General features: G+C 42.8%; 1 protein-coding gene across 1 annotated transcript; it reads left to right on the top strand.

The window, feature by feature from the left end:
* The first annotated feature begins 31,412 nt into the window (after nucleotides 1–31,412).
* On the top strand, nucleotides 31,413–69,838 carry CTSC (cathepsin C). Its single transcript, XM_083362145.1, has 7 exons — nucleotides 31,413–31,695; nucleotides 42,669–42,814; nucleotides 54,065–54,231; nucleotides 57,124–57,279; nucleotides 60,354–60,469; nucleotides 65,656–65,787; nucleotides 67,478–69,838. Exons 1-7 carry the CDS (start codon nucleotides 31,521–31,523, stop codon nucleotides 67,978–67,980), a joined length of 1,395 nt encoding a protein of 464 aa, XP_083218271.1. The 5' UTR covers nucleotides 31,413–31,520; the 3' UTR covers nucleotides 67,981–69,838.
* The last annotated feature ends 2,251 nt before the right edge of the window (nucleotides 69,839–72,089 follow it).

The following is a 72,089-nucleotide window of genomic DNA, read 5'->3' as shown; positions in this document are numbered from 1 at the left end:
TCAATAAAAATGCTCACAACAATGAAAACCTCGGACAGGAGGAAGAGCGCCGCCAGTCAGGCAGGCAGGTGTCTTGCTCGGCTGTGGCTTGGGGGGGCACTTTTTTCAGTGCCATTGTAACTTCGAACAGTCACTAAGCAAACTGTTGTAAATCGAGGACTACCTGTACTTCATCACTTTTTTCCTTTTTTTTTTTTTTTGGTCATCAAGTTTTTGACACCTTGCTAGGCGACTGCTGGTACTCGGATGTCGCCATATCCTAAAAGTGGTACAATGGGTGAAAAGGTTGAAAAGCCCTGATTACGAGAAGACTTCCAAGGTCCCTTCCAAATCTGTTGTTCTGTTATTCTGATACTTTGTGGGAAAGAAAAACGACTTTGAGGAAGCAGGATAGGAAGAGTATTTGCACCTTTGAACTCTGGTGTTGAGAAGATTCATGACAATATCATGGATAACCAAGAAAACAAACAAATGAATCATAGAACAAATCCATCCCCAGGCATAAATGACTTGACTCAAGTTATCATATTTTGGACACCTTATACAAAGACCTAGCTCTCTGGAAAAGGCTTTGATGAAGGGAAAGGTCGAAGGACAGAAACAGCAGCAAGGTTGATGGACTGAATTATAGCAGCAACAGGGGCACTATTAGAAGACCTGGAGGACCAGGTTGAGGACAGACTTGCCTAAGGAAAACGAGATGCCTGGCTCAACAGTAACAATTGTGAGAGGGATCTAGGCATCCTGGTAGATCACCGCTGAAGTATGAACAGTGTGTGGCAGCAGCCAAAAAAGCTGAAACTAAACCTGGGCTGTATAAACAGAGACATAGAATCAAAATCACATGAAGTATTAGTACCGTTTTCTTAGTACAGGGGTAGGCAACCTTGGCTCTTTTATGACTCGTGGACTTCAACTCCCAGAATTCCTGAGCCAGCCATGCTGAGGGGAAAGGGAGAGTTTCCAAGCTGAGCCATGTTGGCTCAGGAATTCTGGGAGTTGAAGTCCACCAGTCATAAAACAGCCAAGGTTGCCTACCCCTGTCTTAGTAAAACCACACCTGGAATATTGCATCCAGTTTTGGTCACCACATTATAAAAAAGATGTTGAGATTTTGGGGGGAAAAACAGTGCAAAGAAGAGCAACTAAGACAATTAAGAGCCTGGAGACAAAAACAACATATGAAGAACAGTTGCAGGAATTGGGTACGGTCAGTCTTGAGAAAAAGGAGGTCTCGGGGTGACATGATAGCAGTCTTCCAGTATTTGAGGGGCTGCCACAAAGAAGAGGAGGTCAACTTATTCTCCAAAGCACCAGAGGGCAGGACAAGAAATAATGGATGGAAACTAATCAAGGAGAGAAGCAACCTGGAATTAAGGAGAAACTTTCTGACAGTGAGGACAATTAACCAGTGGAACAGCTGGCCTTTGGAAGTTGTGGGTGCTTCATCACTGGTGAACAGCCCCTATCTGAAATGGTATAGGGTCTCCTGCTTGAGTAGGGGGTTGGACTAGAACAGGGCTTTTCAAACTTTACACCCATTGTACCACTTTTAGGATAGGGCAACATCCGAGTACCACCAGTCGCCTAGCAAGGTGTCAAAAACTTGATGACCCAAAAAAAAAGGAAAAAACTGATGTAGTACAGGTAATCCTTGACTTACAACAGTTGGCTTGGTGACTGTTCAAAGTTACAATGGCACTGAAAAAAGTTCCCCCCAAGCCACAGCCGAGCAAGATGGCTGCCTGCCTGCCCAGCGACGCTCTTCCTCCTGTCTGAGGTGTTCATTGTTGTGAGCATTTCTGTTGAGGATTGGCAGCGGAGGTGGGGTGGGGGTGTGTTTGGTTTTTATCCCCCCTCCAATCTGCTGGGTGGTTGCAGCAGGTTTTGGTCACTTCATATGACCCTGGGACACTGTGACCATCATAAATATAAATCAGTTGCCAAGCATCTGAATGTAAATCACAAGACCCTGGAGATGCTGCAACATTCCAGCTGATTGGCGCTTCTTCTGGGCTCAGCAGAAGTGCCAGGATCAGCGCCGAGCTTCAGCTGCAGCCTGGCACTGATCCTGTTGCTTCCACTGAGCCCTGACAGCCCCGAAGAAGTGCTGATCCTGGCGCTTCCGCTGAGCCTGAACAGCCCTGCAGCTCCAGCCATCTCTCACTCAGGCTTGTGCAGTGCTGCCACTGGTTTAGCTCATTCCCCTCCCCCGCTACCACTTTTCTAGGATGGTCGTGTACCACCTGCCAGGTGCCAATGTACCACAGGTGGTACCCATACCACTGGTTGAAAATCCCTGTTAAATTGGTGTGTGAATACAGCCCAGTGGAACAGCTGGCTTTCAGAAGTTGTAGATGTTTCATCACTGGTGGATAGCCCCTATCTGAAATGGTATAGGGTCTCCTGCTTGAGTAGGGGGTTGGACTAGGACAGGGCTTTTCAACCTTTTCACCCATTGTACCACTTTTAGGATATGGCAATATCCAAGTACCACCAGTCACCTAACAAGGTGTCAAAAACTTGATGATTCCCCCCCCCCCAAAAAAGGAAAAAAAAGTGATGTAGTACAGGTAATCCTTGACTTACAACAGTTGGCTTGGTGACTGTTCAAAGTTACAATGGCACTGAAAAAAGTGTCCCCCAAGCCACAGCCGAGCAAGACACCTGCCTGCCTGCCCGGAGGCGCTCTTCCTCCTGTCCGAGGTTTTCATTGTTGTGAGCATTTCTGTTGAGGATTGGCAGTGGGGGTGGGGTGGGGTGGGGTGTTTGGTTTTTATTCCCCCCGTCTGCTGGGTGGTTGCAGCAGGTTTTGGTCACTTCACATGACCCTGGGACACTGTGACCATCATAAATATGAATCAGTTGTCAAGCATCTGAATGTAAATCACAAGACCCTGGAGATGCTGCAACATTCCAGCTGATAGGCGCTTCTTCTGGGCTCAGAAGCGCCAGGATCAGTGCCAAGCTCCAGCTGGATCCTGGTGCTGATCCTGGTGCTTCCGCTGAGCCCTGACAGCCTTGCTGCTCCAGCCGTCTCTCGCTCAGGCTTGTGCGGTGCTGCCACCGGTTCAGCTCATTCCCCTCCCCTGCTGCCACTTTTCTAGGATGGTCACGTACCACCTGCCAGGTGCCAATGTACCACAGGTGGTACCCGTACCACTGGTTGAAAATCCTTTGGACTAGAAGACCTCCAAGGTCCCTGCCAGCTCTATTCTGATTGATTGATTGATTGCTGCAGCTGCCAGAAAAGCCAACGTAGTTCTAGGCTGCACAAACAGAAATTGTGGGAAATGACAGTATCACTCTATACTGCTCTAGCGAGGCCACACCTGGAATGCTGCATCACCACAAGTCAAAAAAAGAGGTTGAGGTCCTAGAAAGAGTGCAGAGAAGAGCAACAAAGATGATGAAGGGACTGGAGGCTAAATCATACGATGAACGGCTAAGGGAACTAAGTATGTCTAACCTAATGACAAGAAGATCCAAGAGTGACATGTTAGCCGTCTTCCCATGCCTGAAGGCTGTCACAGGGATGAGGGCACCAATTAATTCTCCACAGCGCCTGAGGGCAAGAATAAAAAGCCAACAGATGAAAACCTGTCAGAGGGAGAGTCAACCTGGAAAGAAGGAAGGATTTTCTCTCCGTGAGAAAGATTAATCAGTGGAACAGCTTGCCTCTGAGTTGGAGGTGCTGGAGGTGTTCAAGAAAAGAATGGACAACCATTTGTCCAGGATGGCATAAGGTCACCTGCCTTCCAGCCCTAGGATTCTATGAGCTGACATTCACTTGCAACGGCACCTATCAACCAACCAACCTCTATTGTAGTATTGCTACATTTGGCTAAAAATGCAGTGAGGAAATTGGATGCTTAAGGGTTCAAAGAAAAAGAGACCATGTAAATCCTACATTAAAAGGGACGCGGTGGCTCAGTGGGTTAGGACGCTGAGCTTGTTGATCAGAAGGTTGGCAGTTTGGCGGGTCAAATCCCGAGTGCCGCATAAGAGAGTGAGCGCCTGTTACTCGTCCCAGCTTCTACCAACCTAGCAGTTCGAAAGCACGTAAAAAATGCAAGTAGAAAAATAGGGACCACTCCGGTGGGAAGGGAACAGCGCTCCGTGCGCCTTTGGCATATAGTCATGCCAGCCACATGACCATGGAGACGTCCTCGGACAAGCGCTGGCTCTTTGGCTTTGAAACGGAGATGAGCACCGGCCCCTAGAGTTGGAAATGACTAGCATGCATGTGCGGGGGAACCTTTACCTTTACCTTAAATCCTACATTTGTGCCAGATGACAACCATCAACATGGCTCACTGCCCAGGTCTGCTGAGGTTTGTTGACTGTGGGAACCCAAAGCCCTCTGAAGAAGAAGGAATCTTACCCCTGTCCCAAAGGTGCTTTTTTTCAGGAGTCAACTGGACTTTCTTGTTTTTCCTTGAAGACATTTCGCTTCTCATCCAAGAAGCTTCTTCAGTTCTGAGAACAGTTCTGAGAACTGTAGAAGCTTCTTGGATGAGAAGCGAAACGTCTTCGAGGAAAAACCAAGATAGTCCAGTTGCCTCTGGAAAAAGCACCTTTGGGATCACCATGACCTGGATGACTGAGAATCTCTACAGGTATCTTACCCACGCTTTCTACTCACGACCTTACTATGAAAAGAGTGTTATGATATACACTTCTCAAATGTTAATTATTCAACAGGCTAACGTATCACATCTGTATTATACTGTAGGTTTAATTATCGTCAGATAATAGATTCCTGATACCCATTTTAGTGCAGAGATGCTGAACTATTTCAATATTGGGTTGATTCAGCAATCTCGTGCATTTATGCAGCATGTGAAGTATTTTATGCAATCATAACTCTTAAGCACCTTTTTTGTCTGTTCCCTTGGCATAATAATTAAGTAGTAAATGTTCGACAAAATATGCTGGAGGTTCTTTTACATTGCTTAACGCTAATGAAATTTTCCTGGATAGGCGAGAATGTTTCCTGCGCAGATGAATTGATTTTCAGCTATAAAATGATCAAACTCAATGCAATTTATTAATGGGGTGGCATAGCAATCCTGATTAATTATGTTAGCAAGAGGTACTTGTATTTGTATTACCAAATACAACACATAATGTTGGAGGAGTGAAGATAAAGTTTTTTAAATTCTGTCCCTAAAAACTTTATCTTCACTCCTCCAACATTATGTGTTGTATTTGGTAATACAAATACAAGTACCTCTTGCTAACATAATTAATCAGGATGGCTTATGAAGTTCTTTCTTCTTTCTTATGAAGTTCTTTCTTATGAAGTTCATGGCTTATGAAGTTCTTTCCCATTTTCATCAGAGGGAAAGTTGAAAAGAATCGGACCAAATATAAAAGCCCAAGAAGGTATAAACACCCACCACTCCCAGCAACATGTGGTCAGCTGCTCCAGAGCCTCATGTCTTGTGGTTCTTGTTTGGTTCGAATTGACGAGGACTCAGAGTGGTTAACACTGAACGAGTTTATTGAATACACAAAGTCAACTGTCAACTGTCAAATGTTGCAACCCTTTTATAGAGAAAGCGTTTGAACTGTAACCAATACAAGCAGTCTGTTTTCCCGCTCCTTGGTTGTGGCGTCCAATGATTGCACCTTATTTTCCCGCTTTAAACCTTGCAAAGCTGCACTGTGTTTGCAATCTCTTCCATGGCTTATTGCTAACTATTTACATACACAACAGTTCTGCTCTTCAATAAACAGTCTCCATTTTGTTTATTCCCGGCTTGGACTGGACCCTGATGAAGTTTTTTTTTTCTTTCCACAGGTGACAGCAGTCTTCCAATATTTGAGGGGCTGTCACAGAGAAGGAAGGGGTCAAGCTATTCTCCCAAACACCTGAGGTCAGGACAAGAAACAATGGATGGGAACTAATCAAGGTGAGAAGCAACCTAGAACTAAGTGAGAACAATTGACCAGCGGAACAGCTTGCCTCTAAAATTTGTGGGTGCTTCATCGTGGCAGTTTTTAAAGAAGAGATTGGACAGCCATTTGTCTGGAATTGTACAATGTCTCCTGCTTGAGCAGAGAACCTCTAAGACCCCTTCCAAACTCTGTCATATTTTCCTCTCCGGAGCAAAATATATGAACATTTCCATACAGTATACAACAGGAGGCCAGGATACCAGAAAGAATATCTTCCACAAAAAAAGTAAAAGAATTTAGAAATGACATTGATCTTAAGAAAATACCATTAAGGAGCAATATGGAGGAGTAACCACCTAGTCAGAAGTTGAAGCGTGAGAAATAAACTCAGTGGCTTGTGAAAAAGCAAAGGAATTTTGGGTGCAACGCAAAGATACTGAGGAGAATTAATACTCCGAGAGTTATTTATTTTGAGCCTTATGGATGCTGAACAAGAAAAGAAATACTGTGTGGGAAACTAATATTGTATACGGTAACCGTGGCAAGATTATTGTACTCACAAAGATGGAAGAATAATGAAATACCCACAGTAGAAGATTGGATTATAAAATTGACAGAACTTGCAGAAATGGCAAAGGTGTCCAGTTCAGTCAGGGGGGAAAAAAAACTATAAAAGCCTTTTAAAAAAAAGATTGGAAGCCTTATATGGGCTTTTTGCTAAAAGAAGAAAAGTTTCAGATGATAGATTTATGGATTTGGGAATTTAAAAGGATTAAATCTTTTGTTTTTTATTGTTTCATTCCATTACTAGTGCTATTTTTACATGCTCTATCTTTTTTTTTTGTAAGTCACCCATAGTAGCCCCAGGGTATGGGCAGCAAATGAATGAATGAGGGGAAGGGAAAGGAAGGAGAAGAGGAAGAGAGAGGGAGGGGAAAGGAAAGGAGAAAGAAGGGGAGGGGGAAGGAAGGAAGGAAGGAAGGAAGGAAGGAAGGAAGGAAGGAAGGAAGGAAGGAAGGAAGGAAGGAAGGAAGGAAGGAAGGAAAAGGGAAGGGAAGGGAAGGGAAGGGAAGGGAAGGGAAGGGAAGGGAAGGGAAGGGAAGGGAAGGGAAGGGAAGGGAAGGGAAGGGAAGGGAAGCCAGTTTGATATAATGGTTGAGATGCTGGTCTAGAAACCAGGAGACTGTGAGTTCTAGTCCTGGCTTAGGCATGAAATCCACCTGGGAGACATTAGGGCAATCACCAGGTGACATTTCGTTCTACTCTCATCTTAGGCATGAAAGCCAGCTGGGTGACTACGGACCAGGTGACAGTGAGTTAGGGTATGAAAGTTATCTGAGTGATCTTGGGCCCATCACTCTCTCAGCCCAACCCACCTCATAGGGTTGTTGTGGGGAAAATAGGGAGAGGAAGGAGCATTATTTATGTTCACCACTTTGAGTTATCTGTAAAAATAATAAAGGCAGGCTAAACATTGAATAAATAAATAAATAAATAAATAAATAAATAAATAAATAAATAAATAAATAAATAAATAAATAAATAAATAAATAAATAAATAAATGTATGTTTGTTTCTTTGTTTCCTTCTTCCAGGATTTTCAACTTTATTTCTAGCCTCCTCAGTGCTTTTTTTTTGTAAAAGAAAAAGGTGCCGGAACTCACACATGTTATACAACCTGCCTTGCCTACCCTATAAGGTTCCATCCAAAAAAGGTGCCGGAACTCCGTTCTGAGCGTTCTATGAGGAAAAAAAGCCTTGAGCCTCCTATTTACGTATTAACTGGACCTGATCCTGTTTAGCTTCTGAACCCACATAAGCTCACTCCCCTGCTATCTTAGAAGAACGATAGTCAAGAAACATAAATTGCATGGAAACAATTCACGTCCGTTCTGCTCAAAAGCTCTTGAATCCCGCCCTCCCCCTCCCCATCGCACAGACACGGAGTGCAGAAAGTGGAACAGACGGATTATTTTAAATGATATTAAAATGATGCTGTCTTTGTTAAATAGGTAGAGCTTGCTTAGAAATAATGAGGAGGGGGCAGAGAGAATGCATCGGTCAGTTATGTAACAATGTCCAAGAAAATAGATCTTCAATGCCTTGTGTGCCTCTGTGTGTGTGTGTGTGTGTGTGTGTGTGTGTGTGTGTGTGTGTGTGTTTCTCAAATTTATTTGTGCAGTTGTACTGTATAAACAGCTCTTTCTCAAGGTCACGGAGAAAACGAAGCATGTCGGAAGAAGTTGGAAAACAATTCAGAAGCAGTGAAGGGAAAGGGCTGCCCTCCTCAAAACCATCTCCAAGGGAAACAGGCTTTTAAAAACATGAAGCTTTTTCACCATAATTCTATAAAAATAATTTCTTTGGGGGAAAAACTCCCACCTTCCTAGAAGTTCAGCTTGCTTTATTCAGTAGTTATAGATGCACTGCAGCCATTAATGATTCTGGATTGAGAAGTACAGATAGTCCTCGACTTGCAATGATTGAGCAACAAATTTCTGTTGCTAAGCGAAACACTTTAAAGTCAATTTTGCCCCATTTTATGACCTTTCTTGCCACAGTTGTTAAGTGAATTTTGCTCTATGTCACGATCTTTCATGCCACCGTTGTTAAGTGAATTTCGCTCCATTTTACGCTCTTTCTTGTCACAACTGTTAGGTGAACCACTGCAGTGGTTAATTTAGTAACCCAGTTGTTAAGTGAATCTGGCTTCCCCATTGACTTTGTCAGAAGGTAACAAAAGGGATCACGCGGGCCTGGGACGGTGGAACCGTCACAAATACATGCCAGTTGCCAAGCCTCTAAATTTTGATCATGTGACCATTGACCTTCCTTATCAGAAGGCAATCACGTGACCCTGGGACACTGCAACCGTCGTAAATATGAGTCAGTTGCCAAACGCCTGAATTTTGATCATATGACTATGGGGATGTGGCAACGATCATAATCATGAAAAACGGTCACATGTCAGTTTTTCCAGTGCCTTTGCGACTTTGAATGGTCACTAAATGAACTGCTGTTAAGTTGAGGACTACGTGTAATGCTTATGTATCTCCTTGCTGTCAGCTAAAGCTACTGGGGATTTAGGGGCACAGATCTTGTTATCCTAATTAAGGTGTTGGGACAGAAGTTGGGAGAGCCACATTCAAGGCTCTACGACTATGTGGACTTCAACTCCCAGAATTCCATGCTGGCTGTGGAAACACGACACTAGAGGACTGCAGCTCATTCTCTTTTCCAACCTACAGATATCTGGAGGAGTCAAGATGGAGGAGGTAGTACTCTAATGGCCCACCTTGACTTCCCAGAGAAAAAAATAAAGCAAAATAAAAACCCAATGGATCCATATAAAGAGCTTTGTCCAATCAACTTCCCTCTGGTGTATAGGTAGTTCTTGACCTACCACAATTATTATTATTATTATTATTATTATTATTATTATTATTATTATTATTATTGTTGTTGTTGTTGTTGTTGTTGTTGTTGTTGTTGTTGTTATTATTATTATTATTATTATTATTATTATTATTATTATTATTATGTTGGAAGGGACCTTGGAGGTCATCTAGTCCAACCCCCCTGCTCAGGCAGGAAACCCTATACCATTTTGGACAAATGACTGTCCAGTCTCTTCTTAAAAACTTTCAGTGTTGGAGCATTCACAGCTTCTGGAGGCAGGTTGTTCCACTGGTTAATTGTTCTAACTGTCAGGAAGTTTCTCCTCAGTTCTAGGTTGCTTCTCTCCTTGATTAGTTTCCATCCGTTGCTTCTCATCCTGCCTTCGGGCGCTTTGGAGAATAGCTTGACTCCCTCTTCTTTGTGGCAACCCCTGAGATACTGGAACGTTGCTATCATGTCCCCACTAGTCCTTCTCTTCATTAAAATAGACATTCCCAATTCCAGCAACCATTCTTTATACGTTTTAGCCTCCAGTCCCCTGATCATCTTTGTTGCTCTTCTCTGTACTCTTTCTAGAGTCTCAATTCATTTAGTAAATGCTCAAAGTTATGACGGCACTGCAAAAGTGACTGTTTTTCATACTTACAGCCATCACAGCATCCTCATGATCATGTGATCAAATTTCTGACGTTTGGTAACTGACTCATATTTATGACAGTTGCAGCGTCCTGGGGTCATGTGATCCCCTTTTTTGTGACCTTCTGAACAAGCAAAATCAATGGAGAAGCCAGATTCACTTCGCCACTGTGTTACTAACTGAACAATTGCAGTGATTCACTTAACAACTGTGTCAAGGTCATAAAATGAGGCAAAATTCACTTAACATCTGCCTCACTTAGCCATAGAAACGTTAGGCTTAGTTGCGGTCGTAAGTTAAGGACTAGCTGTATTTAGACTTCAGTTCTCAGGAGGAGCCTCATCTCTCTAAATTGACATTTAGGAACCTTCCAGAAATGTTATATTCCAACTTCCAACGTTCTTCAGCCAACGTAGGCGGAGAAAAGGAGAGAATTGTATGGTTCCAACAGTCTTGTCTCTTCAGCTCTAGCCAGACAATACTACTCAAGCAACGGAATTGTTTTAGCTATGCTCATCTCATTAAATTACATTACTCCTTAGTTAATCAGGACTAAAAGCTTCAGGGCTGCCTCCTTGTATTATCTTATTAGATGGGTATGGAAAAAGAGAGGGAGGAGACTCCACTTGACTGTTACCATAGCAACAGGCTGAAGTTTCTGGAATGTAGAATCAGTTGCTAAGATGCATCATATATATATATATATATATATATATACATATCTATATCTATATCTATATCTATATCTATATCTATATCTATATCTATTTCTATATCTATCTATCTATCTATCTATCTATCTATATACATACACACACACACACACACACACACACACACACACACACACACACACACACACATATATATATATATATATATATATATATATATATATATATATATATATATATATATATATATATATATATATATATATATATGCAGGAAATTTCTCCTTGAGTCTCTCCTTGATAAGTTTCCTTCGTTTCTTGTCTGCCTTCAGGTACTTTGGAGAATAGGTTGACTCCCTCTTCTTCATGGTTTCCCCTTAGTTATTGGAACATTGTTATCATGTCAGCCCCAGTCCTTCTGTTCATTGAACTAGACACACCCAAGAATATGTTCCCTCAAGAGTCAAAAGATATCAGGGGGAACTTAGCTCTAAGGCCGGGTGTAAATACAGACGATCTCATTTACATTTTAAAGAAGAATCAAGTGGGAGGGTTGTAGGAGACCATGAAGAATTGTTGCCAGTTGGGATAGAGCAGGGGTAGGCAACCTTGGCTCTTTCTTGACTCGTGGACTTCAACTCCCAGAATTCCTGAGCCAGCCATGCTGAGGCGAGAGAGGTTTCCGAGCTGAGCCATGCTGGCTCAGGAATTCTCTGTGGGCGAGAGCATTCTCTGTGGGTGCGCCAGCCCTTTGGAATCAATTACCGGTTGAGCTCCGGATGGCTCCTGACCTTCGCTCTTTCCGCTGTGATCTGAAAACTTACCTATTTGAACAAGCCGGCCTGGTCTAAAGGGTTTGGGGTATTCTATTTAGTATTTTTTAATTATTTATTTATTGTAATGGGCTAGTTCTATTTAATCTTATTTTTAACTTTTGTATATTGTATTTTTATTGCCCTGTACACTGCCCTGAGTCCTTCGGGAGAAGGGTGGTATAGAAATTAAATTAATAAGTAAATAAATAATAAATTATGGGAGTTGAAGTCCACGAGTCATAAAAGAGCCAAGGTTGCTTACCCCTGTGATAGAGCAATCTTCTACAATCTTTTGACCCTTCAGATGGAAAGGAGCTGAATTCTCAGAAGTATCGGACAACTCTTGGTTCTTAGAACTGAAACCGACCACTTCTGGAGAGATACCGAGGGACACCACTGTAGGAATAAGAAAAAAAACATAAGTGGTGGGGGGTCAGCCAATTAACAAAGCTAGTTGGCCCTTGAGATGACTTCTCCTCACAAAAGACCCCACTGCAGAATGAGCCAGTATGAGCCAGTCCTTGACTTAACGATCATGAATGAGCCCAAAATTTCTGTTGCTAAGTGAGCCAGTTGTGAAGTGAATGTTACGACTGTGGGAAGAATTCAGAGAAAGAAATATTTTGGGAAATATTAAAAAGGCACGATATATTTCCCCAAAGGGAAAAAAGACAGAAACCAGCCATCAGAAATCAGCCCCAGCCCTTAGGCAGAGGCCAGCTTTTAGAAATGCAAATTCAATCATTCTTTCTGAAAAGGTTTGAGCCTTCCAGCTAGAAACTGAAGAAATTAAGAAGACAAAGACCCCTAAAATCTACAATAACCCCCACGCAAATTCTAAGGACAGGAAACATAATAGGATTAACCCACCAATACCAAAAGGACAAAAGGGATGCGGTGGCTCAGTGGGTTAGGACACTGAGCTTGTCCATCAGAAAGTCGGCAGTTTGGCGGGTCGAATCCCGAGTGCCGCGTAACAGAGTGAGTGGCTGTTACTCGTCCCAGCTTCTGCCAACCTAGCAGTTCGAAAGCACGTAAAAATGCAAGTAGAAAAATAGGGACCACTATGGTGGGAAGGTAACAGTGTTCCGTGCGCCTTTGGAGTCTAGTCATGCCGGCCACATGACCACGGAGACGTCCTCGGAAAAGCGCTGGCTCTTCAGCTTTGAAACGGAGATGAGCACCGGCCCCTAGAGTCGGAAACAACTAGTACGCATGTGCGGGGGAACCTTTACCTTTACCTTTTTACCAAAAGGACTCATTCAGACTCAGGTCAAAGTACATGACACAGGAAATACAAAGCCTCAAACAGGAACAGGGAACAACCTCAAGAGCCCCAAAAGGTATAAAAACCCACCACTCCCTGCTACATGTGGCCACATTTTTCCAGAGCCATCTGGCTGGCTGGCTCTCCTCTTCAATAAACTACAACCTTCTTTCTAAAGCAGTCTCCATTTTGATTATTCCTGGCTTGGACTGAACCCTGATGAAGATTTTTCCTTCACCATGACCTTTCTTGCCACAGTGCTTAAGTGAATCACTGCAGTTGTTGATGTAGTAACATGGTTGTTAAGTGCATCTGGCTTCCCCATTGGCTTTGCTTGGCAGAAGGACACAAAAGGGGATCACATGACACTGTGATACTGTGACAGTCACTTGCCAAGCGTCCGAATGTTGATCACATGACCATGGAGATGCTACAACAGTGGTGTGAAAAACAGTTATAAGTTACTTTTTTCGGTGCCATTGTAACTTGGGTTACATGAACAGTTGCAAGTTGAGGACTACCTATACAAATAAAAAATGGAAGGCCATATGTATTTTGCTAATATATTACCATGTAAAAATAAAATAGAAGTGTATTTTCCTTTGACAAGAGATCCTGTCAGGTTATATAAAGAAATTCATCAAGTTCTGTTGCACTTGTTGAGCTTTGCTTTGTGTCGCTGCCAGCTTCTCCCCAAATTGATTTTTATTTGGTTTACACCTACAATCTCCTTTCCTCAATGGTGGGTTGCATGCTGGTTTGTAAGAGATGCTTGGTTAATCAAGATCGCTGTGAGAAGACTGAATGACTTATTGCCCAGAGAACTACAACTGGGTGGAAGGTAGGAGGAAGCTTTGGTTTTTGATTTTTTTGATTTGATTTTTGATTTGAGGAACAGCTTGCCTCCAGACGTTATGGGAACTCCAACACTAGAGGTTTTTAAGAAGAGATTGGCAACCATTTGTCCAGAATAGTACAGGATCTCCTGCTTGAGCAGGGGGTTGGACTAGATGACCCCCAAGGTCCCTTCCAACTGTTATTCTGTAATTCTGACTTGCCCTGATGGGAGTCTTCTTGTGGGAAGGCTATGTGTTTCATAGCATGAAGAAGACATGCAGGATTCACCCCAAGTCCTTAGGCCGCTTCCCAGCCCCTTCAGCACTTGCTATGGCTGGAAAAAGTTTCTGCATTTTTAATTTTAGTTATATATTTATTAAGCTTATATGCTACCTATCTCACCGATAAAATAACTCTGGGTGGCTTGCAAATGGTAAAAAGATAGCTATAAAAACAATGAAAGTGTTACTGGGTTTTCATTAAGCATGTGTTTTGGGAGATACATTTAAATTTCTTCAAACAACTCAGTAACCTTCATAAACCCAGGATGTCTTTACTTGTCACGCTGTACCATAAAATGTTTCATTTCTTTATGTGTTAACTATCTTTTCCCAGGCCCTCATGGTAATTTTCCCAAGTGCTAGTTTGCAAAATATTCCTTGACTGCTTTTGTTCCTTTACTGTTGGCAGTTGATCCTAAATGGGAAATGTTATCCATCATTTCAATATCTTCATTCTCAGTTCAAAGGCTGCTGCTATAACTTCAAAGGCTGCTGCAACTGTTCTCATTAGTTTGGTCTTCTTTTTGTCTAACCTTAGTTCCTTTTTTTATTTTCTTTCACTGTACTCCTCTGCACTTCACAACTTTTATTACTGAAGCTTCCAGATAATTGGCATTTTCAGATTTCAGAGCAGGGTCATCAGCTAATGCGAGTTAATGATGTCTCTTCCTCCCATTTTAAAACCACAATTATCTTCAAATCCAACCTCACTCAGCGTATAGGAGGCTGGAAGCTAAAACATATGGGGAATGGTGGCAGGAAGTGGGTAAATCTAGTCTAACGAAGAGAAGGACTTGGCAGTTCCAATTCCTAAGGCACAGGTCTGCAACCCGCGGCTCCGGAGCTGCATGCGGCTCTTTCAGCCGTTTCCTGCGGCTCCCAGTCCTCTGCCATGTGCAGTTCAAAAAAAAAAGTGGGACTAAAAAAGTTCAACCAATCAATTCAAATATGCAGGGTAAGTGCATATCTCACCTTGGCTCCACTCTTCAGTCAAACCTTGTTCTGCGCATGCGCGCATGTACGCCCATGTGCACACATTTTTTTGCGGCTCCCAGTTTTTCCTTTTGTGAGGGAACCGGTTCCGAGTGGCTCTTTCACTGTTTCAGGTCGCTGACCCCTGACCTAAGGCAACCAGTCCACACAAACAAGCCAAGCCCCATCTGTGGGATGCAGGCAGCACACAAAATCACGCCCACTCTGGTCCGCCGAAAACCTCTCTCCACGTAACCGGTCCCTGGTGCCCCAAAGGTTGGGGGCCTCTGTTCTAAGGGACTGTCATAAAGAAGAGGGAGACAAATCAAAGTGCCTAACGGCAGGACAAGACATAACAGATGGAAACATATCAAGGAGAGAAGCAACCTAGAACTAAGGAGAAACTTCCTGACAGTGAGAACAATTAACCAGTGGAACAGCTTTCCCTTCAGAAGTTGTGGGTGCTCCATCGCTGGAGGTTTTTAAGAAGAGACTGGAGGTTTTTAAGAAGATTGGACAGCCCCGTCTGAAATATATAAGCTCTCCTGCTTTAGCAAGGGGTTGGACTAGAAGTCCTCCAAGGTCCTTATTCAGTATTCTGGAGTGTGAAATGATACCTTTGTTTGTCAATCATATAATCATCCCCTTCCAAAGTCTTCCTTGTCCAGTATATACTTGCGTTTGCTGGATAGCTGGGATGTACAGCTTAAACTCCCAGTACTGTTCATTCATTCCTCCCAGAAACAGCTTCCCTATCACTGCTACCACCAGTGGGTAAAAACGTATGCAGTCTTTGACTTACAACCATTCGTTTAGTGACTGTTTGAAGTTACACCACCACTGGGAAAAAGTGACTTATAAACGCTTTTCACACTAACAGCCGTTGCAGCATCCCCCTGGTCACGTCATCAAAATTCAGATGCTTGGCAACTGGCTCATATTTATGACGCTTGTGCCTGTGATCCCCTTTTGCGACCTTCTGACGAGCAAAGCCAGTGGGGAAGCCAGATTCCGTTAGCAACCGTGTTACTCACTTAACAACTGCAGTGATTCGCTTAACAACTATGGCAAGAAAGGTCGTAACGTGGGGCAAAACTCACTGCACCACCGTCTGGTTCAGCAAGGGAAATTTTGGACTCGTTTGCGGCCATCAGCCGAGGACTATCTGTAGTACCCATCCACTGAAGTTTTTAACTGTAGATCTTAGAGGATTTCATGCCAAAGATGGTCTGTCACAAAGCTGGAATCTTTTTGTAAGTGTAACAAATGTTTGTAGATTTTACCTCAGGAGGGCTTAGGCGAGAGGGAAACAAGTCACTCACTCATCGGTTCCAACCGCTTGGGAACCATCATAAAGAAAATATATCTAAGCCCCGTTCTTTGTTTTGCTTGTCTTGTGGATTCATTTGTGTAAATTATTTAAGGACTTCCAAAAATTAAGAAAAGAAAAAGAGGAAAAGGTTCCCTCCGGAGGCTTTCTTTGTGGAATGAGTGAGTTGTAATATTAGCAAATCATCAAAAAGTGCTGGAGAACAAAGATAATTAAAAACAATCAAGGACAACAGAAAGAGGGGGGGGAAGAGATAGAAATCTCAGTGGGAATGGTTGTAGATATATATATATATATATATATATATATATATATATATATATATATATATATATATATATATAAAGTGTTTGTTAAGTATTTAGAATACCTTGCTAGGCCCCAAACACGGGACAAATCTTATTTCCTGTTTCAGCCTAACCCAAGGCCATCCACAGGCAGTAGTCACAGCAGTGACAGCTCATATTTGTGTAAATTTTTTTGGATTGCTCCCTTTAATTCTTTGTTAGCAATCCAAAAAATTTACACACACACACACACACACACACACACACACACACACACAGCCACAGCCACACTTGGAATACTGCATCCAGTTTTGGTTACCACAATGTAAAAAAGATGTAGAAAGAGTACAGAGAAGAACAACAAAGATGATCAGGGGACTGGAGGCTAAAACATATAAGGAACGGTTGCTAGAATTGGGTATGTCTAATTTAATGAAGAGAAGGACGAGGGGGGACATGATAGCAGTGTTCAATATGGGGAAAAGTTCTCCCAATGTTATTCAAGCAAGGAACCAACACTGGCTAGGCAAGCTACTGTTTATAAACAGGAAGCAAATCCCACACTTACTACCATTGATAATGTTACCTCGTCAGGTAATGAAATGTCTGCAAACAGGCAGAAGACTAGGAGAGCACATCCATGACCACCAACCAGAAGTCAGGAGACATGACAAAAACTCCTTAATTTCACAGCACATAGACAAGAGTTAACCATGGTTTCAGCTGGGAAACTGTGAGGATCTTAGAGCAAAGAATTCCTGGAGGCCTGGCACTCAGACAAATTGTCCATCAACAGGCACATAGAGATAAATAAAATATGTATACACTCAAGAGACAATCAAAATAGGAAATTTGCCAGCTATTGTCAAGTTTGTCATGAATCTTAAAATTTCGCAGCTGAGAACACACATACTTCATCCTACCTGTATATCAAATATTTTCTCTCAGTTTGCCAGTTTTGGCCCAGTTTGGTATAGTGGTTCTTTCATGGCTAAGGTGGACTAGAACTTAGCATCTTCTGGTGGTTGGCCCAAAGCCACCCAACCAGCTTTCATGCTAAAGCAGGACTAGAACTCCTAGTTTCATGCTAAAGCAGTTCCGTTGGGATGTTATTGATCAACCCCACTATAGCCCAGATGTAATGTTGTAGTTTTGTAATGTGTATAATAAAAAAACTGTATCTGTGCGAGTCTGTCATTGATAACCAAATGGGGGTTTATTTCCAAATTGCCCTCGTATAAATCTTTACTGCCAATGTGCTCCCTTGATGGAGATAGTGAATTAAAATGGAACCAGAGTCACTCTGTAAGGGACATGGGTGATTACTAATTTTTATAGGAAGGGAGGGAGGGAGGGAGGGAGGGAGGGAGGGAGGAAGGAAGGAAGGAAGGAAGGAAGGAAGGAAGGAAGGAAGGAAGGAAGGAAGGAGTAATAGCAATAACACTTAGACTTATATACCACTTCACAGTGTTTTACAGCCCTCTCTAAGCGGTTTACAGAATGAGCATCTTGCCCCCAACAATCTGGGTCCTCCTTTTATTGACTTGGGAAGGATGAAGGCTGAGTCAGCCTTGAGATGGTCAAGATCAAACTCCTGACATTGAGCAGAGTCAACCTGCAATACTGCATTCTAACCACTTTGCCACCATGGCTCTAAGTAAGTACAGGCCGTCCTCAACTTACAACAGTTCATTTAGCGACTGTTCAAATTTACAAGAGCACTGCCTTATGACAGTTTTTCACACTCATGATCATGTGATCAGCACCGCCATGGTCATGTGATCAAAATTTGGACACTTGCCAACTGACTCATATTTATGTTGGTTGCAGTGTCCCGGGGGGGGGGGGTCACGTGATCCCCTTTTGCGACCTTCTGACAAGCAAAGCCAATAGGGAAACCTCATTCACTTAACAACCTTGTTATTAACAACTGCAGTAATTCACCTAACAACTGTGGCAGGAAAAGTCGGAAAATGGGGCAAACCTCACTTAACAAATGTCTTATTTAGCAACAGAAATCTGAGGCTCAGCTGTGGTCGTAAGTCGAGGACTACCTGTAAGGGAGTGGGGAAACTGTAATCGTTTACTATATGTTCATTCTCTTGATCACCGGCTACCCTTGATCTGTCCTCTATTACAGATTCTGATTAAAATCTGCCTATGATGAATCCCCATGATTGGATCTTAGACTGGTGGCAATTTATTTATTGATTCATCATGTTATATAACCACCCATCTCACATCATATTTATATTTATAATCTCCTATACCTGATTCTGGGGAGCCTACAATATTGTGAATTTGACAATATTGGAGAGACATCATCACAGGGGCTAAGTATAATTGCTACTAATTTACTCCTTTTTAACCTGCGGGATGAAAACTGGGAAAGTCAGACATAGTATATTACGCCTTCCTAATGACTGTGGCAAAGAGAGAGAAAAAATTTCTTCCGAGATATTAAAAGAATATGTCCTGAGGTGACTATATGAATCTGTCCATCAACTTGGCCATTAATTTTTGTTGTTGTTGTTGCTGTACTGAAATACTTTTGCTCGTATTGATCTCAGCTCCAGTTTGGGCATTCAAGATATTTTGAACTGAAAGCTAAATCCACCAAAAGAAGGAAAGTCAGCATTTGTTGACCCAATTAAATGTCAATGTGCCTAACTATGCTAATTAGGCTGTCAGTACCTGGATTTGGGTCAGGTTTTCATATCTGTGGGATGTTTTGTAAACATCCTAGCAAAGACTTCTCTCTTGCACCATGAGGGATAATCCATTATAGTGTAATAACACTAGTAGTATCACTAGGGGAAAGAAAGAAACAAAGAAAGAAAGAAAGAAAGAAAGAAAGAAAGAAAGAAAGAAAGAAAGAAAGAAAGAAAGAAAGAAAGAAAGAAAAAAGAAAGGAAGGAAGGAAGGAAGGAAGGAAGGAAGGAAGGAAGGAAGGAAGGGGAAGGGAGGGATGGAGGGAAGGGGGAAGAGGGAAGGGAGGGAAGAAAGGAAGGAAGGAAGGAAGGGGGAAGGGAGGGAAGGGGGAAGAGGGAAAGGAGGGAAGGAAGGAAGGGAGAAGGGAGGGAGGGAAGGAAGGAAGGAAGGAAGGAAGGAAGGAAGGAAGGAAGGAAGGAAGGAAGGAAGGGGAAGGGATGGAGGGATGGAGGGAAGGGGAAGAGGGAAGGGAGGGAAGGAAGGAAGGAAGGAAGGAAGGAAGGAAGGAAGGAAGGAAGGAAGGAAGGAAGGAAGGAAGGAAGGAAGGGGGAAGGGAGGGAGTGAAGGGGGAAGAGGCACTTTTTGCAATGCTGCTGTAAATTTGAACGGTCACTGAATGAATCAGTAAGTTGAGGACTACCCGTATTGCGACTTGACCTTTTTTGCAATTGGGAGATTTGCCCCAAAGAAATGAAGCATTTTGGACAAGTCATACTCCTTTGGATCTGTTCCCAACGCCTTCCTTTTGCAACTGTGCGATGAAGGCTGGAAAACAACAAAAATAACGAAGCTCCTCGAAATTACTCCGGCCCTTAGCAAGCTTGTCAGTACAATGTAATAATGAATAATCCATAGCCCTACAGGTGCCCACCCACAAATGTAGAAAAATTTCACTTAAGAGGAACTCTCTCTTGGCCAACTGCTGGCAATGGCTTGCAGACCAATGGCTTGTGAGAAGGCCCCTGAGGAGCAGTGGGTGTAAAAGGGAAGCCAATTGTGGCTTAGTTCAACTCAACAATTCCCTCCCACACTGTGGGGGCTGTGCTTTGAAACTCACCCTGGATTGCTTTGCCCAATTTCCATGAACTGCTCTTGGCAGCTGAAATTTGTGCCCAGGCGGCACGCCAACACGTCTCCTGAAAGTTTGGACAGCTAAAGAGAGTTTTTTAAAAACACAGGGATGTATTTATAGCATTTAGGCCTCCACATCGTATGGTTCTTCACACTCAAGATGGCCCATCAGCCATACCTGGCAGCTGACGTGAAGATGATCTACCATATGGCTGGTCTAGAACTTGTGATAACACACCTTCCTGTTACAGCGGCAGAAAAGAGAGAGGGTAACATAAAACCCGACAGTTGAAAGGGGCCCTTGATGTGATACAGTCTCGCCCAAATCTGCAGAAATCCAGAGTGAAGCATCTGCAAAAGATGTAGTACATGGGATTCAACATAACAGATTGAAAATCAATTAGACTTCATAACAGAGCTGCATAAATCCAAACAACCACTAGATGGCAGGAAACATCGAGAGCTTTCTGGATTTCTTACTGCCATCTAAGGACCACAAGTATGTTTGCAGCCTAGAGACTTTACAATAGCTTTAATTGACAAAGTGGACACTACACCTTAACTGTTGCATGGAAATATATTTTGCAGGGAATTTCAAGGAGGGGAGGGATATTTGGGAAAGCAATCTGAGGAGGAAATGTATCAGAGCCCATATACTTGCAGTGGAGAAGCTTAATCCACATTGAGCTAAGGCATGATCCACTTTTCTCAGAGTTAGTTTGGCTATACTTAGTGGTCATTTCTATTCTAATTCACTTCTGTTGGAGTCAGTTTGGCCTCAAGTGGTCTCAGCAGAAGGAAAGAAAGGGAGGACTGAAGAGGTAATGTGTCATACAAGTAGTTCTGGACTTACAACTGGTCACTAAGCAACCCTTCGAATTTACAACATACCTGAAAAAGGTCTTAGGACCCGGATCCGAAGTTCTGATAGCCGTCACCCTGAACAATCACATGACCACTGTAGGAGATGACCAGGCTGAGCCTGACGGAGGGGTAAAATGTGTCATCAGTCTTGAGTTTCTTCACACTCACAAAAGATCTAAGTCCAGCCCACTTGAATTCCACTGACTCCTATCTACCACCAATTTGCTTTGACTGTTAGTAGTTCCAATTCTTCTAAAGAGCTTAAGCATCTGAAATGCCTGGGTCTCCTGAGTTCTCTGGTGCTTGACAACCACATTTTGAGAGCTTGGCAACACAGCCGTATTTTCGGCCTTTTGCTGCGACCCACTGTCACATGATCACGTTTTACAATGGTTTTGCTAAAAAAACAGCATTTACTTCCAGTTTTGGGCAAAACCGAGCCCTAGCGAACAATGGGTTCGCTTAATGAACACCACATATGCTCAAATAACCCAGCACTTAACAATTCAGCTGTTCTTTTTACAACCACATTTGCTTAACGACTGTCATAAAAAAAGTCATAAAAACATGTAAGTCACACGATTGACCTGTTTTCTGGCAATTGTAACTTACAGCTCTAATGGCCAGGCTCCATTATGGTTGTAACGCAAGGACTATTTGTACCAAGCCTCACAACTTAAATTTTTGAGAAAGAAATAACTTTTTACTAAATTCTGTGGTCACGATTGGACAGACTAGAGACATCTGGCACCTTTGATGGCAGCTCTTGATGGCACAAATATATACTACAGGTCTGAGAGATCCTTTTAAGTTCTACTTGGATTTCAATCTGTAACTTTCTGCATATATACCAGATATTCAGTGACTATATATCCCTTTTATAGCCATGCTTAATACAGGAAGTCCTCAGCTTACGACCACAATTGAGCCCAAATTTTCTGTTGCTAAGCGAGACCGTTAAGTTGCAGGATCCAATCTGGGTTGCTCACCGGGACCAGAGGCTTTGCCTTCCGAGTTTTCAGGCTTATGCTGGAGCCCATCTTCCACTGAACTTCTCTCTCAGTTAAGTGAATTTACTTAAGTGAATTTTCCCCCATTTTACAATACCAACAGCAATAGCACTTCAACTTATATACCGCTTCGCAGTGCTTTACAGCCCTCTCTTAAGCACTTTACAGAGTCAGCCTATTTGCCCCCAACAGTCTGGGTCCTCATTTTACGGACCTCGGAAGGATGAAAGGCTGAGTCAACCCTGAGCCACTCAGGATCGAACTCCTGGAGTGAGCAGTGAGTTAGCCTGCAGTACCGCCTTCTAGCCACTGTGCCACCATGGCTCCAACCTTTCTTGCCACAGTTGTTATGTGAATCACTGCAATTAGTGACATGGTTGTTAAGTGGATCTGGCTTCCCCATTGACTTTGCTCGTCAGAAGGTCACAAAAGGGGATCACATGACCCTGGGACACTGCAACCGTCATAAATATGAGCCAGTTGCCAAGTGTCTGAATTTTGATCAGCATGGGGATGCTGCAGCAGTCATAAGTGTGAAAAATGGTCCTAAGTCACGTCTTGCAGTGACTTCAAACAATCAATAAATGGACTCCTGAAACCCGAGGACTATTATACTGCAATATCTGAAAATCATTATTTTTCCATCCGCTGCTTTTTCCAAGGATATGAGACTGAAGAGAGGCTTGGAGAACGTCTCTGTTCCACACTTACAGAACGTACCTGCATAAAACACTGCAATTTTTTCCTTGTAAAATCCTTCCTGATTCAGTGCCGTCTTCCTGAAAATTCAAACATGTACATGCACAATTGCCGTGTTTATCCTAATTACTCTAATTGCTACACGGTGGGGTTTGCAAACAATAGCAAACTCTTAAAACCACCTAATTGCGCCTGTTATATTAATTGCAAATGGCCCTGGACTTTACATTTCTTCCTATTGCAACACGTCTATCTGAACCTGTTTTTTTTTCCCCCTGCTCTTCTCGAAAGGTTAAGAGTTGGTACTAAAATTAGTAGCAACCCTTCAGAATTCTGGAATGGGCCATTCAGCTCTTGAGGCAATAAATTAATCTACCAGGGATTAATGGATGGGGCTGTGTTGGAATTTTCTCTGACTTAATCAAGGTCATAACCTCAGTGACAGGAGTCAAAAGTAAGGTTAGGAAGTATGATTTCACAGAAAAAGAAGTGGAACCAACTTCCAACAGAGGTAGTGGGTCAGTTATTCAATAACTGAGTTTAAACATGCTTGGGATAAGCACATGTCCATCCTCTGACAAATATTTAAAAACATACATAATAATTAAATATAATAAATGCTATGCATAAATTTAAAACAAAATAACAAAAAAAAACTCAGAAGACCACTAGGTCTTTTTCTGTTGTCAGTTTGCTATGTTTCTAATCCTACCAAGGCCAGGTGGATGTGAGTGTTTGGTCTATCCCAGGGGTAGGCAAACTTGGCTCTTTAGTCACTCGTGGACTTCAACTCCCAGAATTCCTGAGCCAGCACAGGAATTCTGGGAGTTGAAGTCCACAAGTCACAAAAGAGCCAAGGTTGCCTACCCCTGGTCTATCCAGATCTGGGGCTATTCCATCTCTGACCTTGGGTGGAGTAGCACTTCTCCTTTCAAAATTGGTATGAAATCTGGAGGTCTTTCTGGACTTGTAGCTTCTGATTGAAGAGCAGGGGTCACCTGTGGCCAGGCCTTTGCATAACTTCATGTGGTGTGCCAGTGGTGCCCTTTCTAAATCAGGAACAATTACTCTTGGCCTAGTCATCTCATGGGTTGATTACTGCAACACACTCTACATGTGTGCCCTTGAAGACCACCCAGAACTTCAAATGATCCAGAATGCAGCAGGATGGGCAATGATGGACCTGCCTTGGAATGTATGTATGTACTGTATGCATGTATTAAAATTATCTGTCTATCTATCTATCTATCTATCTATCTATCTATCTATCTATCTATCTATCATCTATCTTTCTATCTATCATCACCTATCTTTTTATCATCTACCTTTCTTTCTCTTTCTATCTACCTATCATCTATCTTTCTATCTGTCTATATCTACCTATCATCCATCCATCCATCTATCTATCTATCTATCTATCTATCTATCTATCTATCTACCTACCTACCTACCTACCATCTCTCTCTCTCTCTCTCTGTCCGTCCATCCATCCATCCATCCATCCATCCATCTATCTATCTATCTATCTATCTATCTATCTATCTATCTATCTATCTATCTATCACATTTATATGCCACCTATTTCATTTTCAAGCAACTCTGGATGGCTTACAACATCATAAAATAAGAACAGAAAACAATTAAAGCATTAAGCAAGCACATAAAAAATACTGAGCATTAAAATTAAACATTAAAGTTGACAACAAACTGAAGAGAGAGAGCCAGTTTGGTCTAGTGATTAAGGCTTTAGGCTAAAAAGCAGGAGACCATGACTTCAAGTCCAGCCTTAGCCATGAAAGCCAGCCAGATGACTTTGGGCCAGTCACTCTCCCTTTCAGACCAAGCCACCTCACAAGGTTCTTGTTGTTGTGGGGAAAAACAGGAGAAGGAAGGCACGTTGGGTATGTTTGCTACCTTGAGTTATTTGCAAAAATAATGCAGACTATAAATAAATGTAAGATCTTCTCCTAATCTACTGACCATCTCCAGAATGGTATGCCCTCATGGGGGCCCTAAGCCAGTTGGCAGAGCCAAATTTTTAGGCTGGGGGCAGAGATGGCATGAACCACAGCAGAAAAGGCTCTTCTCCAGATCTCTGGCTGAGTCACTTTGGGTCAATCACTAGGAGACGGCGAATTCTAATCCTGCCTCAGGCATGAAAGCTGGCTGGTGGCTTTGGGCCAATCGCCAGGAGTCTGTGAGTCCCATCATAGGCATGAAAGTAAACTAGGTGACTTTGGGCCAATCACTGTCTCTCCCACAAACCCAACTCAAGGGTTATTGTTGTGGGGAGAAAAGGGCCAGGAAAGAGTATTAAATACATTCACTAACTTGAATTACTTATAAAGTATAAAGACTAAATCAAATAAACATTGCTATCCAAACTGTCCAGTAACAAATCCTGCTCAGTAGAGCTATCACACCCAAACTGCAAAGTTTCCAACGGCCTTTTAATCCCCCTCTTTGCTAAATGGAGCATAACCCCAGTTGATGTTATTCCCGCCTAAAGGTTTCGGAAAATACTAGTCAAGACACTAGAGCAGGGGTAGGCAACCTTGGCTCTTTTATGACTCGTGAACTTCAACTCCCAGAATTCCTGAGCCAGCCATGCTGCTTCAGGAATTCGGGGAGTTGAAGTCCACGAGTCATAAAAGAGCCAAGGTTGCCTACCCCTGCACTAGAGTGTTAAAGTCGACACTTGGCAAAGCTTGTACCTTTCCAAAGCAAAACCTGGCTTTCAAAAAAGCTACAGATTTTCTTGATTTAAAAAATAAATAAATTAAGAAATATCTTCCGTACGTAGACTAAAAGGTAAAGGTTCCCCTGCACATGCGTGCTTGTCATTTCCAACTCTAGGGACCGGTGCTCATCTCCGTTTCAAAGCCGAAGAGCCAGCGCTTGTCCGAGGACGTCTCCGTGGTCATGTGGCTGGCATGACTAGACGCCAAAGGCGCACGGAACGCTGTTACCTTCCCACCGTAGTGGCCCCTATTTTTCTACTTGCATTTTTATGTGCTTTCGAACTGCTAGATTGGCAGAAGCTGGGACGAGTAACAGGCGCTCACTCTGTTACGCGGCACTCGGGATTCGACCCGCCAAACTGCCGACCTTCTGATCGACAAGCTCAGCGTCCTAACTCACTGAACCACCGCGTCCCCGTACGTAGACTAGGCAAGCTTAATAGGCCCTTCATTTTTCCATTTGCCTTTTGAAAAATTTCCCTCATTGTTTAGAATACCTCTACAGAAATGCCAGTGGAAATCACATTTTCCTGCTGCCCACTTTCTCCAGATAGAATTATTACTCGGCATTAAGCATTTTCTGGGCTAATGAAATTTGTACATCGGTTTTAATGATCATCAGTTTGTGGTGGTGATTTGCCAATCTGGCTGTTTTCAAGCTTGATGGAAATTTTTACGATTTCCAGTCAGTGTTCAACTCATATCATCATTTTGCAGCCCTCGGCAACCAACAATTTATGAGAGAAAGTGCTGCTTTTTTGTATGTTATATAAAACGTGTGAGGCGGGAGGGGGGATTTATTATCATGGCACCAAAAGATGGAAGATTGTGATCTCCCACAAGGATACAATATACAAGACAGTTGTTAAGTGAATTTGGCCTCGTTTTATGACCTTTCTTACCACAGTTTTTAATTGAATCACTGCAGTTAAGTTAGTAACACGGTTGTGAAGTGAATCTGGCTTCCCCATTGATTTTGCTTCTCCGGTTCTTTCGTCATGACCTAAAGACGTATCTTTTCCAACTGGCCGACCTGGACTGAGGATGGGGTTTTTTAATATTGGTTTAATTTTATTGGTTTTAGTAATTAATTATGGGGCTTTGTAATTTAATTCTTTTTTAATATTTGTATTACTGTTTTTTATAGCTGTTTTATTGTTGTGAGCCGCCCTGAGTCCTTTGGGAGATAGGGCGGCATATAAGTCCCATAAATAAATAAAAAAATAAAGGGTGATCATGTGACCCCGGGACATTGAAACTGTCATAAATACATATTAGTTGCCAAGTGTCCAAATTTTGATCACATGACTACGGGAATGCTGCAATGGTCATTTTTTCAGTGTCATTATAACTACCTCTATGTTCCTCAGTTTTCAAAGGATGACTAACCTAGAATCAACATGGCCAATTGCATTATGATTTCATGTGTTCAATGCCAACCCAGGGAACTGGGTTAATTTATAAAACCATGGTTTAAATGAGTTGATTAAAAATGCAGTTTAGGCCTTTCTACCCTAATCTTGTGTTCTCAAAATGAGCTGAAGTCCCAGCATCTGGAGAACATCAGGAAAAATAAGCAAAAAGTATCTATCTTGGATCCTCCATTTTGGATTCAGAAGTGAATAGCAAGCTGCTAATAATTCTAAAACTGAGCTTTGTACTTTTTTTTAATATGATGGGGGTGTCACAGAATCCCCATATCTTGTCATGCCATATTAAATGTACTCAAACATTGAACTTTAATAGCTCCTATAAAACTTATTCTAAGTTTCCTGAAAGGCATAATGAATATTCATCTGTGCGTCAGAAGTGGAAATCTACATGATTATTTTTCAGGTTTTCTAAGACTCTCTTTGGATGATGCAAGTTTTGGATTATAATTTTTTTTTGGGGGGGGAGCGAGGGAACTAAGTCTACTCAAAGAATGGATGACGTTAGAGTCCAAAATTTAAGGAACAAAAGGCTATGTTCTTTGACCTTGTCAATATTTTCTTCCAACAAGAAAATATTCTGTGCAAGACAAAAATGAATCATGTAAAGTGCGGAGTTTATTTTTCCAGACAGAAAATATGCATAGGACCAGCTACTTATTGGTTTATGCGTGGCACGGATGTTGCACTGTGTGACAATGTCATTTCTTTGATTCTGTCTTAATGTTATAAAGCCAGCCAATAAGAGCTTATTAATAAACCACAACTAAACATACGGTGCTTGAATTTGAATTGAGGTCAGTGGTCAGGTCCTTCCATTCACGTCTTCTCCACAACCTCCATGTGCTCCTTGTTCTCATTAGGGGCGTCCGTAGCAGAGTGGACAAAAAAAGGTATAATGACATTTTTTAATGTCACTTTTTAAACTTTTCCTGGTGTTCCCCTCCCACACCTTTCTTTTCTTTTAATTTTGAATTTTGTTATTTTTTGAAACTTAATCATTCTTTTTTTTTAAAAAAAAAGTCATGCCAGCCACAGACATGCAGCTGAGGCCTTACTCCATTTTAAAGTGTTTAGCTTCCACTGTAAATGCAGGTCTTGAATTGCATTTACGTAAGCCCAGCTTCCTGGGCACTAATTTAGTCCTTGACTTACAACATTTACTGACCATTCAGAGTTACAGCGGGACTGAAAAAAGGTTTTTCACAACCTGTAAGGACCTACTACATCAGCTAAGCCACCCAAGAAAGCAGAACTCTTAAAACAGGCATTGTCTCAAAAGGAACTTTTATTAGGGGCTGGTCACAGCAGGGATTCAAGGCGAGGTCTGGGGAAAAACCCGGGAAAGCAATATAATAAAAGCAGCATTCAATACGTTCATTCAAGGTCTTTCTCGCCTCTTAGATAATTTTTTATTTTTTATTTTATTTTAATTCCATTTATATCCCGCCCTTCTCCGAAGACTCAGGGCGGCTTACAAGCTTAGCAGTAGCCTTCATTCTATGTATATGCCTGCTTATTAGGGCTTTCACACGCACCCCAAGCGGCATTATTACAAAGTCAGCTTATTGCCCCCAACAATCTGGGTCCTCATTTTACCTACCTCGGAAGGATGGAAGGCTGAGTCAACCTTGAGCCTGGTGGGACTCGAACCTGCACTAATTGCAGGCAGCTGGTGTTACTTAAGGAGGCATTAGCCCACTGCTCCACCAAGGGTGAGACATTCCATCCCCTGGGGCAGGGGTAGGCAACTTTGACTCTTTTATGACTCGTGGACTTCAACTCAGGAATTCTGGGAGTTGAAGTCCACCAGTCATAAAAGAGCCAAGGTTGCCGACCCCTGCTGGGGGAAGGGCAACATTGCAGGACAGTGCAAAGCAATCCCAAAAACTCCCCCCTCCCAATAGCAGAATAGCAGGTCACAAAAGAAGGTTTACAAATTCAACAATATGCAAATGGAAAGAATACATTTTTTTAGGCACCTGACACAACCATTGTAGCATCCCCATGGTCATGTGATCAAAATTCAGATGTTTGTGATAGCTGCAGTGTCCTGGGGTCGTGTGACCCCCCCTTTTGTGACCTTCTGACTAGCAACGTCAATGGGGAAGGCAGATTCACTTAACCACCGTGTTACTAACAACTGCAGTGATTCACTCAACAACTGCGGCAAGAAAGGTCATAAAATGGGGCAAAATTCCCTTAACAAGTGTCTTGCTTAGCAACAGAAATTTTGCACTCGATTTGGCCATGAGGACTACCTGTATTTATTTTATTTATATCCTGCCTTTATTATTTTATACAGAACTCAAGGTGGCAAACATATCTAAGAGTTCTTCCTTCTCCTATTTCTCCCAACAACAACCCTGTGAGGTGGGGTTCGGCTGAGACAGAGGGGGACTGGCCCAAAGTCACCAAGCCAGCTTCCATGCCTAGAGCAGTACTAGAACTCATGACCTCCTGGTTTATTAAACGGTTTCACCATGGAACATCTTGATCCCATTATGTGTAAGAGATAAAGTGCCTAAGAAAGAGACACAGGGCCTTATCTATGATGATAAAGCACAGTTGGTAAACTTCCCCCATCTTTATCATCCTCTAAAGCAGTATTTCTCAACCTTGGCAACTTTAACTTGTGTGAACTTCAATTCCCAGAATTCCCCAACCAGCAAAGGATTCTAGGGATTCTGGGAGTTGAAGTTCACATCTCTTAAAGCTGGCAAGGTTGACAAGAACTGCTCTACAGAGTGATTTTCACCTAACTTCAGTCCAAACATTGCTTGCCAACTTTTTCCCTCAGTGGATGCCAATTATATCTTCAACACGTCCTTAACTGTACAACCCCTCACAAATTATTTTGCCCCTTAATCCAAGGACACCATTTAAGGGCACCATGATTACCTGCCCCCAAGGAAACCAGGATTTTGACAGTGATTTGGAGTAAAAGCATAACAACGTGAGCAATTCAGACAGCTAATTTTATATACAGTTTTCTGCCAGAGCAATTCAACCCAGCCATGGCTAAAATCCCTTAAAACCTTTTTTGTTCTTTTTATTTCTCCCAAATTTTCAGATGCACTTTTAAAACTATTTCCTGCTTTACAGCTGTTGCCCCTTTTTATTTTCCTACTAACAGTACAGGTAGTCCTCAACTTACAACCACAACTGAGCCCTGTTGAAAGAAAAATCTTCATCAGGGTCCAGTCCAAGCTGGGAATAATCAAAATGGAGACTGCTTTAGAAAGAAGGTTGTAGTTTATTGAAGGGCAGAGCCAGACAGAAAGATGGCTCTCGAAAAATTGACCACATGGAGCTGGGTGGTGGACTTTTATACCTTCTGGCGCTCTTGAGGTTGTTTCCTGTTCCTGTTTGAGGCTTTGTATTCCATTTTTTTATTTTTGTATTTCATTTTTGATGTGTGCCATTGTGTCCACAGTAAAAAATGACAATAAAGATTATTTTATCTGTATGATGTACTTTGACCTGAGTCTGAGTGTGCCCTTTTAGTATTGTACATAATTCTAAGGCCATGTCTTTTAGAGTTTGGGTGGGGTACGTAGATTTTAGAGGTCTTTGTCTTCCTAATCTCATCAGTTTTTATCTGGCCCCAACCTTCCTGAACGGATTATGACATCTGCATTTCCAAAAGCTGGTTTCTGCTGAGTTTTCTGGCTAGGTGGAGGGAGAAGTTTCTGCCTTTTAAAGATCTTCTCCAGTATTCCTTTGGAGAAATATATTCTGCCTTTTGAATACTTCCCAAAATATTTCTTCCTCTGGATTCTTTCCAAGGCCCAAAATTTAAGTTGTTAAGTGAGTTTTGCCCCTTTGTCTTGCCACGGTTGTTAAGTGAACCACTGCAGCTGCTAAGTTATTAACACAGCCGTTAAGCGAATCTGGCTTCCCCATTGACTTTGCTTGCCCAGAAAGTCACAAAAGATGATCGTATAACCCCCGGGGGACGCTGCAATCGTCATAAATACGAGTCAGTTGCCAAGCATCTGAATTTTGATCGCATAACCATAGGGGAGTCCACAACGGTCGTTAAGCGTGGAAAAACGGTCGTTAAGTGTGAAAAACGGTCGTTAAGTGTGAAAAACCGTCGTAAGTCCCTTCCTCCGTGCCCTTGTAACTTTGAACGGTCACTAAACGAACTGTCGTTAAGTCGAGGACTACCTCTGCCGACTCTGATTTGCGTCGCTGTTGCAAACTACCGTGGGAAACCGATTTGAACGCAAGAGAGCCAAACTCTCCAGCAAAAAGGAAACAAAAGGGGAAAAAAACAACAACAGCCGGCTGAAATTCACCGGATCGATTCCGGGCAAACTGGATCTCTGTTCCAGGAATCCGCCCCGCAGTGGGGTGAGGTGAGGGGTGGGGGAAGACCGCGCTGCAGCCCAGGCGCCGCGCCAAACGTCTCGGAGCCCTGGGAAAGGGAAGAAACTAGCCCTTCACACGTGACACGCGAGGGCGGGGCCCAGCCGAGCCCCGCTGTTCCGGTTACTGGTTAACCGCCTGGGACAGGCAGGGCTCTGCGTGGTCTTGTGAATCCGGCGCGCCGGTCTCTCCGCTGCGATCGCCCTGCGCGGTGCCATGGCGTGCTGGGCAGCTCGGCTCGCCTTGTGTCTGGCCGTCCTCTTGCAGGTGGGGCCGTGCACGGCCGACACCCCGGCCAACTGCACCTTTGAAGACCTGGAGGGCACCTGGGTGCTCCAGGTGAGACGCGGGCAGGGGCCCCCGACCCGGGAGATCAATTGCTCCGACGTGGGTAAGTCGCGCGTCTTTCTGCTCCGCTGCCTTTGGGACATTTCCCTTCCTTCCTTCCTTCCTTCCTTCCTTCCTTCCTTCCTTCCTTCCTTCCTTCCTTCCTTCCTTCCTTCCTTCCTTCCTTCCTTCCTTCCTTCCTTCCTTCCTTCCGGAAAGAAACCGAAAAGAATCAAAACTTTGCAGCGGGAAAGAAAACACGCAAGTTCAACCGTTCCCTGTCGATAGAACGCATCAGTGCTTTTTTTTTTTTTTCCAAAAGGCAACGGGACTTTCTTGGCGGGTTTTTTTTTTCTTTGAAAAGTTTCCCTTATGGTCCGCAAAAAAACTTCTTCACGTCACTTCTTGAGAAGCGAAGCGTTTTCAAAGAGAAAAAAAAAAATCACCGGAAAGCACAGTCGCCTTTTGGAAGAAAAACAACAACAACGCAGAAATAGAAATAGAAATAATAGAATAGACCAGGGGTCTTCAGACTTGGCCCTTTTACGACTTGTGGACTTCAACTCCCAGAATTCCTCAGCCAGCGTGTCTGGCTGAGGAATTCTGGGAGTTGAAGTCCACAAGTCGTAAAAGGGCCCAGTTTGAAGGCCCCAGGAATAGACAGAGTTGGAAAGGATCTTAAGAGGTCTTCTAGTCCAACCCCACCCCTCAAACAGGAGAACCTTATACCATTTCAGACAAGTGACTGTCCAGCCTCTTCTTAAAAACCTTAAAAAATCTTAAGTCTGCATGGCAAGAGAAAGAAGACGAAGGGATTAGCCTCATTTGAAACTCTATTTTGCAGTGATGGAGCACCCATGATTTCTGGAGGCAAGCTGTTCCACTGGTTAGTTCTCCTCGCTGTTAGGAAGTTTCTTCTTAATTCCAGGTTGCTTCTCTCTTTGGTCAGTTTCCAACCATTGTTTCTCGTCCTGCCTTCAGCTGCTTTGGAGAATCATTTGCCCCCCTCTTCTTTGTGGCAGCCCCTCAAATACTGGAACACTGCTATCATGTCACCCCTATTTCCTCTTTTCTTTAGACTAGCCAAATCCAAATCCTGCAGCCATTTTTCATATGTTTTAGTCTCCAGGCCTTTGATCACATTTTAAGACAACCATGACCAGGATGATTGAGAATCTCCATAGACAGTCGATTTAACCTAGCCTAGTTTTTTTCCCCCTGCAATAATCAGCTTATTGAAGACAACTCTACAAGGGTAGTCATCTAGGTCGCCTCTCACCTTTGAATTACAAATCCCATCGTCCCCTCTTTGTGTGAATATTGCTCGTTGGAAGCTGTAAACTAAACACAGTTTGGTGGTGCCATGCTGGGGTTTATCCATCATGTTAAACCAAGTTATTTTGGAGGTTGGATAATTTTGCAGTTCAGCATTCTAGAAACACAATGGCTATCTTTTAAGATGAAACCAGTCATCCCCGTGACTCACGATATGGTTGATTGGTTTGGACGTTGTAGATTGTGCAAACAGAAGCATTGTTTTGACAATCTGGTTATGCAAACACTTTTCCTTCGTTCCAATTCAGGCCCTCCTAATTCTCATTTTCCACTTGAACTGAAGAGGTGCACAAACTTGGCAAACATATTCGGGTGTCCAAAACCAATCCTGTTGCATTCAAGAAATATTTCTGGATCGGCCTTCTTTTCAGCAGAGATGCTTACTTGGGCCATTGTTGTCGTTCCACGTTTGGGATAAAGGAATGCTTAAAGTCACTTGATAGTGAGCTGGGCGGCATATAAATTTAATATCTATATATATTTTTTTAAAAAATAAGTAGTCTTCCAGAGTTAATAATTATGCCAGAGTTAATAATTATGCCCCCGCTATCATTCACACTCTTGTCAGTTTCCTGTGGCCCATGTGCCACCACCCACGCACCCCACATTTTTCTATCAGTTTGTTTATCTGCCTCTCTTTCCCTCTCTCCCTTCGGTTAATGGGCTTGGCTTCCCACCCCCCACCCCCACCCCAAATATTTGGCTTATCAGTCTTTAACTAGAGCACAGGTCTGCAACCCACGGCTCCGGAGCCGCATGCGGCTCTTTCAGCCGTCTCCTGCGGCTCCCAGTCCTCTGCCATGTGCAGTCCCTCCCCCCCAAAAAAAGTGGGACTAAAAAAGTTCAACCAATCAATTCAAATATGCAGGGTAGGTGCATATCTCACCTTGGCTCCACTCTTCAGTCAAACCCTGTTCTGCACATGCGTGCATGTATGCGCATGCGCACACATTTTTTGCGGCTCCCAGTTTTTCCTTTTCTGAGGGAACTGGTTCCGAGTGGCTCTTTCATTGTTTCAGGTTGCTGACCCCTGAACTAGAGCAAGACCTTCCCTTCTCAATCCAAACCAAACTTGTGTTCCAATCCTAGCCACTTTTAAGACTTGTGCTGGCTGGGGATTCTGGGAGTTGAAGTCCACAGGTTTTAAAGTGGCCCAGGTAGGTTATCTCTGCTCATATTTCAATGCTGGCTCAGGCCACCCACCCCAAATGAGCTGTCCATACAGTATGCGTGCGTAAGGCAGTATAGTTAATAACGGCCAACAGTACCTAACAACACTGAAGCCTCATTTAATTCAGCATAGAATTAACTCCTCCTTAATCTATTGCTATCAGGGACGCGGTGGGTTAGGACGCTGAGCTTTGTCGGTCAGAAGGTCGGCAGTTTGGCGGGTCGAATCCTGAGTGCCGCGTAGCAGAGTGAGCGCCTGTTACTCGTCCCAGCTTCTGCCAACCTAGCAGTTCGAAAGCACGTAAAAATGCAAGTAGAAAAATAGGGAACACTCCGGTGGGAAGGTAACAGCGTTCCGTGCGCCTTTGGCGTCTAGTCATGCCGGCCACATGACCACGGAGACGTCCTCGGACAAGCGCTGGCTCTTCGGCTTTGAAACGGAGATGAGCACCGGCCCCTAGAGTTGGAAACGACTAGCATGCATGTATGGGGGGAACCTTTACCTTTAATCTATTGCTTAAAAACTTTGCCACTGATGTTTTCTTTCCTATCCCCAACTAAAACCGTAGGAACCGTGTTGTTGGTTATTTTTTTAATCAGCAAAGTCCGTCTGAAGTCCAAATTTGGGGAATGTTTACAAGGAGGGGTTAATTGCTTTGCAGTATTTAGTATCAAGAGATATGTTGCTATTTCCAGCCTCAAGGTTAATAGCTGTGGTTTCTCTTCATGTGCTGCTAGTAGGATGTCATAAGCAGAAATTGCAGTGGTTTCTACTTGGGTGTCAGGCCTCTTAAACTTCCTCTTCTTTCTCCCTGCTATCGCTATTTTTATTTTTTTTGTTCTGGGGTTTTTAATCTTCTTCCTGGACATCTGTGCTCTTGCTCGATGCTTATTACCAAAAATCAGGTTTTCAAGTCCCTAAAAATGACATTTATCGCTTGTATCTAGAGAAGTGCATAACTATTATGATCAGGGGACTGGAGGCTAAAACGTATAAAGAACGGTTGCTGGAATTGGGTAACTCCAGTTTAATGAAAAGAAGGACTAGGAGTGATACAATAGTTGTGTTCCAATATTTGAGGGGCTGGCACAAAGAAAAAGGGATCAACCTATTTTCCAAAGCACTAGAAGGCAAGACAAGAAACGGTGGATGGAAACGAATCAAAGAGAGAAGCAACCTAGAACTAAGGAGGAATTTCCTGACAGTGAGAACAATTAACCAGTGGAACAACCTGCCTCCAGAAGCAGTGAATGCTCCAATACTGGAAATTTTTGAGAAGCGACTGGACAGCCATTTGTCTGAAATGGTATAGGGTTTCCTGCCTGAGCAAGGGGTTGGACTAGATGACCTCCAAGGTCCCTTCCAACTCTGTCATTCTGTATTCTTTTTTCATTAATGAACGCCAAGTTAGTTTTGTATTTTTGCAGCTTAGTTTGCTCCAGAGGTGGATGGGAGAAGGCAGTCCATTGAGGAAGATAAAAATAAATACTATTTTCTTTTATTGCCACTATACTGACCTAAAAATATAATTGAGATCAGCAGGGAGGAAATTATTCCAACTCTATAAGAACCGACAGTCCTTTTTCTATGCATTTCATCTCTTTTGGGTCTTTACCAATGTGCCTAACTGTAAGTGTACATCTAATCCTCGATATAAGACCACAATTGGGATCAGCAAGGAGGTTTTTCTAACTGAGCCGTGCCCAATTTTACGACCTGTTTTGCCACAGTTGTTAAGTGAATCACTGCAGTTGTTAAGTGGATCACACAGTTGTTAAGCCAGAACCTGGCTTTCTCCATTGACTTTGCCTGTCAGAAGCCGGCTGGGAAGGTCACAAATAACCACAGGACTCTGGAACGCTGCAACGGTTGTAAATACAGGTGGTCCTCGACTTACAACAGTTCATTTAGTGACCACTGGAAAAAGTGGCTTATACCAATTTTCACACGACCATTGCGGCATCCCCCTGGTCACATGATCAGAATTCAGAAACCTGACAACTGACTCATGTTTATGACGCTTGCAGGGTCCTGGGGTCTGATGATCGCCTTTTGTGTCCCTCTGGCAAGCAAAGTCAATGGGGGAAGGCAGATTCATTTAACAACCGTGTTTACTAACTTGACAACTGCAGTGCTTCACTTAACAACTGTGGCAAGAAAGGTCGTAAAATGAGGCAAACTTCACTACACAAATGTTTTGCTTAGCAACAGAAATTTGGGGCTTGAGAACTATCTGTAGATGTTGGGTTGCCAGCATCCAAATTTTGATCTTGTGACTCTGGAGGTGCTGCGACAATTGTAAATGTGGGAAAAAAACGTCATAGGTCACTTTTTTTTCAGTGGCATCGTATCTTTAAAAAGTCCCTAAACAAATGATTGTAAGTCGAGGACTACCTATATCAGGAGCGTCAAATTGCTGGCCCAGGGGCCGGTTGCATCCTACGGAGGCCGCGCTCAGCCCAGCTCCGGCAATGCAAAAAAAGTTGCGATACGTCGCGTCATGTGATGCGGCGAGTTTGACACCCGTGACCTATGTAGAAAAGATGGCCATTTGTGGAAATGGAGAATTTTGCTGTTGGTGAATGGTGGATGCAAACCGCCTTCATTTTCTCTGCGCCCGACCTGCGCTCCTTCCAGCGCGATCTAAAGACGTATCTCTTTGAACAAGCTGGCCTGGCCTGATGGGATGGGGTTGGGTTTTTATTACTTTTAATGTGTTTTAACCTATTGTTGTGGGCATTTTTGTTTAATCCCTTTTAATTTTTGTATTTTGTCTTTTAACATGTATTGCCCTGTTCACCGCCCTGAGTCCTTCGGGAGAAGGGCGGTATACAAATAAAATTAATAAATAAAATAAATAAATAATTCTTGTTTCGAATAAAGAGTAAAAATGCAGCTGTGCCGAGCTCAGGCTCAAAGTAAACAAAAGTGCATTTTGGTGCACATGCCAAACTTCTTCCTGTCCCTCCTCAACCAAAGTGATTTTTCTTGAGATTATACAAAATTTGCAGGAGGCGACCATATCGTTCCTCAGGAAAAAAGCGCTGCTGCTTTAAGTAGATCTGAGTGGAAATTTCAAAAGTCATAATTTGCCCTGCTGGTGTGGATTGCTCAATGGGGACTTGCGAAGGAGAACCAAGAAGGAAACGATGGTTTCGTTTAGGAACTGAACTGATTTTACATTTTTCTTTTCTCAACATTTTTCTTAATTCGTGATCACGTGCCCTTTAACCAGAGATCTGGGCGGTGGAATTTCCCCAGAGGCCTTTAAGAGGTAGTCAGCCAGCTGTTTGTGTATGTATATATATTATCAGGTCAGCCAGAATTTCAGTCATGTGAATGTTTTTTTTTTTCTTTCAAGGAAATGTAAGCAGATTTTTGTGCTTACCTTTTGGTTGTTATATTTATGTAAGGTAAAGGTTCCCCCGCATATGCATGCTCGTCGTTTCCAACTCTAGGGCCTGGTGCTCATCTCCGTTTCAAAGCCGAAGAGCCAGCGCTTGTCTGAGGACGTCTCCGTGGTCATGTGGCTGGCATGACTAGATGCCAAAGGCGCACGGAACGCTGTTGCCTTCCCACCGGAGTGGTCCCTATTTTTCTACTTGCATTTTTTACGTGCTTTCGAACTGCTAGATTGGCAGAAGCTGGGACGAGTAACAGGCGCTCACTCTGTTACGTGGCACTCAGGATTCGATCTGCCAAACTGCCGACCCTCTGATCGACAAGCTCAGCGTCCTAACCTACTGAGCCACCGCGTCCCTTTTATATACATAGATATAATTTGTCCGAAGAATACTTAGCAAATGTTGGGAATTTATGATGAATTCAGACTTTATTCCGAAGCTTTAGTATTGTTCAGTTACATTCTCTCTCTCTCTCTCTCTCTCTCTATTTCCCTCTCCCTCCCTCTCCCTCGTGTGTGTGTGTGTGTGTGTGTGTAGGTTGTCCTTGACTTATAATCATTCATTTAGTGACGGTTCAGAGTTAACAACAGCACTGAAAAAAGTGAGCGTTTTTCATACTTACCACCGTTGTAGCATCACCATGGTCATGTGATCAGAATTCAGATGCTTGGCAACTGGCGTGTATTTATGACTGTTGCAGTGACCTTGGATCATGCGATCCTCTTTTGTGAACTTTTGATGAGCAAAGTCAATGGGAAAGCCAGATTCACTTAACAACCATGTTACTTACTGCAGTGATTCACTTAACACTGTGACACGAAAGGTCGTAAAATGGAGCAAAACTCACTTAACTGTCTTGCTTAGCAATGGAAATTTTAGCCTCAGTTGTGGCTGTAAGTCAGACATGTCAAACTCGCGACGTCACTGATGTTGTGCAACGTATCGGAGCTTTTTCGCCATTGCAGGCAAAGGGGTGGGTGTGGGCCGACAGTTTGACACCCCTGCTGTAAGTCAAGGACTACCAGTATATGTGTGTAATTTGGATGGCTCCAAGTAAACCTGGATTTTGTAACATAATGCTGTAAAATGAAACTATTCTAATTTTTAAGAGTTCTCTCTTTTTTTTGACAACTTCTATTGTTGCGCCCCCTAATAGTGCAATAATTTAGAGAAATACCTTCGTGTAATCTCTGTATTTCAGTGGTTAAATCCCAATATTTTTCAAGCATAAATACTTATTATTGAGGGTGAAGGTTCGTCCTCCGAGCTTGGGGTTTGGTTTCCAAACGTTTCGTTACCAGGCCAGGTAACATCTTCAGCGGAGTTGAGGGGATGTCAGTGTTTTTCTGTTCATAAGAGCCAGTTCCAAGCATCTGAATTTAAATCACGTGACCACGGGGGATGCTGCAATTCTTGTAAGTGCGAAAAATGTAATCGACAAAATCAGCTGTAACCATTGCAACCAATTTAACGTGGGGCAAGCCTCAGGCCAGTTTAAAAAACGGGATGCACGAACACCGGCTGGCAGTCAAACACAACGATCCCAAATCCTTAATCTCTACCCACACTGAACAACACCAGTTCGATCGGCCATGCTTCCACCCGCCACACTCGTGAGTTCATCGAAGCCGGGCACTCCACAAGCAATTCCATCAACAGACACATTGACCTACAACCAGCCTACGAACCCCTCAGGATCCAAATCAACCCCACACCCACCAGAGACAGCACCGGCCCTCAACCAACCTACGCAAGCCCCCTCCCCTCCCATCAGCAGTTTATCTCCCAATGTCCCTGGCCAGATGTAACCTCCCCAACACAAGCCTCTCACTGATGACTCACACCTGACCCCATCACAAGACCCTCACTTGACACCTCCACGCCTGAAGCCCTTGTAAACAGAAGAACACGGACACTGACATCCCCTCAACTCCGCTGAAGCTGTTACCTAGCCTGGTAGCGAAACGTTCGGAAACCAACCCACAAGCTCACCTCACAAATGGACTACTGTAATGCGTTCTCTCTGGGGCTGCCCTTGAAGACTACCTAGATGTTTCTGAATGGAGCTGCACAGGTAGTTTATATATGCCCCTAGATTGGCACACATTATGCCTCTTCTCCATAAGCTTCATTGGTTGACAATTTGCTTCCAGGTCCAATTCAAGGTGCAGGTTATAACCTTTAAAGCCTTTCATGGCATGGGTCCAGTTTATTTGAAGGACTGCCTCTCTCTGATTACATCTGCCCATCACAATAGATCTGGAAGAGGAGGCATGTTGTGGGTACCACCCACCAGGGACTTAAATCTGGTGAATCCCAGGTGGCAGGTCTTCTCTACCTTGGCACCCACCTTACGGAATTTTCTCCCCCCAGGAATGAGATTATTAGAATTAGAATTTTAAATTGGTGTGTGAATACAGCCCAGACATGTTTAATTGACCTGGTTGATCTTAGAAAAAATGAAGCACAGTGGTCTTGATTAGTACCAGATGAGAGATTACTGGCAATTTCAAAATATGAATCTAGAAAACACTAGGGTTTAGATCCTTGAGCAATACAAGATAATATCTGTAGCTCCAGGTTGGACTATGGAGTTCTTGGTGCTCTCTCAGCTTGGTTGTTTGCTATGAGACATTTATTTATTCTATTTATTAAATTTGCCCATTTCATTGCCCCATGCTCATTTGCACTGATGATGGTACTGTAGAAATATGATCAAATCTAAAGAAAGTAAAATGAACAAAAGAAACATTTAATACAAGGTCAAACTGAAAAGATGGTATTGTTCAGAACATTAAACTAGCCAAGCTATACAACATCACCATGTCAACAAAAGTGCGTACAGTCAAGGCTATGGTCTTCCCAGTTGCAATGTATGGCAGTGAAAGTTGGACCATAAGAAAGGCTGAGCGCCAAAGAATTGAGGCTTTTGAACTCTGGTGCTGGAGAAGACTCCTGCAAGTCCCTTGGACTGCAAGGCGATCAAACCGGTCAGTCCTAGAGGGGATCAACCCTGACTGCTCTTTAGAAGGCCAGATCCTGAAGCTAAAACTCAAATACTTTGGCCACCTAATGAGAAGGAAGGACTCACTGGAGAAGAACTTAATGCTGGGAAAGGTTGAGGGCAAGAGAAGAAGGGGACGACAGAGAATGAGGTGGTTGGATGGAGTCACTGAAGCAGTAGGCCTGAGCCTAAATGGACTCGAGAAGATGGTAGAGGACAGGAAGGCCTTGAGGAACATTGTCCATAGGGTCGCGATGGGTCGGACACGACTTCGCAGCTAACAACAACAACAAATACAACAAAAGATAAACTCACAAATACCCCAAAAACATCAAGTATTTTTCTGTTTAAAACAGAACACAATAAAACAGATCATAAAAGTGATAATAAACATAAAAGGGATACATAAAATTCTTACATTATATATTGGACCAGAGTATTTTATCAATAACATTCATAAAAAGTACCACATATCATAAATACCTTTTTGTGTCTGCCATATTAATATATTTTATCTGTTAATATTGCTATACTGTACTTGGTTTAACCATATGTCAGGTTATGGGGTAGAATCTAATTTCTATCACTGAGTTATTACCAAGTTATTTACTACTGGCAGAGTTGTTGTTACCGTAGTTGCGAAGTCGTGTCTGACCCATCGCGACCCCATGGACAACGTTCCTCCAGGCCTTCCTGTCCTCTACCATCTTCTGGAGTCCATTTAAGCTCATGCCTACTGCTTCAGTGACTCCATCCAGCCACCTCATTCTCTGTCGTCCTTCTATTGCCCTCAACCTTTCCCAGCATTAAGTTCTTCTCCAGCGAGTCCTTCCTTCTCATTAGGTGGCCAAAGTATTTGAGTTTCAACTTAAGGATCTGGCCTTCTAAAGAGCAGTCAGGGTTGATCTCCTTTAGGACTGACCAGTTTGATCGCCTTGCAGTCCAAGGGACTCGCAGGAGTCTTCTCCAGCACCATAGTTCAAAGGCCTCAATTCTTTGGCACTCAGCCTTTCTTATGGTCCAACTTTCACAGCCATACATTGCAACTGGGAAGACCATAGCCTTGACTGTACGCACTTTTGTTGGCAGGGTGATGTCTCTGCTTTTTAGTGTGCTGTCTAGATTTGCCATGGCTTTCCTCCCCAGGAGCAAGCGTCTTTTAATTTCTTGGCTACAGTTCCCATCTGCAATGATCTTGGAGCCCAGGAAAATAAAATCTGTAACTACCTCCACTTCTTCCCCATCTATTTGCCAGGAATTGAGAGGGCCAGATGCCATGATTTTGGTTTTCTTAATGTTAAGTTTCAACCCGAGTTTTGCACTCTCCTTCACCCGCAACAAGAGGCTCTTTAGCTCCTCTTCACTTTCTGCCATTAGAGTGGTATCATCTGCATATCTTAGGTTGTTGATATTTCTTCCAGCAATCTTAATTCCAACTTTTGACTCATCTAGCCCTGCCTTTCTCATGATGTGCTCCGCATATAAGTTAAATAGGCAGGGTGACAGTATGCAGCCTTGCCGGACTCCTTTCCCAATTTTGAACCATTCAGTGGTTCCATGTCCAATTCTCACTGTTGCTTCTTGACCCGCATATAGGTTTCTCAAGAGACAAATAAGATGGTTTGGTACTCCCATCTCTTTAAGAACTTGCCACAGTTTGTTGTGATCCACACAATCTAATGCTTTAGCATAGTCAATGAAGCAGAAGTAGATGTTTTTCTGGAACTCCCTAGCTTTCTCCATGACCCAGTGTATGTTGGCAATTTGATCTCTAGTTCCTCTGCCTCTTCGGCAGACTAATTAATATATATTTTGATGCAGTTCTTAAGCTGGGCCTCAAGCAGATTGACAATAAAACTCTTAAAGGGCCAAAAAAATATTCAGAATTGGAAAGGGGGATTTATATGCTTGCATATTTAGTCAAGACATTTAAAGCCTGCTTTTTTACCAATTAATCTCAGGTCTGAATTCAGTCAGCTAAAAATAAGGCTAGATAAAAACAGTGGAGTTTTTTTTTTAAAAAAAAATATTGTTGCATATTAAGGAATATGCAGTTAACACTGTTACTGCTATGTCAGCTCTTCATCTTCAGTTAACTGAAAACTCTGCTGCTTCATTTTTAGGTCCTGTGGAGAAAAAAATAATTGTACATCTTCAGAAACTTGACATAGCTGAGGACGATCGAGGGAATTACGGCTTTTTCACCATAATTTACAACCAAGGCTTTGAGATTGTCTTGAATAACTACAAGTGGTTTGCGTTTTTTAAGGTAAAAGAGGACTTCCCTTCCAGAAACTCTTACGCTATTTATCCCAGAATGTATTTAGCTCCAAAAATAAAATCTTGCTGAGCAGAGCTGGTAAATATTCATTTTATGTTTTTCCCCCAGCTGTGTAACATAACCGATAGCTACATCTCCCGTTTGAAAAGCAAGCAAGGGGCAATCAATACTTAACCCTTGTGAAATACAGAGTTGTGTAAAAAAAATTAAGGAAAGCAATCAAGCACGATGTGTGACAATTTGCCGTTTAAAAGTATTTCAGGGCAAACTTCATTGGCCGGTAATGAGCATAATAAAGTACATGGGGCGAATTGCCTTCTATGCTATAAGTCTAGAATGGGAATTTCTTTTGCTTAAAATCCAAAACTGTTCTTAGCTTAACCATATTAGATTGCACAAGCTTTAATATATTGGCAAAAACTGCTATTCGTGGGGTTGGAGGGAGCCTGAAGAAAGGAAGCATGTGTGTTGCAAGGCTTTGTGGTGGCGCAGTGGTTAGAATGGTTAATATTGCAGGCTAACTCTGCCCACAGCCTGGAGTTCGATCCTGACTGGCTCAAGGTTGACTCAGCCTTCCATCCTTTGGAGGTTGGTAAAATGAGGAGCCAAATGGTTGGGACCAATATGCTGACTCTATAAACTGCTTAGAGAGTGCTGTAAAGCATTGTAAAGTGATACATAAGTCTAAGTGCTATTGTTATATGTGGGCCTATACCTCACTGGTGAGACCACACTTGGAATACTGCATCCAGTTCTAGTCACCATGATATAAAAAAAGATGTTGTGTCTCTAGAAAGAGTACAGAGAAGACCAGCAAAGATGATAAAGGGTCTGAGGCTAAATCATATGATGAACAGTTGAAGGAACTAGGTGTGTCTAGCCCAGGGGTAGGCAACCTTGGCTCTTTTATGACTCGTGGACTTCAACTCCCAGAATTCCTGAGCCAGCCATGCTGAGGGGAAAGGGAGCGTTTCCAAGCTGAGCCATGCTGGCTCAGGAAGTCTGGGAGTTGAAGTCCACAAGTCATAAAAGAGCCAAGGTTGCCTACCCCGGTCTAGTCTATCAAAGAGAAGGATTGGGGGGACATGATAGCTGTCTTCCAGTACTTGAGGGGCTGTCAGAGAGAAGAGGGGATTGACCCATTCTCTGAAGCACCAGAGAGCAGGACAAGAAATAATGGGTGGAAGCTTGTTAAAGAGAGATCCATCCTAGAAGTAAGAAGACATTTTATGATAGTGAGAACAATTAATCAGTGGAATAGCTTTCCTCCTGGAGTTATGGGTGCTGCATCACTGGAGGCTTTCAAAAACAGAATGGACAGCCATTTGAGTGGGCTGACGTTAGACTCCTTTCTTGAGCAGAGAGTTGGACTGAGGTCCTCTGAGATCCTTTCCAGCCATATGATTCTATGTTCAACACCACCACTCTCACATCCATTTGAATCCATAATTTGCAGCTTGTGTTAACAAGCATTTGAATGCATTGTGTGTAAAACATATTCAAGGATTCCGAAACTGGTTGCACATTCATTAAGCATCCTTCTGGGGGAGCTCAGAAAATAGATGTTCGCTGTAGCCATTTTATTTATTTATTTATTTTATTTTATTAGTTTTATATACTGCCCTATTCCCGAAAGACTCAGGGCGGTTTACAGGGCAAAATTTAAAAGACAATATAAAAGTTGAAAAAGAAATAGAATTAAAATGAATTAAATTAATTAATAGCCCAAGTAATTAAAACAAAGTTTAAAAACTTAAAAACCCCTCAGTCCAGGCCAGATAAATCAAAGAACCAGGTTTTCAGGTCCCGGCGAAACGAGCGAAGGTCGGGGGCAGTCCGAAGTTCCATCGGCAGTTCGTTCCAAAGGGCGGGCGTGCCCACAGAGAACGCCTTCCCTCTGGGGATCACCCGCCGGCACTCCCTGACCGGCGGCACCCTAAGGAGGCCCTCCCTATGGGAGCGCATAGGACGATGGGAAGTTGATGCTGGCAGCAGGTGCTCCCTAAGATAATCCGGGCCCATGCCATTTTGCCCTCTCTGTCCAATGGTTGGTTGGTTTGTTTTTCCTCTAGACATCGTGGTTTCTAAAAACAGGAACAAACAATTCTTGGAGTTAGCCGCCGTCTCCAGTGCAGAGGTTTTGTTTAATGGCTCTTATTTGCTTCAGAAGCATCTGGAGAGGTCAGAAATGTGATTTTCAATCAAGAGCACTTAGACTAGGCAGCAATTGCAAAATCTTGTGGCAAAGTCAGACCGACTTACACAAATGGTAAATCAAGTCACAAGGTATAAGGCAAGGGTAGGCAACCAGGGCTCTTTTATGACTCGTGGACTTTTGGCTGGCTCAGGAATTCTGGGAGTTGAAGTCCACGAGTCATAAAAGAGCCAAGGTTGCCTACCCCTGGTATAAGGCAACAGACTAGAAAGCTGGAGACGGTGAGTTCTAGTCCCGTTTTAGGTATGAACGCCATTTGGGTGACTCAACCCAATTTGCCTCAATAGTTGTTGTGGGGAAAATAGGAGGAAGAAGGTGGCTTGAATATGCTTGCCGCTTTGGGTTATTTGTAAAAAAGAAGGAAGGAAGAAAGAGAAAGGAAAGAAAGAAAGAAAGAAAGAAAGAAAGAAAGAAAGAAAGAAAGAAAGAAAGAAAGAAAGAAAGAAAGAAAAAGAAAAGGAAGGAAGTTTGGTTGATTAAAAAGGAAAGATAGAAAAACTATTTGAAGAAAGAAGAGAACTATTAGACATGAGGTGGGGTTGGATGGAAAATCTTTCTTGTGCTGGTTCGCTTGTCATGTGCTGACCATCAATTAAAAAAGTGTTACGACTTAACAGCATCTTCCCAAAATATACTCTACCAACTACTACTGATTATATAAATTATAATTACATCATTCTCTTGAGTCCCGAGTCCTCCAGGTCTCGGAGTCCATCACCTGAAGCTTTTTTAGGATATTCCTTAGAATTCAGGTAAGTACTCAACCTAGGATCACAACTGAGTCCAACATTTCTGCTGCCAAGCGAGCTATACTGTATGCTAAGCGAGTTTTGCCCCATTTGACGACCTTTCTTGCCACAGTAGAAAATTTGGGCAGAGTTTTTCTCCTTGTCCCTTTTCCAGATAATTATAATAATAACAATAATAATAATAACTTGGCAGGGACCTTGGAGGTCATCTAGTCCAACCCCCTGCTCAGGCAGGAAACCCTATACCATTTCAGGCAAATGGCTGTCCAGTCTCTTCTTAAAAACTTCCAGTGTTGGAGCATTCACAGCTTCTGGAGGCAGGTTGTTCCACTGGTTAGTTGTTCTAATTGTCAGGAAGTTTCTCCTTAGTTCTAGGTTGCTTCTCTCCTTAACTAGTTTCCATCCGTTGCTTCTTGTCCTGCTTTCAGGTGCTTTGGGGAATAGCTTGACTCCCTCTTCTTTGGGGCAGCCCCTGAGATATTGGAAGACTGCTATCATGTCACCCCTCACCCTTCTCTTCATTAAACTACACATACCCAATTCCAGCAACCGTTCCCTATATGTTTTAGCCTCCAGTCCCCCAATCATCTTTGTTGCTCTTCTCTGTACCCTTTCTAGAGTCTCGACATCTTTTTTACATCGTGGTGACCAAAACTGGATGCAGTATTCCAGGTGTGGCCTTACCAAGGCATTGTAAAGTGGTATTAGTACTTCACGTGATCTTGATTCTATCCCTCTGTTAATGCAGCCTAGCACCGTGTTGGCTTTTTTGGCTGCTGCAGCACACTGCTGGCTCATATTGAAGTGATTGTCTACTAGGACTCCAAGATCCCTCTCACATTTACTACTATTGAGCAATTTGTATTTGTCTTTTACGTATTGCCCTGTTAACCGCCCTGAGTCTCTTGAGAGAAGGGCGGTATATAAATTAAATAAATAAATAAATAAATAAGGTACCACCTATACTATACCTGTGCATTTGATTTTTCCTGCGTAAATGTAGAACCTTACTTTTTTCACCACTGAATTTCATTTTGTTAGATAGTGCCCAGTGTTCGAGTCTGTCCAGATCCCAGTGCAATCTAGCCCAGCCTTTTCCTTTTTATACCTTCAAAGGCAAACCATTTAGTTGGCAGACACTTTTGCTACAGCTGCCAAAAAAGCCAATGTGCTCTTAGGCTGCATCAACAGAAAGTTGGTGTCAGGATCACGGGAAGTGTTAATACCACTTTACAAGGCCTTGGTAAGACCACACTTGGAATACTGCATCCAGTTTTGGTCACCACAATATAAAAAAGATGTCGAGACTCTAGAAAGAGTGCAGAGAAGAGCAGCAAAGATGATTAGGGGACTGGAGGCTAAAATATATAAGGAACGGTTGCTGGAATTGGGTATGTCTAGTTTAATGAAGAGAAGGACGAGGGGGGACATGATAGCAGTGTTACAATATCTTAGGGGTTGTCCCAAAGAAGAGGGAGTCAAGCTGTTCTCCAAAGCACATGAGGGCAAGACAAGATGTAATAGATGGAAGATCATTAAAGAGTGATCTAACTTAGAACTAAGGAGAAATTCCGTGTCAGTGAGAACAATTAATCAGTGGAACAGCTTGTCTAGGAGTTGTGAGTACTCCATCATTGGGTTTTTAAGAAGAGGTTGGAAAGCCATTTGTCCAAAATGTTGTAGGGCTCCTACTTGAGCAAAGGGTTGGACTAGACGACCTCTAAGGTCCCTTCCATTATTCTGTAACACATGGCACAAAATGTGCTACTAGATAGGCACCATCTTTAGCTAACATAATGTGAAATATCTGCAGATGGCTTCGATCTGCTTTTCACACCCATTAACAGAGAAGAGTTGGTATTGGCCCTTAGATATTTTTTTCTGCAAATTAGAATCCCGTAAATGCTGTTTAATCACTTCCCTGGCCTCTCTGCTTTGATCAAGGAAAATACATTTTCCTTAGAGAACCTATTGAAGGGAAGCTTATCTGACAAAATTCTTTCCCCGCCAGACCTGGAATTATCAGCTACCATTAAGAGCTTTAGGTGGGTCAGGGGAAAAATCAATTTGGCCTAGAGATCAAACAGATTTAAAGCCAGACCTAAGCCTTTATTGAATCCAGTCTTGAAGTGTAATAGAGCATTTGGTGCAAACTAGGTAGAACTGGAATTGATGGAGGAAATTTAGCCTGGACATCCTCAAATGGACCCATTATCTTTAGGCATATAAATCTGAGCACAGCAATGGCTGAATTATTTCCTCTCCTCCAAAACCTCCGAGAGCTACAGGGACTTAATAATCACCTTTCCAACTCGAAATACCTGTGAACAGCAGCAGCATTTCTCAAGGCTTTTTTCAGTTAAATAATTGATGCCTACACTTCCTACTGTGGAAGGTTGAATAACACCCCAAGTTATTTATAGAGGCTCACTTGTTCATTCTGACTGTTATCCAGTCTCCACCTCCAGAAGATGCTATAACTTAATAAGATCATTCAAAGACATCCACTTCAACTTCAGAAGAACTAAATGTTTGGCTTAAAGGAGTGACTTAAGGGGCACAGGTAACATGTGTGCTAAACCAGGGACTAAACTCTATGGTGAAGGGAGAACTAACTAACCTGTTTTGACTAAACCACAGCAGCAGAGAATGAGTGTCTGCAGATTCAGAGGTCTACCCATGGTCTGCCTAGAACCGGGGTGTTCGCACTTGGCCCTTTTATGACTTGTGGACTTCAACTCCCAGAATTCCTCAGTCAGGCACGCTGGCTGAGGAATTCTGGGAGTTGAAGTCCACATGTCATAAAAAGGGCCAGGTTTGAAGACCCCCTGGTCTAGAAAATACATCTTTCTGGTTAGTTGAGGATTTAACAGGTTGTCCGAATGCCTGATCTGTGGCCTTTCTACTCTTAGCTAACCAAAAGATCGTAGTAAGTTTATTTAATGCTATCATACAACAAAGCTTACTTAATAACTATCTCGCTTAGTAACAGAAACTTTGCGCTCAATTGTGGTCATAAGTCAAGGACTCCTGTATAGGAAAATGGTTATGTTTACTTCTGGTTGAGAGAGAAGTAAGATTTTGTAGTATGACTCGGCTTTAGTCCAGGGGTAGGCAACCTTGGCTCTTTTATGACTCATGGACTTCAACTCCCAGAATTCCTGAGCCAGCACAGCCAAGGTTGCCTACCCCGGCTTTAGCCATTATGACTGGAGCTAATGGGAATCAAATTCCAAGACATCAGGTAGGTATAGGATAGCTAGCTGGGGAATTCTGGAAGTTGAAGTCCACATATCTTAAAGTTACCAAGGTTGAGAAACTCTGATTTAGAAGGTACATTAAAGAGCCATTTAATTTGGCAGTCTTGCCCAAATCAGATAACTGGATGCCAGCGAGAAACTACAGAGAGTCCTCGACTTACGACCACAACTGAGCCCCACATTTCTGTTGCTGAGTGAAACATTTGTGAGTTTTGTCCCATTTTTCACTTAGCAACATACATTTTGGGCTCAATTGTGGTCGTAGGTCAAGGACTGCCTTTATTGGAGAAGCCGTAGGTTACCACCATGTTTCCATTTATTAGAAATATTAGGCACTGTTAGATCAGTATTATACAGATAACTACTGTAGCCCATTGCTTGAGGGCCGTAACCTGGTCTTTTACAACTTGCTGGAAGGAAAAAAACTGGTATCTTTCAAGGTAGAATAGAATAGAATAGAATAGAATAGAATAGAATAGAATAGAATAGAATAGAATAGAATAGAATAGAATAGAATAGAATAGAATAGAGAGTTGGAAGGGACCTTGGAGGTCATCTAGTCCAACCCGCTGCTCAGGCAGGAAACCCTATACCATTTCAGGCAAATGGCTGTCCAGTCTCTTCTTAAAAACTTCCAGTGTTGGAGCATATTCACAGCTTCTGGAGGCAGGTTGTTCCACTGATTAATTGTTCTGTCAGGAAATTTCTACTGAGTTCCAGATTGCTTCTCTCCTTGGTTAGTTTTCATCCGTTGCTTCTTGTTCTGCCTTCAGGTGCTTTGGAGAATAGCTTGACTCCCTCTTCTTTGTGGCAGCCCCTGTCACCCCTAGTCCTTCTTTTCATTAAACTAGACATACCCAATTCTAGTAACCATTCTTTATACGTTTTAGCCTCCAGTCCCCTGATCCTCTGTTGCTCTTCTCTGCACCCTGAATCTCAAAATCTTTTTTACATTGTGGTGACCAAAACTGGATGCAGTATTCCAAGTGTGGCTTTACCAAGGCATTGTAAAGTGGTATTAACCCTTCATGTGATCTTGATTCTATCCTTCTCTTAATGCAGCCTGCCACCTTGGTGTCATCTGCAAATTTGATGAGTTCCCTGTCTATGGTTTACACGTTCTTGCCATCCCTGGCCATGGCAGCTAGGGATGATGGAAACAAGTTGCAAGATAGATGGGGAACATTACAAAAAATAATAATAATGAACCCGTTTCATTGCTGCTTCTGCATACGGTAGCATTCTTTGGCTCTGTAAAATCTCACATTCATGCCAACATGATTAATCACCGTGGAACAGCCATAAGTGTAACTACTATGTCTCGGGGCAGTGAATTTCATGAATTATACATTGTGTGAAGATATAATGCCACTGAACTGCATCTATTACTATTCAATTGATTGGTCGAATGAGGATTAAGCTCTCGGTGGGGTGGGGGAGAGAGAAATTAGGAAATAAATAAATGAATACAGGAAAAGGATTTTTTTTAAAAAAAATCTATCTGCTTTCTTCAGAGCCATGCATAATTATCTAGACTGCGATTACATTTCACCCTTTAGTTCCTCGCTGCCATGATTTATCCAGTTGTACTCTGCATGAGGAAAGGGCTCCATGGCCCATTAAATTTATTTATGTATTTCTTCGATTTTTATCCCGCCTTTATTACTTTATAAGTAACTCAAGTCAGCAAACGTATATAATACTCCTTCCTCTCCCTATATTCCCCCACAGTAACAACCCTGTAAAGTGGGTTGGATTCAGAGGGACGGACTGGCCCAAAGTCACCAAGCCAGCTTTCACGCCTAAGGTGGCACTAGAATTCACCATCTCCTGAGGATTGGCCCAAAGTCACCCAGCTGGCTTTCCTGGCTAAGGCAGGACTAGAACTCACCGTCTCCTGGTGTTTGGCCCAAAGTCACACAGATGACTTTCCTGGCTAAGGTGGGACTAGAACTCACCGTCTCCTGGTTTCTAGACCAGCATCTCAACCACTACACAAATTAGCCCTCCAAGGAGAGATGTCCACAATGAGAGCAATGTTTGTGAAGTCAAGGTCAAGTTGGCTTTAAAGGCTGTTCTTCTAAAAGTAGGCGGGACAGGGAAAGAGAAGGACTCTGATTGTGAATCCCTATTTTGTCTCTAGCCAAACCTTGGTGCTATCTGATCCAAAGAGACCCCCAAGTATACTTCAGGGACCAGATATGCAGAGCATCTTCCATTGGAAAAAAAATCTATCAGAATGGCAGATACAAGCCACCTTTTCTCAAATTCCCATAGCAGAAAGGTACAAATGTTACATTAGGCCATACCCCCTTTATACGATGGAAAGCGGTGGTCTCTGCTGCTTGCAATTTTTCACTGTTGCTTTCCATTTCCTATCATTGCTGATCATCTCATCCTTTCCTGGCACCAACGTCCACTTCAACTGAAAAGATCTTCATTTGCCTTTCTACTGTGACCTTCAGTAAGATAATCCTTTTGCTGTGAAACAATGAACCTATTTTGGCCATTAAGATATCACGTGAAGCGTTGATACCACTTTACAATGCCCTGGTAGGGCCATGCTTGGAATATTGCATTCGGTTTTGGTCACCACGATGTAAAAAAGATGTTGAGACTCTAGAAAGAGTGCAGAGAAGAGCAACAAAGATGATCAGGGGACTGGAGGCTAAAACTGATGAAGAACGGTTGCAGGAAGTTGGTGTGTCTAATGAAAAGAAGGATTAGGGTTGACATGATTGCAATATTCCAGTATCTTAAGGGCTGCCACAAAGAAGAGGAGGTTGACCTATTCTCCAAAGCACCTGAAGGCAGGACAGGAAACAATGTATGGAAACTAATCAAGGAGAGAAGCAACCTAGAACTAAGGAGAAATTTCCTGACAGAACAATTAATCAGTAGAATGACTTGCCTCCAGAAGCTGTGGGTGCTCCAACATAGGAGGTTTTTAAGAAGAGATTGGACAACCATTTGTCTGAAATGGATGGTATTGGGTTTCCTGCCTGAGCAGGGGTTTGGACTAGAAGACCTCCAAGGTCCCTTCTAGCTCTGTTATTCTGGATTTAGATACAGAACAGCCACCCACAATGAATAATGCTCCTGTAGTTTATCAGATTATGAAGAAGGCTTGTTTCTTCCGTCATGGAGAAGATAGAAAGTACCTTGCAAAGAATTGGATTCTGGCTCGTTTATCCCACTGTGTTTTTTATAAGCCTGCATTCTCTAATGAGATGATCTCCCACGGGATTCATATAGTATAAGACCCAGCATCCAGTGTGATAGACTGGTTAAAGTGTTGGATTAGAAGAAACCCAGGTTCAAGTCCATTCTGCAGAGCAGGGGTCCCAAACTCCCAGTCGGTGGATCAGTACCGGGCCGTGGCATGCCAGCAACCGGTCTGCACAGACAAGCATAGGTCCATCCGTGGGGTGCAGGCAGCACACAAAACCACACACTCTCCGGTCTGCGGAACAACCTCTCTCCACGGAACTGGTCCCTGGTGCCCAAAAGGTTGGGGGCCTCTGCTGTAGAGAATAAAGATGATTTTCATGGAGACAAGCCAGATCCAATCCCAGAGCAAAAACACAAAAGTCAAAACAAACTAAAGCAAGGAGGAAATAAGACAAGACGCCGCCTTAGTTTCACAGGCATACGGGCTGGAGAGACCTCAGATTTAAAAGGTTCTTTTACTACAGCCAATGTAACAAAGTAGTCTTAATTTGATTTGATTTGATTTGATTTGATTTGATTAAATTTATATGCCGCCCTTCTCCCTGAGGACTCAGGGCGGCTCACAACAATAAAAATTTAAAAAATATAAAGTAATTTAAAAAAAATTAAACAATAGATGCAATTATTACGAGACAATTTAACCCAGTAAAAAGCCTTGGTCTGGCCTAACTGATGGAACTGACTCTTAGCCATGGATGACTTTGAGCAAGTCACACCCTCTCAGCCCAGCTTACTGTATGTTAAGACGTCCTGAGTGAATGAGAGTTACCGGTTTTGTCAACGCAGACAAAAAATTTTTTTTTAAAAAAAATCCCATTTATATCCCACCCTTCTCCGAAGACTCAGGACGGCTTACAATCTAAAGCACAAATCAATGTGCTTAGCAATAGCCTTCATTCTATGTATATGCCTGCTTATTAGGGCTTTCGCCGCCCCCGCCCCCCCCCCGCGGCATTATTTGTTTGTTTGTTTGTTTGTTTGTTTATTTATTATTTAAATTTATATACCGCCCTATTCCCGTAGGACTCAGGGCGGTTTACAGGGAAAATTAAAATACATAACATACAAAATTAAAATCAGTTAAAACTATGATTAAATTACAGTCCCTGAAGTTGAACTAAAACCCAATTAATTAAATTAGTTAAAACCCCTCAGTCTGGGCCAGACAGCTCGAAAAACCAGGTTTTCAAGTCCCGGCGAAATGAGCGAAGGTCGGGGCCAGTCCTAAGTTCCGTGGGAAGTTGGTTCCATAGGGCCGGCGCACCCACAGAGAACGCCCTTCCCCTGGGAATAACCCGCCGGCATTCCTTAAGCGGCGGTACCCTTAGAAGGCCCTCCCTGTGGGAGCGCACAGGATGATGGGAAGTTGATGCCGGCAGCAGGTGTTCCCTTAGATAATCCGGACCCAAGCCATTTAGAGCTTTATAGGTCATTACCAGCACCTTGAATTATTACAAAGTCAGCTTATTGCCCCCAACAATCTGGGTCCTCATTTTACCTACCTCGGAAGGATGGAAGGCTGAGTCAACCTTGAGCCTGGTGGGACTCGAACCTGCACTAATTGCAGGCAGCTGGTGTTACTTAAGGAGGCATTAGCCCACTGCTCCACCAAGGCTCCAATAAATCTGAGAGGACCCTATTTTGTGAAAGTCTGGGTATTGGATAACCAGTTGTGGATTTCACAAGGGTTGAGCCTTGGAATCTTTTGCGCACCATGCCTCTGTGGAATTACTGGTATTCTGTCTAAAATCACCTCTACCTTTTCTTCTCTTCCTCTTTTTAGTTTAAAAAACAGGGTTCTACCGTGACAAGTTACTGCAATGAGACGCTACCAGGCTGGGTGCATGATGTCCTCGGCCATAACTGGGCATGTTTTACTGGAACCAAGGTCTCATCTTCAGGTCCCCAAGTTCGTGTGCATCAACTGCCTCCTTGGAAGAGCTCAAGAAGGTGAGTCCTTGTTATGAATTGTTGTGCAGAGGTCTCCTTGTGCTACTAAGGAGTTGCACAGACAAGGAAGGGTACTGAGAGCAGTAAGAGTCACACAGTAACCACAAGAGTACACTTGAGTTGTGAAAACAGAAAGTATTTTACTTTTGAGGTGGTGTAAAAACAAAAATGCACGGTCAAAAAGAAACAGTCCAGGTCATACACAATAGTAACAGTCCAAGGAGTATTCCAAACACAAAGTCTTCTTATCGGTCCAGAAGTCAGTACCCAGTTCGGGTTTATCACAGTAGTAAGCCAACAGTACAGCAAAACAGCAATAGTAGAGAGAGCATAGAATTCAGAGAAAAAGAAGCTACATTCCTAGCTCCCTCTTATGGCCATGAGAACACTTACACGCCCATTGGCCAATTAACATCTTAAAGTCACAACATCATGGTTTATATATTTTCAACCCAACTATGTAGGCTATCACCATATGCCTTACAGTCCTGTTTAGTAAAACAGCACAGAAGACCTTCTGCTCTGTTGCAATTCAAAAGATTGCAGTCTGCTCAGCTGGTGTTCCTTCAGGCCACTGTAGTAAACATTTCAATTAAGTGTCTGCTTAGCAGACAATCTCCGTACTACAGGGCTCTCCAAAGTTGGCGACTTTAAGACTTGTGAACTTCAAGTCTGACTGGGGAAGTCTGGGAGTTGAAGTCCACGAGTCTTAAAGTCGCCAACTTTGGAGAGCCTTGCTCTAATATGTGCATTTTGTTAGGAGAAGCAGACTGGAGACCCTCGATGGGACATTATTCAATACAGCTCATCATCCATGTTTGTTGATTGCTCCTCTTGCGAAGAACGTATTGAGATATGGCAGATCTTGTAAGGATCACGATGAAAGGGGAAAATGTGGCAGAATTCTTGCTTACATACTTTTCGCTTTTGTTGATTTGATCAAATGTATACAGGTAGTCCTTGACGTACGACCACAACTGAGCTCCAACATTTTTGCTGTTAAGCAAGACAGTTGTTAACTGAGTTTTGCCCCATTTTAAGTGAATCACTGGTTAAATTAGTAACCCCGTTGTTAAATGAATCCGGCTTCCCCATTGACTTTGCTTGTCAGAAGTCGCAAAAGATGATCACATGACTCCGGGACACTGCAACCGTCATAACTATGAGTCAGTTGCCAAGCATCTGAATTTTGATCACGTGACCATGGGCATGCCGCAAGTAGTCATTAGTGTGAAAAAGGGTCACCAGTCACTTTTTTCGATACTGTTGTGACTTCGAACTGTCCCTAAATGAATGATTGTAAGTTGAGGACAACCTGTATACAGCTGAATCTTCAAGAAGCACAGCAGCTTATAACATCCTAAAATGCAGTAAAATATCTGTCAACGCTGCTAACATCGGATGTTCTTGCTTTGACAATGTTCTTGCTTTCTTATGCTTTACTCTTGGAATTAGAATTAGATGATACTGGGGTGGGGGGAGGAGGAAGAATATGAAGAATATTAGTTAGACACAACAATATTGTAATAGTGTGTGAACCCAGGGCTTTTGAAATAAGAGATGATAAGAAATGGCGGGTTGGAGAACTGGAGGGAAAGCCTGCATTTCAAACTAATTGGAGAATGTGATTTATGACTTAATTAGAGGAGGGAAGTGTGTTTGATAGTATATGCTAAGGGGAGGGGAATTCAGATTTTGCCTTCACTTAAGTAGGTGCCGATGCTATGCTACTCCAATAAAGATTCTTTAAGGTAAACAATGCCTCGAAGTTCTTTGAAGAGTTTCATCTGTCGGAACCATGACGATATCCCGAATAGAAGAAAATTATTCAGAATGCAAGTCTTTGCAAAAAAAAAAAAGTAACATCATGGGAAATTGATGAGTAATGATTTTCCAAAGTGGCCTTCTGAATAAGCTCAATGTTTAAAAGCTCCCAAGTGGTCATCGGTGAAAATGCCAGGCTAATTTTGAGAGAAAGAGAGAGAGACTGCTTGCTCTCACATCTCCTTACTTCACGAATGACCAAATAGTTTTTCCTGAGAGAATTTCCTTGTACAAGCCAAATCTGGTTGGAGTAGGTGATACTACAGGGACATGAATGCCAGTCCATGTAGGGCTTTATCAGTCAAAACTAGTGTCTTAAGAATCTGTTGACAAACAAGGCCAGGACTTAAAGATGCTCCTGCCTATTAAAAAGTGGTCTGCTGTATTTTGAATCATCTACTGCAGTCACCTTGTAGGGGAGATGGATGGCATGAAAATCTAATCAATAAATACAATATAACAAACCAATTTTAAATCAACTGAAGTTTGTGAAGTATAAGAAGTGTAAGGTCATGAACCTATTGCTCCAGGAAGAGGTATAACTGGTGCCTTGGATGAAATTGCCCAGCTATCCAGAGTCACTTTTCAAAGTGAGACAGGTGGCATATAAATTTAATAAATAAAGGAACTAAGTATAGGGTCCCTTGTCCAAAGCATTCACCTGTCCATCTTGCAGTAGCCAGGAGAGTCCCAAAACAATGCCAAGCCTTCAAGAGCCAATAATAAAATTGGCAAGAACCGTGATGAACATCCATAAATCCATTTTGCTTAATTTGTTTTAGCCTACCGTCCCTCCCTGAGCATAACAGCTTCCAGACACCAAGAGAAGACTTGGGCAAAATTCCCAGCTTATTGAAACCAAGATTATTTTGCCCCAGGAAAAAATGAGCCTCTGAAACTACCTACCTTAGAGTCCCAGCAAAATTTCTCTTCAGAGCAGCATCCTGGTTTGTCCAGTGATTAAATACGAATGGCACAGTGTGGTTGGCTTAACATTGTTGGGGCAGTTAGGTTGCAATTGTCAAAAACTGGGTTTCAATTAAGTAACTGAAAACCCCTTCTCTCCAGAATCCAGCAGAGGTTCCATGTGACTAACTACGACTTTGTGAAAGCCATCAATGCTGTTCAGAAATCATGGAGAGCTACTGCCTACCGGGAATATGACAGACTTACTTTACAAGACCTCGTTCGGAGAGCTGGAGGATTAAGATCCAAAATGCCCAGGTAAACCAAGTTACTTGTCAGTGGCTAGATTTAGGGAAAGAGATGTGCCGTGGAGCCCAGAGACATTTTGTTCTTGACTCCTGACTTATTTGGTGGTTTTCAAAATGGTGATGGTGAGGAAACAAAAGTCAAGATAAAAAAAGAAAAGCTTTTTGGACTGTACATTTTTTCAAGAGCTATGTCTTTTCTGGAGGAAAGAATGGGTGCAGCAAGACTTGACAACTACATTTATGTTATTTTTAAGTTGGAAGAGACTTGGAAGTTTTTTTAGTCCAACACCTGACTTAAACAGGAGACCCTACGCCACTCTTAAGACAAAGGGCCGTCCGTTCTCATCTTAAAAACCTCTAGTGATAGAGCATCCACAACTTCTGGAGGCAAGCTCTTCCATTGTTTAATTGTTCTCACTGTCAGGAAATTTCTCCTTAGTTCTAGGTTGAAGCTCTCTTTGATAATCTTCCATCAGTTACTTCTTATCCTGCCCTCTGGTGCTTTGGAGGATAGATTGATTGCCTCTTCTTTATGGCAACCCCTTATATATTAGAAGACTGTCATCATGTCACCCCTAGTCCTTCTCTTTGTTAGTTTAGATATACTGAGTTCCTGCAACTCTTCTTCATATGTTTTAGCCCCCAGTCACTTCAGTCAGAAACACTCAAGAACAGCAACTTGGCATTAAGTAGGCAATGACAAACATCAGTCATCACCAACTCATTAACCACTGGTGGGTTTTTGTTTTTTTTAAATGCCTGAAACACGCTCTTGAGTACATATTAAGGTGGGAAAAACATTCAGTGGGATGGAGGCATTAGCTATAATTTCAGTTCCTTGGTCACTGTAGCTAAACTCTGTACTGAAGGCAATTTTGTGATGCAGTATTGAGCAGTTCAAAATCATTACATTGTTTTAAGCACTCTACAGTAATTTTAAAAGGAAATGTTTGTGACCAGCGTTAACAGTCCTCGCTGGAAATGTGTTCAGTTTTGCTAAGGGCTTCTTACTTTAGCCTCTAAAATGAAGTGCTTAACTCAAGAGGGCAAAAGTGCCAATAATCTTCCTTTATGTGTCTGCTGTGATTTTATTTTACCTCTGCATATAACAAGACCGTTCCTGTGGGAGAAACTCTTGGAAAAGAGTTTTTTCGCTAGACTAGTGAGACCTCAGACAAAACAACACAAAGCTCATAGCAATTAATTGTTCCATTTGTCAGATTTGAAGGATGCCAGTGTACACATTGCAGGGAGTGTGGTGGTCTAATGCAGGGGTAGGCAACCTTGGCTCTTTTATGACCAGTGGACTTCAACTCCCAGAATTCCTGGGCCAGCATAGCTGGCTCAGGAATTCTGGGAGTTGAAGTCCACCGGTCATAAAAGAGCCAAGGTTGGTACACCTGGTCTAATGGTTAAGATGCTGGATCTGTCGATTGGAAGGCTGGCAGTTTGAGACCCGAGCATGATGGGGCGAGCTCCCGTTATATGCCCCAGCTCCTGCCAACCTAGCAGTTTGATAGCATGCAAATGGGAGTAGGTACAAACCAGTGGTGGGATTCAAATATGTGAACAACCGGTTCTCTGTTTGGATGCCGCTTCCGGAAGTCTATTGTGGGCCTGGGCAACAAAAAATTAGCTACCGGTTCTGCCGAAGTGGTGCGAACTGGCTGAATCCCACCACTGGCACAAACCCTAACCTACACGAAGACGGGGATAGCAACAATAATATACATTTATTCCATGCAAACACAAGAGGCTGTTAGTATCACTTCACCTGTTCGGTTAGAAAAGCATGTAATAATGACAAGCTCTAATTGAATATTAATATTTGCAGTTGGCATTTCTTGCTTGCTTTGTTTTAGTACTGGAGCATTAAAAGGATTAAGAGGTTGAGAACACAAATGGTTGAGGAAAAGAAATCTGAAAATTATCAAACTACTGCATTACGGGTGCTATTTTCACAAGTAGCAATAGCACGTAGACTTATATATCACTTCACAGTGCTTTACAGCCCTCTCTAAGCTGTTTATAGAGTTAACATATTGCCCCCAACAGTCTGGGTCCTCATTTTTTTTAAAATTCCATTTATATCCCGCCCTTCTCCGAAGACTCAGGGCGGCTTACAAGCTTAGCAGTAGCCTTCATTCTGTGTATATGCCTGCTTATTAGGGCTTTCACACACACCGCAAGCGGCATTATTACAAAGTCAGCTTAATTGCCCCCAACAATCTGGGTCCTCATTTTGCCTACCTCGGAAGGATGGAAGGCTGAGTCAACCTTGAGCCTGGTGGGACTCGAACCTGCACTAATTGCAGGCAGCTGGTGTTACTTAAGGAGGCATTAGCCCACTGCTCCACCAAGGCTCTTTATTTTATTGACCTCGGAAGGATGGAAGACTGAGTCAACCTTGAGCCGGTCAGGATCGAACTGCTGGCAGTGAGCAGAGTCAGCCTGCAATATTAACCATTGCACCACCATGGCTCCTATTTATAGCAATAGCAATAGCACTTATTGCCCCCAACAGTCTGTGTCCTCCTTTTACCAATCTCGGAAGGATGGAATTCTGAGTCAAAGACTTGAGCTGGTCAGGATCGAACTGCTACCTGTGGGCAGAGTTACCCTGAAATACTGCATTCTAACCACTGCGCCACCACCGCTCTTAGTATGACTATGTGTTATTTTATTTTTTTTATTTTCGATGTTGTGAATTGAGACAAGTAGATTTTAGGGGCCGCGATGGCTCAGCAGTTAAAGACACTGAGTTTGTCCACTGGAAAGCTGGCAGCCCGGGTTGAAGACCTGAGCGCTGTGCAACAGGGTGAGCTCCCGTTCCTGGCCCGGCTCCTGCCAACCTAGCAGTCTAAAAGTATGAAAATGCAAGCAGATAAATAGGTACCACTTCAGTGGGAAGGTAATCAGCATTCTGTGCGCCTAGGGGTGTATAGTCATGCCGGCCACATGATCATCAAAAGGACAACACTGGCTCCCTCGCTTAGGAGATGAACACCGCCCCCTAGCGTCAGACACAATTGGACAAAGGAAACCTTTACCTTTTAATGCACACTTTCCTTTTATTTCTTGTAGGCCAAAGCCTGCCCCCCTAACTTCCGAAATAATCAAAGAGGCTTCTAATCTGCCAGAATCCTGGGACTGGAGAAATGTGAATGGTGTTAATTACGTCAGCCCAGTACGAAACCAAGGTGGGTTCTGTTTCACCAACCCGGATTGACTTAAACCAGGGGTAGGCATGCTGGCTCAGGAATTCTGGGAGTTGAAGTTCACGAGTCATAAAAGAGCCAAGGTTGCCTACCCCTGACTTAAACTATTTTGCAAAGTTTTTACAAAAACAAATGTCTTTTTGTGGGCATTCGTGGAGTTCTGTGCTTTTGTTTGTGTGTCTGTGCACTTGTGTGTTTGGGATAATTATCAGCCTCACGAAAAACACTGTGAGTACCTCAGTGGCGGAAAAGGAGCTATTTGTTCATTTCTGGCAATGTTAGTCTGTTGGTGGCAGACAGAATTCAGCTCCAGAGAGCATATTTACAACATTGGAAGTAAGCTGTAGACGTGAGATAATATTAGTGATTTTTGTACTGACCCAAGAAACAGGTTGCCATGTCCCAATTTCTTTATCCCCCTTTTATACTTGTCATTTGCCCTTTTTTCATACACTTGGACATACTAGGACCATATTATGAATTATTCTAGTGGTATGTAGGAATAACCTTGGGAAGTAGGGTGAAGAGGCACAGCTAAGGAGCAGTCAGATTAAAGGCATCTATCCTACCCTACAACAGGAAAATGGATATGGCAAGAAGGGACCCTCCCTAGTCTCTTAGGCTGTGATGGTGGGGGGAGAAATGTAATTTCAGGCTTGCATGATTTTGACAATGTAACTTTACAATAAAGTAGATTTAATTCAGCTGGCCTGGTTTCCTTTCTGGGCTACATCATAACGCTGAATGAGACCTCAGCTGAAAGACCAGCTGACATTTCAACAGATCTGAGTACTCAGTGGGTTGCTTACCAACCCAGTTCCTTTTTTTTATTATGATTTTTAATCACTTATAGCATAAAATACGAAGATACAAAAGCAAATAATAGGGAACAAAGCTAGGGGGTGGGGAAAGAGAAGTGAGGAAAGGCAGGGGGGAGGGGAAAAAAGGTGTTGACTTCCGACTCCCTCTGTTGCGGTAAAATAAGGCATTAACATCGAACCTCAACTTTTTACATTTCTATAGTAGTGTGAGGAGGGACACGGTGGCTCAGTGGGTTAGGATGCTGAGCTTGTCGATCAGAAGGTCGGCAGTTTGGCGGGTCGAATCCCGAGTGCCGTGTAAGAGAGTGAGCGCCTGTTACTCGTCCCAGCTTCTGCCAACCTAGCAGTTCGAAAGCACGTAAAAATGCAAGTAGAAAAATAGGGACCACTACGGTGGGAAGGTAACAGCGTTCCGTGCGCCTTTGGCGTCTAGTCATGCCTGCCACATGACCACGGAGACGTCCTCGGACAAGCGCTGGCTCTTCGGCTTTGAAACGGAGATGAGCACTGGCCCCTAGAGTTGGAAACGACTAGCACGCATGTGCGGGGGAACCTTTACCTTTACCTTTATAGTAGTGTGAACTAGCCATTTCTATATCCACAAATCAATCTAATCAGTAAAACCCAAAATCATAGTATCATTTTTTTCCCCACCTCAAGCACAAAGCCCAGAACCGGTTTCCAAGTGGGAACAAAAGTACTAATATTCTTTTCTTTTATCAAAACAAGTCAATTTAGCCATCTGCTAATTCTATCAACTTCTGTAGCCATGGTGGGAATCGAAACGTCCTTCCATTTTTGTGCATAGAGCCATCTTGCTGCCGTCAACATATATAAAATCGGAGTTCCAAATTTTTTTTCCCCAAATCTTTTTCCATTAGACCCAGAAGGAAAGTTTCTGGTTTAATCTTTATATTCACATTAAGAATTTTCTGCATTAACATATGAACCCTACTCCAATATTTCTTGGCTTTATCACATGTCCACCATAAATGATAAAAAGTCTCTTCTTAACCGATTCAGCTCTGACAGCTGCCAACCCATCTTCTGGGTCACAATGACTGCATGTTGGGTGCATGGCAACCGTCCCACATTACAGCCATTTGCGGCATCCTACAGTCACGTGAGCACGTTTTACCACAGTTTTGCTGAAAACCAGCACTTTCCAATAATAAAACAGGCCCATTGCAGGCCATTTTTCACTTTTAACGACTGCCTCAAAAAAAAAAGGTCATAAAATCAGGTCAGTCATGAGGGTGCCTGTGACCCTAATGGAGAAGCGCTATTATGGTTGTTGGTCAAAGACAACCTCCATTGTGATACTCCTCAGAAGTACACGTTGTTTGTGTTGTGACACATCTTTTAGTGAAAAGAAAAGTGACTTATGATTGTTTTTCACACTTGCAAAAAGTTGTGGTTGTTATGTTGTTACCTTTTACTCTGCTAAAGAGAGTCTCGAAGTTAATGCCCTTTTCTTTTTTCTTTTCTCCTTTACACTATCCCCCCTTTCCCCCCTCCCTCTTCTTTTAGTTTTGCACCCTTTTTCCCCCTTGTATTTTAAAGGTAAAGGTAAAGGTTCCCCCGCACATGTGTGCTAGTCGTTTCCAACTCTAGGGGCCGGTGCTCATCTCCGTTTCAAAGCCGAAGAGCCAGCGCTTGTCCGAGCACGTCTCCGTGGTCATGTGGCAGGCATGACTAGACGCCAAAGGCGCACGGAACGCTGTTACCTTCCCACCGTAGTGGTCCCTATTTTTCTACTTGCATTTTTTACGTGCTTTCGAACTGCTAGGTTGGCAGAAGCTGGGACAAGTAACAGGCACTCACTCTGTTACGCGGCACTCGGGATTTGACCCGCCAAACTGCCAACCTTCTGATCGACAAGCTCAGCGTCCTAACCCACTGAGCCACCACGTCTCCCCTTGTATTTTATACTTCGATAAAAATAAATAAAAAAATTCAAATCGGGGGAAAAATACAATCGTTTTTCACACTTAACGACCGTTGTGCAACATCCCCGTGGTCACGTGATCCAAATTCAGACACTTGGCAACTGGCATGAACTTAGTGACAGTTGCACTGTCCTGGGGTCGTGATCCCGTTTTTGCGACCACCTGCTCAGCAAAGTCAATGGGAAAGCCAGATTCATTTAAGAAGGGTGTTACTGATTTTAACAGCTGCAAGGAACCCCTTAACCACTGGGGCAAAACAGGCCGTACAGTGGGGCAAAACCCGGTTAACGACGGTCTCTCTTGGCAAAAGAAGTTTTGCGGTCAGAAGTTGAGGATAGTCAGCTGAACCCAAAACTCAGCTGTGCAAAGAATCTTGCTCCCATTGGTCAATTTTTTTTCTTTCCGGATGTCAGGAAACAAGAAGAATAAAGAGACAGGTGTCCTCTGTCGGCTGTCGTTACATTTGCTGCAGAAGTAAGATGATTAAACTAAAATGGTACCTTATGTATAGGTGTAATTTTTGAGTGGGAAAAATGTGTTCCCTCCTGATTGGTCACACCTCCGGGTCCTCAAGAGGCAATTTGGCTTCTAAATACACCCTCAGTCCGTGGTGTACCTTTCTTTGCTAAGGTGCTTGGAATAAGTGAGAGAAAAGTATAATTCCACTGCTTCTGGCCAGCAGGAAGCTGCCTTGTTCCACCACAACGTTTTGTCAGGTTTCAAAACTTCTGACTCAATTAGCAGAAATTCCAGTAGCGAAGCAGAAGAGGCTGAATAAACCTTATTTCGCCTAATGGAGTCCTCTCCTTTTGTTGCTAAGCAGCTGATAGTGGCGGCGACGGCAGCATTTCAGGGTTTTATTTAAAAAAAAAAAGCTGGGATATTAGGCAGGCTTTTTTAGAAGTTAAGTGTATTTTACTTTATTTATTTAAGAAAAACCTAGCACCTACGCATCCGTTCAGAGTGGAAAGCAGGGGTCTTCAAACTTGGCCCTTTCCGGACTTGTGGACTTCAACTCCCAGAATTCCTCAGCCAAGCACGCTGCCTGAGGGATTCTGGGAGTTGGAGTCCACCAGTCCTAAAAGGGCCAAGTTTGAAGACCCCTGGTGTAAAAGAGACCTGTAGGGCCAGTTTGGCCTAATCGTTGAGGGACCAGGCAAGGAACCAGCAGACCATGACTTCTAGTCCTGCCTTGGGTATGAAAACTGATTGACTCTGGGTCAATCATCAGGAGACTGTGAGTTCTAATCCTACTTGTGTATAACGGAAGTGGTTACCCTCTGAAAGCTGAATGCAGTGAAATTTCATTTTAATGTACACTGATTAGTGTACATTTAAAGTGACAATAAAGTTATTGTCCTGTCCTGTCCTGTCCTATCCTATCCTATCCTTGTCAGAAAAATAATTTGGGGTTTCAACTCGAGCTGCACAAGAATAAATAAAAATGAAATCCAGACAGCTGTGAGGAAAGGAGAAATATTTATTCCCCAAAGCAAAATAGTTTTGCTTTAAGGGTTAGCTGCAGAGAAATGGGGTACAGTAGGATGGTGCTTTTACAGGGGAGCTTGTCCTGGGTGTGGAAGCATATACGTGCTGATTCTAGGGTGACACCTGGGGGACGTGGGTGTATGATGTTTATTCTTGGGAAGGTGCAATTCCACTTTGCAAATCTCACTTTAGGCATAAAAGCCGACTGGGTAACTAGCCCAATCATCAGCAGACTGTGAGTTCCAGTCCTGCCTTAGGCATGAAAGCCAGCTGGGTGATCTTGGGCCAGTAACTCTCTCAGTCCAACTCATCTCACAGGGTTGTTGTTGTAGGGGAAATAGAAGGAAGAAGGAGTATTACATACAGTATGTTCACTGCCTTGAGCTCTTTATTTAAAAAAAAGGTTAATAAATAATAAGCAAATAAAATAAAGGGGATTGTTATTTATTTAGTTTGATTAAAAAGTCCTGAAAGATTTTTCCTCCTCTTCCTCTCCTTCCCTCTCCCTCTCCCTCCCTCTCTCCCCCCTCTCTCTCCCTCCCTCTCTCCCTCTCCCCCTCTCTCTCCCCTTCTCCCTCTCTCCCTCCCTTTTCCTCTCCCTCCCTCTCTCCCTCCCTCTATCTCTGCCCCTCTTCTCTCCCTCCCCCCTCTCTCTCCCTCTCCCTCCCTTTCTCCCTTTTTCTCTCCCTCTCCCTCCCTCCCTCTTTCCCTCTTCCTTTCCCTCTCCCTTCTTTTTTCTCCCCCTCTCCCTCTCTCTTTCCCCCTCTTTCCCTCCCTCCCTCCCTCTCCCTCTCTCCCTTCCTTTTCCTCTCCCTCTCACTCCCTCTCATCCTGGCTCAGAGCTAAGGAGTTTCTGGTTTCAAAGGAGCTCAGTGATTGGCTGACCTTATTCCTCCATTCTTCTCCACAGCCTCCTGCGGCAGCTGCTACGCTTTTGCTTCGATGGGCATGCTGGAAGCCAGGATTCGCATCCTCACCAACAATTCTCAGACTCCAACCCTGAGCCCTCAGCAAGTTGTTTCCTGCAGTGAATACTCCCAAGGTAAAGTAGGGGTGGGTAGCATCTGGATTTGGGGGGGGGGTTAAAAAAAACAACCTTGGGGCACATTTTGAATTGACCATTGCCTGAAGGTAAGCAGATGATAAGGATGGGAAGGTCAAGGCCTGCATGACAAAGGATATGCCTGCCCATCCTGCTTGTAGAAATAAAGAGAAGGTAAACCTTCTAGCACACAGGAACGATACAGCTGGTGTTGTGATTCAGGGTCAGCCTGTGGGTTCAGCAGTTGGGTCGGACGATTCAGAAGAGGAGGGGGGTGTTGGAGAGCCTGCAGAGGACAGTCCTGAGGCTTCGCATAGCCCTCAGTCAGGCCCCTCTCATCTGGTCACTACGCAGACCCAGCTGTGTGAGCCTGACAGCGTGGATGAAGATGACCCACAGCTGGCCCTGTTCAAGGACGCCCGACGCAGTCAATCAGGAGTAAACAGAGGAAGGCAATGGGGCACCTCAGAAGGAGGCAGACAGAAGCCATGCCTTGAACTGTTTAAATGGGGAATGTGTGGGAGGGCTGGTTTGCTGAAGACAACCGTTTGAATAGCTCCTGTTTCATGGTTTGTGTTTTGGTTTTGCTCTGTTTTGTGTCAATAAATTTGGCAGGCTTAGTTCCAGCCTCTTGCCTTTTTGTAAAGGGGTTGTCCCTGCCTTTTCTGCAGGGCCGGTAGTAGGCTGGTACAGAACAGCTGGTGCATAGAACCATTAACCAAGTTGGCTGTTGTGATGGAGGTATTCAAAAGACAAGCTACAAAGCACCTAGAAGTAGAAATGAGCGCCTGCCTACAACTCATTAAAGCACCCATGTCTCTCTCCTGGGTTTTATTTATTTACTTTAATAAGTAATATTACTTATTAAAATACAGTATAACATTTTTAAAAAAATACTTTAATCATTCAGGTTGAATTAAGCCAAGGCTTAGAAATGGTAAAAAAAAAAAGCTTAAATTAAAATTCGGAAGAGTTACATTAAAAAAAATTGTGCTATGGGGTGAAGTCTTTTAGCCTCATCAGTAGGAGCTGTGTTCATAATCCTGCTTATTTTCATAATCCTGATGTTTTCAACCATGGATAATGCTGAAAAGAGTCTATGCAGATTCTCAATCGTCCACGTCCTGGTTGCCCCAAAGGTGCTTTTTCCAAAAGTCAACTGGACTTTTCTTGATTTCCCCCCCCCCCTTGAAAACGTTTCGCTTCTCATCCACGAAGCTTCTTCAGTTCTGAAGAACGGATGAAGCTTCGTGGATAAGAAGCGAAACATTTTCAAGGGGGGGAAAAAAACCAAGAAAAGTCCAGTTGCCTTTTGAAAAAGCACCTTTGGAATAATCCTGCTTGTTTTGAAACGTCTCTTCCGCCATCAACCTTTTAGTCCTTAAGTCAGCAGGTACTAAAGTACACCTGAAGGCACCAAAGGACAGGAATGGGAAGGAAAAAAAAAACTAGAAGAGCGATGATGTTGCTCATTCTTATACTCCTCTTGGTCCAGTTTTTCATTCTGAAAGATGTTTGCTTTCTGTTGTACCAGCCTTTCTGATAAGAATCTAGCCCTTTGAGACTTCTTCAAGTTGTACGGTTAATTTCCCAGAATTATTATTATTATTATTATTATTATTATTATTATTATTATTATTATTATTATTATTATTATTATTATTATTATTATTATTTTCTTTCCTTTTAGGTTGTGATGGTGGATTCCCTTACCTTATTGCTGGAAAATACATACAGGATTTTGGCATAGTTGAGGAGGCCTGCTTTCCTTACAAAGGCATGGATTCCCCCTGCACTTTTAAGAAAGACTGCTATCGCTACTATACCGCCGACTATTACTACGTGGGTGGGTTCTATGGCGGGTGCAATGAAGCCTTCATGAAACTGGAGCTCATGAAGCATGGACCGATGGCTGTTGCTTTCGAAGTTTATAATGATTTTATGTACTACTCGGGAGGAATCTACCACCACACCGGTCTGATGGACCCTTTTAATCCTTTTGAACTGACCAATCACGCCGTTCTGCTTGTGGGTTATGGCAGTGATCCCCAGACTGGTCAGCCATTTTGGATTGTGAAGAACAGTTGGGGAAGCTCTTGGGGTGAGGAAGGTTATTTCAGGATCCGGAGAGGCTCCGATGAGTGCGCTATAGAGAGCATAGCGGTGGCTTCTACGCCTATAGCTAAAATATAGTGGTAAAATTACCTCAGGAGACCTCTGTCCAGAGAGCAAGAGTGTCCACCCTACAAGTGCAATGGATGTGAATTGCAGCTAGTTCTCGACTTACGACCAAAATTGAGCCCATTTCCGTTGCTAAGCAAGACAGTTGTCAAGTGAGTTTCGCCCCAGTCTACGGCCTTTCTTGACACCGTTAATTTTAAGTGATCACTGCGGTTGTAACCTGGCTGTTAAGTAAATCTGGCTTCCCCCATTGACTTTGCTTGTTTAGAAGGTTGCAAAATGTGATCACATGAACCCAGGCCATTTGCAGCCAGCATAAGTACATGTCAGTTTCCAAGCGTCCAAATTTTGATCTCGTGATTGTGGAGACGCAACGGTGTGCAAGTGTGCAAAGTCATCTTTTTTCAGTGCCGTTGTAACATCGAATGGTCACTAAACAAATGGTTGTAAATCGAGGACTACCTGTACATATTTAGAAGATTGAATGGCCTTGCGTTCACTGCCTACGAGGCAAATTTTGTTTTGCCGTTTTTTTTCAAACTCTCTTAAAAACGAAAGCCATAGTGGTTAGAAGACCAGGTCAAAGAACTGATTGTAAAACGTGGTGGTTTCATCTAACCCAGGGGGCTTCAAACGTGGCAAGTTTAAGACTTGTGGACTTCAACTCCCAGAATTCCTCAGCCAGCCAGGGAATTCTGGGAGTTGAAGTCCACAAGTCTTAAACTTGCCAAGTTTGAGGACCCCTGATCTAACCACTCTGATTCTGTTCAGCTATTGCAGTAAGTTGGGATGAAGGAACCTTAACAATAGATCCATGTTCTTAACTTTCAAGCCAGAATTGGCAACCATGATTAGAAGCGAGCTTATTAATCATGATCAGTGTTATTTCACCTTGGTGTGATAAAATGGCCGGTCATGATTAACACTGTTCTGCTATTACATCAGGAAAGGATAGTGTTTAAAATAGATTTGGGTGTAATGGTAGTTTGCAATGGAAGCCCAATCACAGCCTGATGTTTGCAACCATGGATAATTTAATGCCTATGGCGATTCTCAATCATCCAGGTCACGATTGTCCCAAATGTGCTTTTTCCAAAAGGCAACTGGACTTTCTTGTTTGTTTCCTTTGAAAATGTTTCGCTTTTCATCCAGGAAACTTCTTTCAGTTCTAACATTTAGAGCCAAAGGGTTAACATTTAAAACTAACTCAGTTCTAACTGATCTGAGCTAGAACTGAAGAAGCTTCTTAAATGAACAATGAAATACCAAGAAAGTTCAGACGCCTTTTGGGGAAAACAAAACAAAACACCTTTGGAACATGGCTGACGTACCTGAAATTACCCAGTCTCTTAGCCATATTAATCAGGTTTCTTAGGATGAAGTGGTACATACCATATTTGAAGAAAAAGGTATGTTTTAATGTTTACAACCTAGCTATGAATTCAATTACAATGTATGAAAACTCTGGATATTTAAGTTGTGTTATTCTCCCACAGTTTCTTTCCACGTTTAGCAGCCTTTCGTGTGTTTTTCCCCCTTTCATTTTTGCCGGAATTATTTTTCTAATCTGCAATAGTATTTTTTTTAAAAAAAAATTGCTGTGCCTTAACAAAAGAAATGAAGAAACTTGAATGTAGACGAGAGTGTCTTGCATGCAAAATGATTATTCTCTACTGTGATTTTTTTTTGGTATAAAAAAGGGAAACTTATAAGTATCTTTTTAACAAAATGATGACAACGTTCATTTGTTCCACGGTTTGAGCAATGCAGTTCAACTTTATTGTTTCCTTGTTTTTATGATCTTCAGGGGTTTTATATATATATATATATATGATATATATATGATTCTAGAAATAAAGAAATGCTTCTCTGCTGCCTTAGGAGTTCTTTAAAAATAAAGCTTTCTTATTGCCTCTTTTAAAACTCAGTGGGAGGTTGAAGAAGGGGCATGCTTTTTTGTGTGGGAACAACAGAGAGTTGCTACAGTGGAATTACATTTTTTTAAAGAACTTTTCTTCCTTGAAGTATATTGTCTGACAAATTTGGGGCTTTAATGCAATTTGTTTCTAAAGCATCATAAATTGAGATGTCATATAGGCAATATGATTGGAGTATAACCTGTATATTAATTTCTCCCTTGTGTCACATCAAAGCTTAAAACTGGATAACAGTGTTTATCAGGAGGATAATTTGGGACCACATTTAAGAATTTTGGGCAGCCCTGGGACCTCAGGATTTGGATGTTTGTTGTAAAGGGACTGGGGCTGTGGTTGTGGCTAGGCTAGAATTTTAAACATAGTAACAGTGTCCTGGTTTCTCTTACAGGGGAAGATATGGGTGTATTCAAGGTAAAATGAAAAGCGTGGAAGGTGGAGATCTCTTAACTTCTCAAAGAAACCATCTGGGCTTTCATATTCAGCCGCCAGTTTCTTTTGGGGGGAGAATAGAATAGAATAGAATAGAATAGAATAGAATAGAATAGAATAGAATAGAATAGAATAGAATAGAATAACAGAGTTCGTAGGAACCTTAAAGGTCATCTAGTTCAACCCCCTGCTCAAGCGGGAAACACTATACCATTTCGGTCAAATGGTTGACCAATCTCTTCTTAAAAAATTCCAGTGTTGGAGCATTCACCACTTCTGGAGGCAGGTTGTTCCACTGGTTAATTGTTCTAACTGTCAGGAAGTTTCTCCTTAGTTCTAGGTTGCTTCTCTCCTTGATTAGTTTCCATCCGTTGCTTCTTGTCCTGCCTTCAGGTGCTTTGGAGGGTAGATTGACTCAGTGGTGGGATTCAGCTGGTTCGCACCAGTTTGGCAGAACCAGTAGCTAATTTTTTGTTGCCCAGGCCTAGAACTGACTCCCGGAAGCGGCATCCACACAGAGAACCGGTTTTTCACATATTTGAATCCCACCACTGGCTTGACTCCTTCTTCTTTGTGGCAGCCCCTTAGATACTGGAAGACTGCTATCATGTCACCCCTAGTCCTTCTTTTCATTAAACTAGACATAACCAATTCTAGCAACCATTCTTTATATGTTTTAGCCTCCAGTCCACCGGTTCCTCTTTGTTGCTCTTCTCTGCACCCTGAATCTAAAAATCTTTTTTACATCGTGGCAACCAAAACTGTATGCAATATTCCAAGTGTGGCCTTAAGGCATTAAAAAGTGTCATTAACACTTCAAGTGTTCTTGATTCTATCCTGTTAACGTAGCCTACTTCTTCCTGAAACTATCTAACATCCAAGGAAAGCTCCATTTTATCTCCTATGCAGAACATGAGTCCCATAAAGATTTTTCATGCTATGTTGTCTTTCTGGTGGATTAAACAATTTAAAATAGACATAATTTCAATAACGGTATTTCCCAACCATGTAGAATAAAAACATATGACTAGATGTTTCAAACTTTTTTTTTAAAGTAGAACATTGTTGAAACTTACACAACAAAACAGAAGCTGTCAAATGAGAGGTGCTGGTGGTGAGTAGACTTGATCTACAAAAAACAAAAATCAAAAACTGAATTAAAAAAACCAGGCCAATGCAAATCATGTCTAAAACATATATAATGTTTTATAAAATATTATAAAACTAGAAAGGCAGCACAAAGACTCTTTTCTCCAGCAGCCAACCCTCAGTTGAGCAGTGAGTTATTTATAAAAAAATAATAAAGGAAGGATAAAAATAAAAGGTAATTATGTAATGCTTGAATTTTGCACATCTCCCTTTTCAAGAGGCCATCTAACTATGGTAAGTGATCTTATCCGTTTTTTTAGGAAATCAACTGCGATTCCTCTTCCCTTCCTTAGGGCTTCTTAGGGATTTGAAGTCCAAGCAGACCAGTCATGGCAAGAATAGCCATCTGGTGCAGAGAAAATAATAAGAAGTTGGAAGGGACCTTGGAGGTCATCTAGTCCAACCCCCTGGTCAGGCAGGAAACCCTATACCATTTCAAGCAAATGGCTGTCCAGTTTCTTCTTAAAAACTTTCAGTGTTGGAGCATTCACCGCTTCTGGAGGCAGGTTTTTCCACTGGTTAATTGTTCCAACTGTCAGGAAGTTTCTCCTTAGTTCTAGGTTGCTTCTCTTCTTGACTAGTTTCCATCCATTGCTTCTTGTCCTG

This window comes from Vipera ursinii (genome assembly GCF_947247035.1).
Source record: "Vipera ursinii genome assembly, chromosome: 4".
Taxonomy (NCBI): domain Eukaryota; kingdom Metazoa; phylum Chordata; class Lepidosauria; order Squamata; family Viperidae; genus Vipera; species Vipera ursinii.
Note: the sequence above shows the minus strand (reverse complement) of the source record. Positions and strands in the feature narration are given on the sequence as shown.

What these genes read in the sequence shown, in the direction of transcription:
- CTSC (XM_083362145.1), top strand. Translation starts at nt 31,521, where the DNA reads ATGGCGTGCTGGGCAGCTCGGCTCGCCTTGTGTCTGGCCGTCCTCTTG. An exon ending in AGTGGTTTGCGTTTTTTAAG is followed by an intron (nt 42,815 to 54,064) that starts GTAAAAGAGGAC and finishes TCCTCTTTTTAG; the next exon opens with TTTAAAAAACAGGGTTCTAC. An exon ending in CAGCCCAGTACGAAACCAAG is followed by an intron (nt 60,470 to 65,655) that starts GTGGGTTCTGTT and finishes TCTTCTCCACAG; the next exon opens with CCTCCTGCGGCAGCTGCTAC.